Source organism: Heptranchias perlo, unplaced genomic scaffold (genome assembly GCF_035084215.1).
Source record: "Heptranchias perlo isolate sHepPer1 unplaced genomic scaffold, sHepPer1.hap1 HAP1_SCAFFOLD_913, whole genome shotgun sequence".
In the NCBI taxonomy this organism is placed as follows: domain Eukaryota; kingdom Metazoa; phylum Chordata; class Chondrichthyes; order Hexanchiformes; family Hexanchidae; genus Heptranchias; species Heptranchias perlo.
Window position 1 is genome coordinate 1 of NW_027139954.1, and position 67500 is coordinate 67500.

The 67500-nt window shown below is 55.0% G+C and overlaps 1 protein-coding gene and 1 pseudogene across 1 annotated transcript; one reads left to right on the forward strand and one right to left on the reverse strand.

The window, feature by feature from the left end:
• Positions 1-2656: 2656 nt before the first annotated feature.
• rpusd4 (RNA pseudouridine synthase D4) lies at positions 2657-35081 on the forward strand (the record flags this gene model as incomplete). Its single annotated transcript, XM_067981778.1, has 6 exons — positions 2657-2858; positions 4588-4789; positions 24913-25006; positions 27272-27422; positions 33400-33497; positions 34687-35081. Coding segments are annotated over 6 exons (945 nt in total), but the record flags the coding sequence as incomplete, so codon positions are not given.
• An 11708-nt stretch (positions 35082-46789) lies between these two features.
• LOC137319866 (serine/threonine-protein kinase 36-like) overlaps positions 46790-67500 on the reverse strand; it is a 27281-nt pseudogene continuing 6570 nt past the window's right edge.

The following is a 67500-nucleotide window of genomic DNA, read 5'->3' on the forward strand; positions in this document are numbered from 1 at the left end:
TGGGGGGGGTTCAGGCGGCTGCGTGACGTCAACGCGTCTGCGTGTCTTTCGGTTTGGGGGGTTGGTGGCGTGACGTCACAGGGGTTCGCCGTGACGTCACAGGGGCTCGCCGTGACGTCAGACGGCAGTTGGTGCTGACGTCAGATGAAGGAGGGAATCAAAATGGTGGCGGCTGCATTCCTCCCTCCCCCCCCCCCCCCCCATAGACAAAAATGGAGGGAGGGGAAGGGTCTGGAACGGGTCGGTCGGTGGTGAGGAGGAGGAGGATGGAGGGGAAGGTTCTGGAAAAGATCCGTCGATGAGGAGGGAGGGGGCAGGGGAAGGTTCTGGAAAGGGTCGGTGGTGGGGAGGGGAGGGGGCAGCCCGTTGGGTGAACCCTGTCGTTGCCTCCCCTCCCCCGTTGGTGGTGGTCGAGGGGGCAGGGCAATGGTCGGATGTCCCCCTCACCCTGTATCACCTCCATCACCAAAACCGTCTCCGCCCCCTGCCTCAGCTCATCTGCTGCTGAAACCCTCACCCCGTGCCCTTTGTGACCTCCAGACTCGGACTATTCCAACGCTCTCCTGGTCCGCCCTCCCACCTTCCACCCTCCGTAACCCTCAACTCATCTAAAACTCCCGCTGCCCCCCCCGTATCCTAACTCACACACCCAGTCCCGTTCACCCATCGCTCCGCTGTGCTCGCTGGACCGACATTGGCTCCCGGTCCGGGAACGCCTCGATTTTAAAATTCTCATCCTCGTGTTCAAATCCCTCCACGGCCCTTTCCCCCCTCCCTATCTCTGTAACCTCCTCCAGCCCCCGACAACCCTCCGAGATCTCTGCACCCCTACAATTCCGGCCTCTTGCACATCCCCGATTCCCATCGCTCCACCATTGGCGGCCGTGCCTTCAGCTGCCTTCAGTGAGGTTATTCACTCTGGTAGAAAAAAATAGAAAAGCAGAATATTTTTTAAAAGCTGAGAGGCTAAGAAATGTTGGTGTTCAGAGGGATTTGGGTGTCCTTGTACAAGAAACACAGAAAGTTAACATGCAGGTACAGCAGGCGATTAGGAAGGGAAATGGTATGTTGGCCTTTATTGCGAGGGGGTTGGAGTACAAGAGTAAGGAAGTCTTACTACAATTGTACTGGGTTTTGGTGAGACCTCACCTGGAGTACTGTGTACAGTTTTGGTCTCCTTATCTAAGGAAGGATATACTCGCCTTAGAGGCGGTGCAACGAAGGTTCACTGGATTAATTCCTGGGATGAGAGGGTTGTCCTATGAGGAGAGATGGAGTAGAATGGGCCGAGACTCTCTGGAGTTTAGAGGAATGAGAGGCGATCTCATTGAAACATTTAGATTCTGAGGGGGCTTCACAGGGTCGATGCTGAGAGATTGTTTCCCCTGACTGGAGAGTCTAGAACGAGGGGGCATAGTCTCAGGATAAGGGGTCGGCCATTCAGGACTGAGATGAGGATGAATTTCTTCACTCAGAGGGTGGTGAATCTTTGGAATTCTCTACCCCAGAGGGCTGTGGATTTTTTTTAATTATTCGTTCATGGCATGCGGGCGTCGCTGGTGAGGCCAGCATTTATTGCTCATCCCTAATTGCCCTTGAGAAGGTGGTGGTGAGCCGCCTTCTTGAACCGCTGCAGTCCATGTGGTGAAGGTTCTCCCACAGTGCTGTTAGGAAGGGAGTTCCAGGATTTGGACCCAGTGACGATGAAGGAACGGCCGATATATTTCCAAGTCGGGATGGTGTGTGACTCGGAGGGGAACGTGCAGGTGGTGTTGTTCCCATGTACCTGCTGCTCTTGTCCTTCTAGGTGGTAGAGGTCGCGGGTTTGGGAGGTGCTGTCGAAGAAGCCTTGGCGAGTTGCTGCAGTGCATCCTGTGGATGGTCCACACTGCAGCCACGGTGCGCCGGTGGTGAAGGGAGTGAATGTTTAGGGTGGTGGATGGGGTGCCAATCAAGCGGGCTGTTTGAGTGTTGTTGGAGCTGCACTCATCCAGGCAAGTGGAGAGTATTCCATCACACTCCTGACTTGTGCCTTGTCGATGGTGGAAAGGCTTTGGGGAGTCAGGAGGTGAGTCACTCGCCGCAGAATACCCAGCCTCTGACCTGCTCTTGTAGCCACAGTATTTATATGGCTGGTCCAGTTAAGTTTCTGGTCAATGGTGACCTCCAGGATGTTGATGGTGGGGGATTCGGCGATGGTAATGCCGTTGAATGTCAAGGGGAAGTGGTTCGACTCATTGAATATATTCAAGGCTGAGATTGATAGATTTTTGGACTCGAGGGGAATCAAGGGGAGGGGGGAAAGTGGAGTTGAGGTTGAAGATCGGCCATGATCTGATTGAATGGCGGAGCAGGCTCGAGGGGCCGAATGGCCTACTCCTGCTCCTATTTCTTCTGTTCTGATGCTGACTCGGCTCGAAGCTCTGGAATTCCCTCCCTAAACCTCTCCACTCTCTCTCCTCCTTTTAAGACGCTCCCTAAAACCACCCTCTGACCAAGCTTTTGGTCACCTGTCCTAAAATCTCCTCATAACTCGGCACAGGCCGGCGATGAACCTGATCCTTTCCTGCCGAGTACCTGAGCAGGCAGTGCCCCTCTCCCCTGCGCTCCTGCCCCTTTTGGGGGTTAAGACAGTGTGAGTGTTGGATGATTACAGATCTCACTCTTGTCTTCCCTTTGCCCGCAGCCCGAGGAGGCGGGGACGCCCTTGTCTGGCCGTGTCCGGGAGCTGAAACGCCTCACCCAGCCCCTGCAAAGAGTCCACCCAAACGTACTGGCAAAGGTCCTGAGGAACAGCCTCCTTCTGAACAACGAGGAACTGGTGGTGATCGACAAACCCTACGGGGTCCCGATGGAAGGTACAGCACCGGGTACTGGGGGTGGGGGCAACGGGGTCAGAGTCCAGACTGGCCCCCCACCCCTGGGAGTGTTTGATGGGACAGTGTAGAGGGAGCTTTACTCTGTATCTAACCCTGTACCTGCCCTGGGAGTGTTTGATGGGACAGTGTAGAGGGAGCTTTACTCTGTATCTAACCCTGTACCTGCCCTGGGAGTGTTTGATGGGACAGTGTCGAGGGAGCTTTACTCTGTATCTAACCCTGTACCTGCCCTGGGAGTGTTTGATGGGACAGTGTAGAGGGAGCTTTACTCTGTATCTAACCCTGTACCTGCCCTGGGAGTGTTTGATGGGACAGTGTAGAGGGAGCTTTACTCTGTATCTAACCCTGTACCTGCCCTGGGAGTGTTTGATGGGACAGTGTGGAGGGAGCTTTACTCTGTATCTAACCCTGTACCTGCCCTGGGAGTGTTTGACGGGACAGTGCAGAGGGAGCTTTACTCTGTATCTAACCCTGTACCTGCCCTGGGAGTGTTTGATGGGACAGTGTAGAGGGAGCTTTACTCTGTATCTAACCCTGTACCTGTCCTGGGAGTGTTTGATGGGACAGTGCAGAGGGAGCTTTACTCTGTATCTAACCCTGCACCTGCCCTGGGAGTGTTTGACGGGACAGTGTGGAGGGAGCTTTACTCTGTATCTAACCCTGTACCTGCCCTGGGAGTGTTTGATGGGACAGTGTAGAGGGAGCTTTACTCTGTATCTAACCCTGTTCCTGCCCTGGGAGTGTTTGACGGGACAGTGTAGAGGGAGCTTTACTCTGTATCTAACCCTGTACCTGCCCTGGGAGTGTTTGATGGGACAGTGTAGAGGGAGCTTTACTCTGTATCTAACCCTGTACCTGCCCTGGGAATGTTTGATGGGACAGTGCAGAGGGAGCTTTACTCTGTATCTGACCCTGTACCTGCCCTGGGAGTGTTTGACGGGACAGTGTAGAGGGAGCTTTACTCTGTATCTAACCCTGTACCTGCCCTGGGAGTGTTTGATGGGACAGTGTAGAGGGAGCTTTACTCTGTATCTAACCCTGTACCTGCCCTGGGAGTGTTTGATGGGACAGTGTAGAGGGAGCTTTACTCTGTATCTAACCCTGTACCTGCCCTGGGAGTGTTTGACGGGACAGTGTAGAGGGAGCTTTACTCTGTATCTAACCCTGTACCTGCCCTGGGAGTGTTTGATGGGACAGTGTGGAGGGAGCTTTACTCTGTATCTAACCCTGTACCTGCCCTGGGAGTGTTTGATGGGACAGTGTAGAGGGAGCTTTACTCTGTATCTAACCCTGTACCTGCCCTGGGAGTGTTTGATGGGACAGTGGAGAGGGAGCTTTACTCTGTATCTAACCCTGTACCTGCCCTGGGAGTGTTTGACGGGACAGTGTAGAGGGAGCTTTACTCTGTATCTAACCCTGTACCTGCCCTGGGAGTGTTTGATGGGACAGTGTAGAGGGAGCTTTACTCTGTATCTAACCCTGTACCTGCCCTGGGAGTGTTTGATGGGACAGTGCAGAGGGAGCTTTACTCTGTATCTAACATACGCTATCTGTGAGGGTGGGGTGGGGGGAGTGATTCAAACTCTCCCAGGGGACGGGGGCGGGTGATTCTAACTATCCCGGGGGGTATCAGGGTATCATCCAATCATTTTCCCTGCCGTTCTCTCTATCCCCTCTCTTCCCACACCCCCAACCCCTCTCTCCGTAGCCGGATCGGGGATGGGCACCAGCATCCGAGACGTCCTGCCCATCTTGGCCAAGATGCTGGACGGGATGAGGGCAGAGCCCCTGCACATCTGTCACCGCCTTGACAAGGACACCACGGGAACACTGATCCTGACCAGGGACCAGAAATCAGCACAGGCTCTACACCACCAGTTCAAGACACACCAGGTCACCAAGAAATACTGGTAGGAGGGGGATAACTGTAAATAACCCCCTGTCTCTCAGTCCCTGTGTGTGGGGTATAACTGTAAATAACCCCCTGTCTCTCAGTCCCTGTGTGTGTGGGGGATAACTGGAAATAACCCCCTGTCTCTCAGTCCCTGTGTGTGGGGTATAACTGTAAATAACCCCCTGTCTCTCAGTCCCTGTATGTGTGGGGTATAACTGTAAATAACCCCCTGTCTCTCAGTCCCTGTGTGTGTGGGGTATAACTGTAAATAACCCCCTGTCTCTCAGTCCCTGTGTGTGGGGTATAACTGTAAATAACCCCCTGTCTCTCAGTCCCTGTGTGAGTGGGGTATAACTGTAAATAACCCCCTGTCTCTCAGTCCCTGTGTGTGGGGTATAACTGGAAATAACCCCCTGTCTCTCAGTCCCTGTGTGTGGGGTATAACTGTAAATAACCCCCTGTCTCTCAGTCCCTGTGTGTGGTATAACTGTAAATAACCCCCTGTCTCTCAGTCCCTGTGTGTGGGGTATAACTGTAAATAACCCCCTGTCTCTCAGTCCCTGTGTGTGGGGTATAACTGTAAATAACCCCCTGTCTCTCAGTCCCTGTGTGTGGGGTATAACTGTAAATAACCCCCTGTCTCTCAGTCCCTGTGTGTGGGGTATAACTGTAAATAACCCCCTGTCTCTCAGTCCCTGTGTGTGGGGTATAACTGTAAATAACCCCCTGTCTCTCAGTCCCTGTGTGTGTGGGGTATAACTGTAAATAACCCCCTGTCTCTCAGTCCCTGTGTGTGGGGTATAACTGTAAATAACCCCCTGTCTCTCAGTCCCTGTGTGTGTGGCGTATAACTGGAAATAACCCCCTGTCTCTCCGTCCCTGTGTGTGTGGGGTATAACTGTAAATAACCCCCGGTCTCTCAGTCCCTGTGTGTGGGGTATAACTGTAAATAACCCCCTGTCTCTCAGTCCCTGTGTGTGTGGGGTATAACTGTAAATAACCCCCTGTCTCTCAGTCCCTGTGTGTGGGGTATAACTGTAAATAACCTCCTGTCTCTCAGTCCCTGTGTGTGTGGGGTATAACTGTAAATAACCCCCTGTCTCTCAGTCCCTGTGTGTGTGGGGTATAACTGTAAATAACCCCCTGTCTCTCAGTCCCTGTGTGTGGGGTATAACTGTAAATAACCCCCTGTCTCTCAGTCCCTGTGTGTGGGGTATAACTGTAAATAACACCCTGTCTCTCAGTCCCTGTGTGTGTGGGGTATAACTGTAAATAACCCCCTGTCTCTCAGTCCCTGTATGTGGGGTATAACTGTAAATAACCCCCTGTCTCTCAGTCCCTGTGTGTGTGGGGTATAACTGTAAATAACCCCCTGTCTCTCAGTCCCTGTGTGTGGGGTATAACTGTAAATAACCCCCTGTCTCTCAGTCCCTGTGTGTGTGGCGTATAACTGGAAATAACCCCCTGTCTCTCCGTCCCTGTGTGTGTGGGGTATAACTGTAAATAACCCCCTGTCTCTCAGTCCCTGTGTGTGTGGGGTATAACTGTAAATAACCCCCTGTCTCTCAGTCCCTGTGTGTGGGGTATAACTGTAAATAACCTCCTGTCTCTCAGTCCCTGTGTGTGTGGGGTATAACTGTAAATAACCCCCTGTCTCTCAGTCCCTGTGTGTGGGGTATAACTGTAAATAACCCCCTGTCTCTCAGTCCCTGTGTGTGTGGGGTATAACTGTAAATAACCCCCTGTCTCTCAGTCCCTGTGTGTGTGGGGTATAACTGTAAATAACCCCCTGTCTCTCAGTCCCTGTGTGTGGGGTATAACTGTAAATAACCCCCTGTCTCTCAGTCCCTGTGTGTGTGGGGTATAACTGTAAATAACCCCCTGTCTCTCAGTCCCTGTGTGTGGGGTATAACTGTAAATAACCCCCTGTCTCTCAGTCCCTGTGTGTGTGGCGTATAACTGGAAATAACCCCCTGTCTCTCCGTCCCTGTGTGTGTGGGGTATAACTGTAAATAACCCCCTGTCTCTCAGTCCCTGTGTGTGTGGGGTATAACTGTAAATAACCCCCTGTCTCTCAGTCCCTGTGTGTGGGGTATAACTGTAAATAACCTCCTGTCTCTCAGTCCCTGTGTGTGTGGGGTATAACTGTAAATAACCCCCTGTCTCTCAGTCCCTGTGTGTGGGGTATAACTGTAAATAACCCCCTGTCTCTCAGTCCCTGTGTGGGGTATAACTGTAAATAACCCCCTGTCTCTCAGTCCCTGTGTGTGGGGTATAACTGTAAATAACCCCCTGTCTCTCAGTCCCTGTGTGTGTGGGGTATAACTGTAAATAACCCCCTGTCTCTCAGTCCCTGTGTGTGTGGGGTATAACTGTAAATAACCCCCTGTCTCTCAGTCCCTGTGTGTGGGGTATAACTGTAAATAACCCCCTGTCTCTCAGTCCCTGTGTGTGGGGTATAACTGTAAATAACCTCCTGTCTCTCAGTCCCTGTGTGTGGGGTATAACTGTAAATAACCCCCTGTCTCTCAGTCCCTGTGTGTGTGGGGTATAACTGTAAATAACCCCCTGTCTCTCAGTCCCTGTGTGTGTGGGGTATAACTGTAAATAACCCCCTGTCTCTCAGTCCCTGTGTGTGTGGGGTATAACTGTAAATAACCCCCTGTCTCTCAGTCCCTGTGTGTGGGTTATAACTGTAAATAACCCCCTGTCTCTCCGTCCCTGTGTGTGTGGGGTATAACTGTAAATAACCCCCTGTCTCTCAGTCCCTGTGTGTGTGGGGTATAACTGTAAATAACCCCCTGTCTCTCAGTCCCTGTGTGTGTGGGGTATAACTGTAAATAACCCCCTGTCTCTCAGTCCCTGTGTGTGTGGGGTATAACTGTAAATAACCCCCTGTCTCTCAGTCCCTGTGTGTGTGGGGTATAACTGTAAATAACCCCCTGTCTCTCAGTCCCTGTGTGTGTGGGGTATAACTGTAAATAACCCCCTTTCTCTCAGTCCCTGTGTGTGTGGGGTATAACTGTAAATAAACCCTGTCTCTCAGTCCCTGTGTGTGGGGTATAACTGTAAATAACCCCTTTTCTCTCAGTCCCTGTGTGTGGGGTATAACTGTAAATAACCCCCTGTCTCTCAGTCCCTGTGTGTGGGGTATAACTGTAAATAACCCCCTGTCTCTCAGTCCCTGTGTGTGTGGGGTATAACTGTAAATAACCCCCTGTCTCTCAGTCCCTGTGTGTGTGGGGTATAACTGGAAATAACCCCCTGTCTCTCAGTCCCTGTGTGTGTGGGGTATAACTGTAAATAACCCCCTGTCTCTCAGTCCCTGTGTGTGGGGTATAACTGTAAATAACCCCCTGTCTCTCAGTCCCTGTGTGTGGGGTACAACTGTAAATAACCTCCTGTCTCTCAGTCCCTGTGTGTGTGGGGTATAACTGTAAATAACCCCCTGTCTCTCAGTCCCTGTGTGTGTGGGGTATAACTGTAAATAACCCCCTGTCTCTCAGTCCCTGTGTGTGTGGGGTATAACTGTAAATAACCCCCTGTCTCTCAGTCCCTGTGTGTGTGGGGTACAACTGTAAATAACCCCCTGTCTCTCAGTCCCTGTGTGTGGGGTATAACTGTAAATAACCCCCTGTCTCTCAGTCCCTGTGTGTGTGGGGTATAACTGTAAATAACCCCCTGTCTCTCAGTCCCTGTGTGTGGGGTATAACTGTAAATAACCCCCTGTCTCTCAGTCCCTGTGTGTGTGGGGTATAACTGTAAATAACCCCCTGTCTCTCAGTCCCTGTGTGTGGGTTATAACTGTAAATAACCCCCTGTCTCTCAGTCCCTGTGTGTGTGTGGTATAACTGTAAATAACCCCCTGTCTCTCAGTCCCTGTGTGTGGGGTATAACTGTAAATAACCCCCTGTCTCTCAGTCCCTGTGTGTGGGGTATAACTGTAAATAACCCCCTGTCTCTCAGTCCCTGTGTGTGGGGTATAACTGTAAATAACCCCCTGTCTCTCAGTCCCTGTGTGTGGGGTATAACTGTAAATAACTCCCTGTCTCTCAGTCCCTGTGTGTGGGGTATAACTGTAAATAACCCCCTGTCTCTCAGTCCCTGTGTGTGGGGTACAACTGTCAATAACCCCCTGTCTCTCAGTCCCTGTGTGTGTGGGGTATAACTGTAAATAACCCCCTGTCTCTCAGTCCCTGTGTGTGGGGTATAACTGTAAATAACCCCCTGTCTCTCAGTCCCTGTGTGTGTGGCGTATAACTGGAAATAACCCCCTGTCTCTCAGTCCCTGTGTGTGGGGTATAACTGGAAATAACCCCCTGTCTCTCAGTCCCTGTGTGTGTGGGGTATAACTGTAAATAACCCCCTGTCTCTCAGTCCCTGTGTGTGGGGTATAACTGTAAATAACCCCCTGTCTCTCAGTCCCTGTGTGTGTGGGGTATAACTGTAAATAACCCCCTGTCTCTCAGTCCCTGTGTGTGGGGTATAACTGTAAATAACCCCCTGTCTCTCAGTCCCTGTGTGTGTGTGGTATAACTGTAAATAACCCCCTGTCTCTCAGTCCCTGTGTGTGTGGGGTATAACTGTAAATAACCCCCTGTCTCTCAGTCCCTGTGTGTGGGGTATAACTGTAAATAACCCCCGGTCTCTCAGTCCCTGTGTGTGGGGTATAACTGTAAATAACCCCCCTGTCTCTCAGTCCCTGTGTGTGGGGTATAACTGTAAATAACCCCCTGTCTCTCAGTCCCTGTGTGTGTGGGGTATAACTGTAAATAACCCCCTGTCTCTCAGTCCCTGTGTGTGTGGGGTATAACTGTAAATAACCTCCTGTCTCTCAGTCCCTGTGTGTGTGGGGTATAACTGTAAATAACCCCCTGTCTCTCAGTCCCTGTGTGTGGGGTATAACTGTAAATAACCCCCTGTCTCTCAGTCCCTGTGTGTGGGGTATAACTGTAAATAACCCCCTGTCTCTCAGTCCCTGTGTGTGGGTTATAACTGTAAATAACCCCCTGTCTCTCAGTCCCTGTGTGTGTGGGGTATAACTGTAAATAACCTCCTGTCTCTCAGTCCCTGTGTGTGGGGTATAACTGTGAATAACCCCCTGTCTCTCAGTCCCTGTGTGTGGGGTATAACTGTAAATAACCCCCTGTCTCTCAGTCCCTGTGTGTGTGGGGTATAACTGTAAATAACCCCCTGTCTCTCAGTCCCTGTGTGTGTGGGGTATAACTGTAAATAACCCCCTGTCTCTCAGTCCCTGTGTGTGTGGGGTATAACTGTAAATAACCCCCTGTCTCTCAGTCCCTGTGTGTGTGGGGTATAACTGTAAATAACCCCCTGTCTCTCAGTCCCTGTGTGTGGGGTATAACTGTAAATAACCCCCTGTCTCTCAGTCCCTGTGTGTGGGGTATAACTGTAAATAACCCCCTGTCTCTCAGTCCCTGTGTGTGGGGTATAACTGTAAATAACCCCCTGTCTCTCAGTCCCTGTGTGTGTGGGGTATAACTGTAAATAACCCCCTGTCTCTCAGTCCCTGTGTGTGGGGTATAACTGTAAATAACCCCCTGTCTCTCAGTCCCTGTGTGTGTGGGGTATAACTGTAAATAAACCCTGTCTCTCAGTCACTGTGTGTGGGGTATAACTGTAAATAACCCCCTGTCTCTCAGTCCCTGTGTGTGGGGTATAACTGTAAATAACCCCCTGTCTCTCAGTCCCTGTGTGTGGGGTATAACTGTAAATAACCCCCTGTCTCTCAGTCCCTGTGTGTGTGGGGTATAACTGTAAATAACCCCCTGTCTCAGTCCCTGTGTGTGTGGGGTATAACTGTAAATAACCTCCTGTCTCTCAGTCCCTGTGTGTGTGGGGTATAACTGTAAATAACCCCCTGTCTCTCAGTCCCTGTGTGTGTGGGGTATAACTGTAAATAACCCCCAGTCTCTCAGTCCCTGTGTGTGGGGTATAACTGTAAATAACCCCCTGTCTCTCAGTCCCTGTGTGTGGGGTATAACTGTAAATAACTCCCTGTCTCTCAGTCCCTGTGTGTGTGGCGTATAACTTGAAATAACCCCCTGTCTCTCAGTCCCTGTGTGTGGGGTATAACTGTAAATAACCCCCTGTCTCTCAGTCCCTGTGTGTGTGGCGTATAACTGGAAATAACCCCCTGTCTCTCCGTCCCTGTGTGTGTGGGGTATAACTGTAAATAACCCCCTGTCTCTCAGTCCCTGTGTGTGGGGTATAACTGTAAATAACCCCCTGTCTCTCAGTCCCTGTGTGTGTGGGGTATAACTGTAAATAACCCCCTGTCTCTCAGTCCCTGTGTGTGTGGGGTATAACTGTAAATAACCCCCTGTCTCTCAGTCCCTGTGTGTGTGGGGTATAACTGTAAATAACCCCCTGTCTCTCAGTCCCTGTGTGGGGTATAACTGTAAATAACCCCCTGTCTCTCAGTCCCTGTGTGTGGGGTATAACTGTAAATAACCCCCTGTCTCTCAGTCCCTGTGTGTGGGGTATAATTGTAAATAACCCCCTGTCTCTCAGTCCCTGTGTGTGGGGTATAACTGGAAATAACCCCATGTCTCTCAGTCCTTGTGTGGGGTATAACTGTAAATAACCCCCTGTCTCTCAGTCCCTGTGTGTGGGGTATAACTGCAAATAACCCCCTGTCTCAGTCCCTGTGTGTGGGGTATAACTGTAAATAACCCCCTGTCTCTCAGTCCCTGTGTGTGTGGGGTATAACTGTAAATAACCCCCTGTCTCTCAGTCCCTGTGTGAGTGGGGTATAACTGTAAATAACCCCCTGTCTCTCAGTCCCTGTGTGTGGGGTATAACTGGAAATAACCCCCTGTCTCTCAGTCCCTGTGTGTGTGGGGTATAACTGTAAATAACCCCCTGTCTCTCAGTCCCTGTGTGTGGGGTATAACTGTAAATAACCCCCTGTCTCTCAGTCCCTGTGTGTGTGGGGTATAACTGTAAATAACCCCCTGTCTCTCAGTCCCTGTGTGTGTGGGGTATAACTGTAAATAACCCCCTGTCTCTCAGTCCCTGTGTGTGTGGGGTATAACTGTAAATAACGCCCTGTCTCTCAGTCCCTGTGTGTGTGGGGTATAACTGTAAATAACCTCCTGTCTCTCAGTCCCTGTGTGTGTGGGGTATAACTGTAAATAACCCCCTGTCTCTCAGTCCCTGTGTGTGGGGTATAACTGAAAATAACCCCCTGTCTCTCAGTCCCTGTGTGTGGGGTATAACTGTAAATAACCCCCTGTCTCTCAGTCCCTGTGTGTGGGGTATAACTGTAAATAACCCCCTGTCTCTCAGTCCCTGTGTGTGGGGTATAACTGTAAATAACCCCCTGTCTCTCAGTCCCTGTGTGTGGGGTATAACTGTAAATAACCCCCTGTCTCTCAGTCCCTGTGTGTGGGGTATAACTGTAAATAACCTCCTGTCTCTCAGTCCCTGTGTGTGGGGTATAACTGTAAATAACCCCCTGTCTCTCAGTCCCTGTGTGTGGGGTATAACTGTAAATAACCTCCTGTCTCTCAGTCCCTGTGTGTGTGGGGTATAACTGTAAATAACCCCCTGTCTCTCAGTCCCTGTGTGTGGGGTATAACTGTAAATAACCCCCTGTCTCTCAGTCCCTGTGTGTGTGGGGTATAACTGTAAATAACCCCCTGTCTCTCAGTCCTTGTGTGTGTGGGGTATAACTGTAAATAACCCCCTGTCTCTCAGTCCCTGTGTGTGTGGGGTATAACTGTAAATAACCCCCTGTCTCTCAGTCCCTGTGTGTGGGGTATAACTGTAAATAACCCCCTGTCTCTCAGTCCCTGTGTGTGTGGGGTATAACTGTAAATAACCCCCTGTCTCTCAGTCCCTGTGTGTGGGGTATAACTGTAAATAACCCCCTGTCTCTCAGTCCTTGTGTGTGTGGGGTATAACTGTAAATAACCCCCTGTCTCTCAGTCCCTGTGTGTGTGGGGTATAACTGTAAATAACCCCCTGTCTCTCAGTCCCTGTGTGTGGGGTATAACTGTAAATAACCCCCTGTCTCTCAGTCCCTGTGTGTGTGGGGTATAACTGTAAATAACCTCCTGTCTCTCAGTCCCTGTGTGTGTGGGGTATAACTGTAAATAAGCCCCTGTCTCTCAGTCCCTGTGTGTGGGGTATAACTGTAAATAACCCCCTGTCTCTCAGTCCCTGTGTGTGGGGTATAACTGTAAATAACCTCCTGTCTCTCAGTCCCTGTGTGTGTGGGGTATAACTGTAAATAACCCCCTGTCTCTCAGTCCCTGTGTGTGTGGGGTATAACTGTAAATAACCCCCTGTCTCTCAGTCCCTGTGTGTGTGGGGTACAACTGTAAATAACCCCCTGTCTCTCAGTCCCTGTGTGTGGGGTATAACTGTAAATAACCCCCTGTCTCTCAGTCCCTGTGTGTGTGGGGTATAACTGTAAATAACCCCCTGTCTCTCAGTCCCTGTGTGTGGGGTATAACTGTAAATAACCCCCTGTCTCTCAGTCCCTGTGTGTGTGGGGTATAACTGTAAATAACCCCCAGTCTCTCAGTCCCTGTGTGTGTGGGGTATAACTGTAAATAACCCCCTGTCTCTCAGTCCCTGTGTGTGGGGTATAACTGTAAATAACCCCCAGTCTCTCAGTCCCTGTGTGTGTGGGGTATAACTGTAAATAACCCCCTGTCTCTCAGTCCCTGTGTGTGTGGGGTATAACTGTAAATAACCCCCTGTCTCTCAGTCCCTGTGTGTGTGGGGTATAACTGTAAATAACCCCCAGTCTCTCAGTCCCTGTGTGTGTGGGGTATAACTGTAAATAACCCCCTGTCTCTCAGTCCCTGTGTGTGGGGTATAATTGTAAATAACCCCCTGTCTCTCAGTCCCTGTGTGTGGGGTATAACTGTAAATAACCTCCTGTCTCTCAGTCCCTGTGTGTGTGGGGTATAACTGTAAATAACCCCCTGTCTCTCAGTCCCTGTGTGTGGGGTATAACTGTAAATAACCCCCTGTCTCTCAGTCCCTGTGTGTGGGGTATAACTGTAAATAACCCCCTGTCTCTCAGTCCCTGTGTGTGGGGTATAACTGTAAATAACCCCCTGTCTCTCAGTCCCTGTGTGGGGTATAACTGTAAATAACCCCCTGTCTCTCAGTCCCTGTGTGTGGGGTATAACTGTAAATAACCCCCTGTCTCTCAGTCCCTGTGTGTGGGGTATAACTGGAAATAACCCCCTGTCTCTCAGTCCCTGTGTGAGTGGGGTAGAACTGTAAATAACCCCCTGTCTCTCAGTCCCTGTGTGTGGGGTATAACTGGAAATAACCCCCTGTCTCTCAGTCCCTGTGTGTGTGGGGTATAACTGTAAATAACCCCCTGTCTCTCAGTCCCTGTGTGTGGGGTATAACTGTAAATAACCCCCTGTCTCTCAGTCCATGTGTGTGTGGGGTATAACTGTAAATAACCCCCTGTCTCTCAGTCCCTGTGTGTGGGGTATAACTGTAAATAACCCCCTGTCTCTCAGTCCCTGTGTGTGGGGTATAACTGTAAATAACCCCCTGTCTCTCAGTCCCTGTGTGTGTGGGGTATAACTGTAAATAAACCCTGTCTCTCAGTCCCTGTGTGTGGGGTATAACTGTAAATAACCCCCTGTCTCTCAGTCCCTGTGTGTGGGGTATAACTGTAAATAACCCCCTGTCTCTCAGTCCCTTTGTGTGTGGCGTATAACTGTAAATAACCCCCTGTCTCTCAGTCCCTGTGTGTGGGGTATAACTGTAAATATCCCCCTGTCTCTCAGTCCCTGTGTGTGGGGTATAACTGTAAATATCCCCCTGTCTCTCCGTCCCTGTGTGTGTGGGGTATAACTGCAAATAACCCCCTGTCTCTCAGTCCCTGTGTGTGGGGTATAACTGTAAATAACCCCCTGTCTCTCAGTCCCTGTGTGTGGGGTATAACTGTAAATAACCCCCTGTCTCTCAGTCCCTGTGTGTGTGGTATAACTGTAAATAACCCCCTGTCTCTCAGTCCCTGTGTGTGGGGTATAACTGTAAATAACCCCCTGTCTCTCAGTCCCTGTGTGTGTGGGGTATAACTGGAAATAACCCCCTGTCTCTCAGTCCCTGTGTGTGTGGGGTATAACTGCAAATAACCCCCTGTCTCTCAGTCCCTGTGTGTGGGGTATAACTGTAAATAACCCCCTGTCTCTCAGTCCCTGTGTGTGGGGTATAACTGTAAATAACCCCCTGTCTCTCAGTCCCTGTGTGTGTGGGGTACAACTGTAAATAACCCCCTGTCTCTCAGTCCCTGTGTGTGTGGGGTATAACTGTAAATAACCCCCTGTCTCTCAGTCCCTGTGTGTGGGGTATAACTGTAAATAACCCCCTGTCTCTCAGTCCCTGTGTGTGTGGGGTATAACTGTAAATAACCCCCTGTCTCTCAGTCCCTGTGTGTGTGGGGTATAACTGTAAATAACCCCCTGTCTCTCAGTCCCTGTGTGTGTGTGGTATAACTGTAAATAACCCCCTGTCTCTCAGTCCCTGTGTGTGGGGTATAACTGTAAATAACCCCCTGTCTCTCAGTCCCTGTGTGTGGGGTATAACTGTAAATAACCCCCTGTCTCTCAGTCCCTGTGTGTGTGGGGTATAACTGTAAATAACCCCCTGTCTCTCAGTCCCTGTGTGTGGGGTATAACTGTAAATAACCCCCTGTCTCTCAGTCCCTGTGTGTGTGGCGTATAACTGGAAATAACCCCCTGTCTCTCAGTCCCTGTGTGTGTGGGGTATTACTGTAAATAACCCCCTGTCTCTCAGTCCCTGTGTGTGTGGGGTATTACTGTAAATAACCCCCTGTCTCTCAGTCCCTGTGTGTGGGGTATAACTGTAAATAACTCCCTGTCTCTCAGTCCCTGTGTGTGTGGGGTATAACTGTAAATAACCCCCTGTCTCTCACTCCCTGTGTGTGTGGGGTATAACTGTAAATAACCCCCTGTCTCTCAGTCCCTGTGTGTGTGGGGTATAACTGTAAATAACCCCCTGTCTCTCAGTCCCTGTGTGTGTGGGGTATAACTGTAAATAACCCCCAGTCTCTCAGTCCCTGTGTGTGTGGGGTATAACTGTAAATAACCCCCTGTCTCTCAGTCCCTGTGTGTGTGGGGTATAACTGTAAATAACCCCCTGTCTCTCAGTCCCTGTGTGTGTGGGGTATAACTGTAAATAACCCCCTGTCTCTCAGTCCCTGTGTGTGGGTTTTACTGTAAATAACCCCCTGTCTCTCAGTCCCTGTGTGTGTGTGGTATAACTGTAAATAACCCCCTGTCTCTCAGTCCCTGTGTGTGTGGGGTATAACTGCAAATAACCCCCTGTCTCTCAGTCCCTGTGTGTGTGGGGTATAACTGTAAATAACCCCCTGTCTCTCAGTCCCTGTGTGTGGGGTATAACTGTAAATAACCCCCTGTCTCTCAGTCCCTGTGTGTGTGGGGTATAACTGTAAATAACCCCCTGTCTCTCAGTCCCTGTGTGTGTGGGGTACAACTGTCAATAACCCCCTGTCTCTCAGTCCCTGTGTGTGTGGGGTATAACTGTAAATAACCCCCTGTCTCTCAGTCCCTGTGTGTGTGGGGTATAACTGTAAATAACCCCCTGTCTCTCAGTCCCTGTGTGTGGGGTATAACTGTAAATAACCCCCTGTCTCTCAGTCCCTGTGTGTGGGGTATAACTGTAAATAACCCCCTGTCTCTCAGTCCCTGTGTGTGTGGGGTACAACTGTAAATAACCCCCTGTCTCTCAGTCCCTGTGTGTGTGGGGTATAACTGTAAATAACCCCCTGTCTCTCAGTCCCTGTGTGTGGGGTATAACTGTAAATAACCCCCTGTCTCTCAGTCCCTGTGTGTGTGGGGTATAACTGTAAATAACCCCCTGTCTCTCAGTCCCTGTGTGTGTGGGGTATAACTGTAAATAACCCCCTGTCTCTCAGTCCCTGTGTGTGTGTGGTATAACTGTAAATAACCCCCTGTCTCTCAGTCCCTGTGTGTGGGGTATAACTGTAAATAACCCCCTGTCTCTCAGTCCCTGTGTGTGGGGTATAACTGTAAATAACCCCCTGTCTCTCAGTCCCTGTGTGTGTGGGGTATAACTGTAAATAACCCCCTGTCTCTCAGTCCCTGTGTGTGGGGTATAACTGTAAATAACCCCCTGTCTCTCAGTCCCTGTGTGTGTGGCGTATAACTGGAAATAACCCCCTGTCTCTCAGTCCCTGTGTGTGTGGGGTATTACTGTAAATAACCCCCTGTCTCTCAGTCCCTGTGTGTGTGGGGTATTACTGTAAATAACCCCCTGTCTCTCAGTCCCTGTGTGTGGGGTATAACTGTAAATAACCCCCTGTCTCTCAGTCCCTGTGTGTGTGGGGTATAACTGTAAATAACCCCCTGTCTCTCAGTCCCTGTGTGTGTGGGGTATAACTGTAAATAACCCCCTGTCTCTCAGTCCCTGTGTGTGTGGGGTATAACTGTAAATAACCCCCTGTCTCTCAGTCCCTGTGTGTGTGGGGTATAACTGTAAATAACCCCCAGTCTCTCAGTCCCTGTGTGTGTGGGGTATAACTGTAAATAACCCCCTGTCTCTCAGTCCCTGTGTGTGTGGGGTATAACTGTAAATAACCCCCTGTCTCTCAGTCCCTGTGTGTGTGGGGTATAACTGTAAATAACCCCCTGTCTCTCAGTCCCTGTGTGTGGGTTTTACTGTAAATAACCCCCTGTCTCTCAGTCCCTGTGTGTGTGTGGTATAACTGTAAATAACCCCCTGTCTCTCAGTCCCTGTGTGGGGTATAACTGTAAATAACCCCCTGTCTCTCAGTCCCTGTGTGTGGGGTATAACTGTAAATAACCCCCTGTCTCTCAGTCCCTGTGTGTGTGTGGTATAACTGTAAATAACCCCCTGTCTCTCAGTCCCTGTGTGTGGGGTATAACTGTAAATAACCCCCTGTCTCTCAGTCCCTGTGTGTGGGGTATAACTGTAAATAACCCCCTGTCTCTCAGTCCCTGTGTGTGGGGTATAACTGTAAATAACCCCCTGTCTCTCAGTCCCTGTGTGTGTGGGGTATAACTGTAAATAACCCCTTGTCTCTCAGTCCCTGTGTGTGGGGTATAACTGTAAATAACCCCCTGTCTCTCAGTCCCTGTGTGTGTGGCGTATAACTGGAAATAACCCCCTGTCTCTCAGTCCCTGTGTGTGTGGGGTATAACTGTAAATAACCCCCTGTCTCTCAGTCCCTGTGTGTGTGGGGTATAACTGTAAATAACCCCCTGTCTCTCAGTCCCTGTGTGTGTGGGGTATAACTGTAAATAACCCCCTGTCTCTCAGTCCCTGTGTGTGTGGGGTATAACTGTAAATAACCCCCTGTCTCTCAGTCCCTGTGTGTGGGGTATTACTGTAAATAACCCCCTGTCTCTCAGTCCCTGTGTGTGTGGGGTATAACTGTAAATAACCCCCTGTCTCTCAGTCCCTGTGTGTGGGGTATAACTGTAAATAACCTCCTGTCTCTCAGTCCCTGTGTGTGGGGTACAACTGTAAATAACCCCCTGTCTCTCAGTCCCTGTGTGTGTGGGGTATAACTGTAAATAACCCCCTGTCTCTCAGTCCCTGTGTGTGGGGTATAACTGTAAATAACCCCCTGTCTCTCAGTCCATGTGTGTGTGGGGTATAACTGTAAATAACCCCCTGTCTCTCAGTCCATGTGTGGGGTATAACTGTAAATAACCCCCTGTCTCTCAGTCCCTGTGTGTGTGGGGTATAACTGTAAATAACCTCCTGTCTCTCAGTCCCTGTGTGTGTGGGGTATAACTGTAAATAACCTCCTGTCTCTCAGTCCCTGTGTGTGGGGTATAACTGAAAATAACCCCCTGTCTCTCAGTCCCTGTGTGTGTGTGGTATAACTGTAAATAACCCCCTGTCTCTCAGTCCCTGTGTGTGGGGTATAACTGTAAATAACCCCCTGTCTCTCAGTCCCTGTGTGTGTGGGGTATAACTGTAAATAACCCCCTGTCTCTCAGTCCCTGTGTGTGTGGGGTATAACTGTAAATAACCCCCTGTCTCTCAGTCTCTGTGTGTGGGGTATAACTGTAAATAACCCCCTGTCTCTCAGTCCCTGTGTGTGTGGGGTATAACTGTAAATAACCCCCTGTCTCTCAGTCCCTGTGTGTGGGGTATAACTGTAAATAACCCCCTGTCTCTCAGTCCGTGTGTGTGGGGTATAACTGTAAATAACCCCCTGTCTCTCACTCCCTGTGTGTGGGGTATAACTGTAAATAACCCCCTGTCTCTCAGTCCCTGTGTGTGTGGGGTATAACTGTAAATAACCCCCTATCTCTCAGTCCCTATGTGTGTGGGGTATAACTGTAAATAACCCCCTGTCTCTCAGTCCCTGTGTGTGGGGTATAACTGTAAATAACCCCCTGTCTCTCAGTCCCTGTGTGTGGGGTATAACTGTAAATAACCCCCTGTCTCTCAGTCCCTGTGTGTGGGGTATAACTGTAAATAACCCCCTGTCTCTCAGTCCCTGTGTGTGGGGTATAACTGTAAATAACCCCCTGTCTCTCAGTCCCTGTGTGTGGGGTATAACTGTAAATAACCCCCTGTCTCTCAGTCCCTGTGTGTGTGGGGTATAACTGTAAATAACCCCCTGTCTCTCAGTCCCTGTGTGTGGAGTATAACTGTAAATAACCCCCTGTCTCTCAGTCCCTGTGTGTGTGGGGTATAACTGTAAATAACCCCTTGTCTCTCAGTCCCTGTGTGTGGGGTATAACTGTAAATAACCCCCTGTCTCTCAGTCCCTGTGTGTGGGGTATAACTGTAAATAACCCCCTGTCTCTCAGTCCCTGTGTGTGGGGTATAACTGTAAATAACCCCCTGTCTCTCAGTCCCTGTGTGTGTGGGGTATAACTGTAAATAACCCCCTGTCTCTCAGTCCCTGTGTGTGGGGTATAACTGTAAATAACCCCCTGTCTCTCCGTCCCTGTGTGTGTGGGGTATAACTGTAAATAAACCCTGTCTCTCAGTCCCTGTGTGTGGGGTATAACTGTAAATAACACCCTGTCTCTCAGTCCCTGTGTGTGTGGCGTATAACTGGAAATAAGCCCCTGTCTCTCAGTCCCTGTGTGTGGGGTATAACTGTAAATAACCCCCTGTCTCTCAGTCCCTGTGTGTGTGGGGTATAACTGTAAATAACCCCCTGTCTCTCAGTCCCTGTGTGTGTGGGGTATAACTGTAAATAACCCCCTGTCTCTCAGCCCCTGTGTGTGGGGTATAACTGTAAATAACCCCCTGTCTCTCAGTCCCTGTGTGTGTGGGGTATAACTGTAAATAACCCCCTGTCTCTCAGTCCCTGTGTGTGTGGGGTATAACTGGAAATAACCCCCTGTCTCTCAGTCCCTGTGTGTGTGGGGTATAACTGTAAATAACCCCCTGTCTCTCAGTCCCTGTGTGTGGCGTATAACTGTAAATAACCCCCTGTCTCTCAGTCCCTGTGTGTGGGGTATAACTGTAAATAACCTCCTGTCTCTCAGTCCCTGTGTGTGTGGGGTATAACTGGAAATAACCCCCTGTCTCTCAGTCCCTGTGTGTGTGGGGTATAACTGTAAATAACCCCCTGTCTCTCAGTCCCTGTGTGTGTGGGGTATAACTGTAAATAACCCCCTGTCTCTCAGTCCCTGTGTGTGGGGTATAACTGTAAATAACCCCCTGTCTCTCAGTCCCTGTGTGTGTGGCGTATAACTGGAAATAACCCCCTGTCTCTCAGTCCCTGTGTGTGTGGGGTATTACTGTAAATAACCCCCTGTCTCTCAGTCCCTGTGTGTGGGGTATAACTGTAAATAACCCCCTGTCTCTCAGTCCCTGTGTGTGTGGGGTATAACTGTAAATAACCCCCTGTCTCTCAGTCCCTGTGTGTGGGGTATAACTGTAAATAACCCCCTGTCTCTCAGTCCCTGTGTGTGTGGGGTATAACTGTAAATAACCCCCTGTCTCTCAGTCCCTGTGTGTGTGGGGTATAACTGTAAATAACCCCCAGTCTCTCAGTCCCTGTGTGTGTGGGGTATAACTGTAAATAACCCCCTGTCTCTCAGTCCCTGTGCGTGTGGGGTATAACTGTAAATAACCCCCTGTCTCTCAGTCCCTGTGTGTGGGGTATAACTGTAAATAACCCCCTGTCTCTCAGTCCCTGTGTGTGGGGTATAACTGTAAATAACCCCCTGTCTCTCAGTCCCTGTGTGTGTGGGGTATAACTGTAAATAACCCCCTGTCTCTCAGTCCCTGTGTGTGGGGTATAACTGTAAATAACCCCCTGTCTCTCAGTCCCTGTGTGTGTGGCGTATAACTGGAAATAACCCCCTGTCTCTCCGTCCCTGTGTGTGTGGGGTATTACTGTAAATAACCTCCTGTCTCTCAGTCCCTGTGTGTGGGGTATAACTGTAAATAACCCCCTGTCTCTCAGTCCATGTGTGGGGTATAACTGTAAATAACCCCCTGTCTCTCAGTCCCTGTGTGTGTGGGGTATAACTGTAAATAACCTCCTGTCTCTCAGTCCCTGTGTGTGTGGGGTATAACTGTAAATAACCCCCTGTCTCTCAGTCCCTGTGTGTGGGGTATAACTGTAAATAACCCCCTGTCTCTCAGTCCCTGTGTGTGTGGGGTATAACTGTAAATAACCCCCTGTCTCTCAGTCCCTGTGTGTGTGGGGTATAACTGTAAATAACCCCCTGTCTCTCAGTCCCTGTGTGTGTGGGGTATAACTGTAAATAACCCCCTGTCTCTCAGTCCCTGTGTGTGTGGGGTATAACTGTAAATAACCCCCTGTCTCTCAGTCCCTGTGTGTGTGGGGTATAACTGTAAATAACCCCCTGTCTCTCAGTCCCTGTGTGTGTGGGGTATAACTGTAAATAACCCCCTGTCTCTCAGTCCCTGTGTGTGTGGGGTATAACTGTAAATAACCCCCTGTCTCTCAGTCCCTGTGTGTGTGGGGTATAACTATAAATAACCCCCTGTCTCTCAGTCCCTGTGTGTGTGGGGTATAACTGTAAATAACCCCCTGTCTCTCAGTCCCTGTGTGTGTGGGGTATAACTGTAAATAACCCCCTGCCTCTCAGTCCCTGTGTGTGGGGTATAACTGTAAATAACCCCCTGTCTCTCAGTCCCTGTGTGTGGGGTATAACTGTAAATAACCCCCTGTCTCTCAGTCCCTGTGTGTGGGGTATAACTGTAAATAACCCCCTGTCTCTCAGTCCCTGTGTGTGTGGCGTATAACTGGAAATAACCCCCTGTCTCTCAGTCCCTGTGTGTGTGGGGTATTACTGTAAATAACCCCCTGTCTCTCAGTCCCTGTGTGTGGGGTATAACTGTAAATAACCCCCTGTCTCTCAGTCCCTGTGTGTGTGGGGTATAACTGTAAATAACCCCCTGTCTCTCAGTCCCTGTGTGTGGGGTATAACTGTAAATAACCCCCTGTCTCTCAGTCCCTGTGTGTGTGGGGTATAACTGTAAATAACCCCCTGTCTCTCAGTCCCTGTGTGTGTGGGGTATAACTGTCAATAACCCCCAGTCTCTCAGTCCCTGTGTGTGTGGGGTATAACTGTAAATAACCCCCTGTCTCTCAGTCCCTGTGCGTGTGGGGTATAACTGTAAATAACCCCCTGTCTCTCAGTCCCTGTGTGTGGGGTATAACTGTAAATAACCCCCTGTCTCTCAGTCCCTGTGTGTGGGGTATAACTGTGAATAACCCCCTGTCTCTCAGTCCCTGTGTGTGTGGGGTATAACTGTAAATAACCCCCTGTCTCTCAGTCCCTGTGTGTGGGGTATAACTGTAAATAACCCCCTGTCTCTCAGTCCCTGTGTGTGTGGCGTATAACTGGAAATAACCCCCTGTCTCTCCGTCCCTGTGTGTGTGGGGTATTACTGTAAATAACCTCCTGTCTCTCAGTCCCTGTGTGTGGGGTATAACTGTAAATAACCCCCTGTCTCTCAGTCCATGTGTGGGGTATAACTGTAAATAACCCCCTGTCTCTCAGTCCCTGTGTGTGTGGGGTATAACTGTAAATAACCTCCTGTCTCTCAGTCCCTGTGTGTGTGGGGTATAACTGTAAATAACCCCCTGTCTCTCAGTCCCTGTGTGTGGGGTATAACTGTAAATAACCCCCTGTCTCTCAGTCCCTGTGTGTGTGGGGTATAACTGTAAATAACCCCCTGTCTCTCAGTCCCTGTGTGTGTGGGGTATAACTGTAAATAACCCCCTGTCTCTCAGTCCCTGTGTGTGTGGGGTATAACTGTAAATAACCCCCTGTCTCTCAGTCCCTGTGTGTGTGGGGTATAACTGTAAATAACCCCCTGTCTCTCAGTCCCTGTGTGTGTGGGGTATAACTGTAAATAACCCCCTGTCTCTCAGTCCCTGTGTGTGTGGGGTATAACTGTAAATAACCCCCTGTCTCTCAGTCCCTGTGTGTGTGGGGTATAACTGTAAATAACCCCCTGTCTCTCAGTCCCTGTGTGTGTGGGGTATAACTGTAAATAACCCCCTGTCTCTCAGTCCCTGTGTGTGTGGGGTATAACTATAAATAACCCCCTGTCTCTCAGTCCCTGTGTGTGTGGGGTATAACTGTAAATAACCCCCTGTCTCTCAGTCCCTGTGTGTGTGGGGTATAACTGTAAATAACCCCCTGTCTCTCAGTCCCTGTGTGTGGGGTATAACTGTAAATAACCCCCTGTCTCTCAGTCCCTGTGTGTGGGGTATAACTGTAAATAACCCCCTGTCTCTCAGTCCCTGTGTGTGTGGGGTATAACTGTAAATAACCCCCTGTCTCTCAGTCCCTGTGTGTGGGGTATAACTGTGAATAACCCCCTGTCTCTCAGTCCCTGTGTGTGGGGTATAATTGCAAATAACCCCCTGTCTCTCAGTCCCTGTGTGTGTGGGGTATAACTGTAAATAACCCCCTGTCTCTCAGTCCCTGTGTGTGTGGGGTATAACTGTAAATAACCCCCTGTCTCTCAGTCCCTGTGTGTGTGGGGTATAACTGTAAATAACCCCCTGTCTCTCAGTCCCTGTGTGTGGGGTACAACTGTAAATAACCCCCTGTCTCAGTCCCTGTGTGTGGGGTATAACTGTAAATAACCCCCTGTCTCTCAGTCCCTGTGTGTGTGGGGTATAACTGTAAATAACCCCCTGTCTCTCAGTCCCTGTGTGAGTGGGGTATAACTGTAAATAACCCCCTGTCTCTCAGTCCCTGTGTGTGGGGTATAACTGGAAATAACCCCCTGTCTCTCAGTCCCTGTGTGTGTGGGGTATAACTGTAAATAACCCCCTGTCTCTCAGTCCCTGTGTGTGGGGTATAACTGTAAATAACCCCCTGTCTCTCAGTCCCTGTGTGTGGGGTATAACTGTAAATAACCCCCTGTCTCTCAGTCCCTGTGTGTGTGGGATATAACTGTAAATAACCCCCTGTCTCTCAGTCCCTGTGTGTGATGTATAACTGAAAATACCCCCCTGTCTCTCAGTCCCTGTGTGTGGGGTATAACTGTAAATAATCCCCTGTCTCTCAGTCCCTGTGTGTGTGGGGTATAACTGTAAATAACCCCCTGTCTCTCAGTCCCTGTGTGTGGGGTATAACTGTAAATAACCCCCTGTCTCTCAGTCCCTGTGTGTGTGGGGTATAACTGTAAATAACCCCCTGTCTCTCAGTCCCTGTGTGTGGGGTATAACTGTAAATAACCCCCTGTCTCTCAGTCCCTGTGTGTGTGGGGTATAACTGTAAATAACCCCCTGTCTCTCAGTCCCTGTGTGTGTGGGGTATAACTGTAAATAACCCCCTGTCTCTCAGTCCCTGTGTGTGTGGGGTATAACTGTAAATAACCCCCTGTCTCTCAGTCCCTGTGTGTGTGGGGTATAACTGTAAATAACCCCCTGTCTCTCAGTCCCTGTGTGTGTGGGGTATAACTGTAAATAATCCCCTGTCTCTCAGTCCCTGTGTGTGTGTGGTATAACTGTAAATAACCCCCTGTCTCTCAGTCCCTGTGTGTGTGGGGTATAACTGTAAATAACCCCCTGTCTCTCAGTCCCTGTGTGTGTGGGGTATAACTGTAAATAACCCCCTGTCTCTCATTCTCTCTCAGGGTTATTACCGTCGGTGTACCAGTGCCCTCTGAAGGTGTGATCGACATTCCCATGATCGAGAGGGAGGTTAGCAGCCCAAGGAAACATTTTAAGGTCAGTGATTTACTCATGTTCAGATCAGAGCAGAAAGACACTCTCCCATCAAACACTCCCAGGGCAGGTACAGGATTAGATACAGAGTAAAGCTCCCTCTACACTGTCCCATCAAACACTCCCAGGGCAGGTACAGGGTTAGATACAGAGTAAAGCTCCCTCCACACTGTCCCATCAAACACTCCCAGGGCAGGTACAGGGTTAGATACAGAGTAAAGCTCCCTCTACACTGTCCCATCAAACACTCCCAGGGCAGGTACAGGGTTAGATACAGAGTAAAGCTCCCTCTACACTGTCCCATCAAACACTCCCAGGGCAGGTACAGGGTTCGATACAGAGTAAAGCTCCCTCGACACTGTCCCATCAAACACTCCCAGGGCAGGTACAGGGTTCGATACAGAGTAAAGCTCCCTCTACACTGTCCCATCAAACACTCCCAGGGCAGGTACAGGGTTCGATACAGAGTAAAGCTCCCTCTACACTGTCCCATCAAACACTCCCAGGGCAGGTACAGGGTTAGATACAGAGTAAAGCTCCCTCTACACTGTCCCATCAAACACCCCCAGGGCAGGTACAGGGTCAGATACAGAGTAAAGCTCCCTCTACACTGTCCCGTCAAACACTCCCAGGGCAGGTACAGGGTTAGATACAGAGTAAAGTTCCCTCCACACTGTCCCATCAAACACTCCCAGGGCAGGTACAGGGTTGGATACAGAGGAAAGCTCCCTCTACACTGTCCCGTCAAACATTCCCCGGGCAGGTACAGGGTTCGATACAGAGTAAAGCTCCCTCCACACTGTCCCATCAAACACTCCCAGGGCAGGTACAGGGTTGGATACAGAGGAAAGCTCCCTCTGCACTGTCCCGTCAAACATTCCCCGGGCAGGTACAGGATTCGATACAGAGTAAAGCTCCCTCTACACTGTCCCATCAAACACCCCCAGGGCAGGTACAGGGTTAGATACAGAGTAAAGCTCCCTCTACACTGTCCCATCTAACACTCCCAGGGCAGGTACAGGGTCAGATACAGAGTAAAGCTCCCTCTGCACTGTCCCATCAAACACCCCCAGGGCAGGTACAGGGTTAGATACAGAGTAAAGCTCCCTCTACACTGTCCCGTCAAACACTCCCAGGGCAGGTACAGGGTTAGATACAGAGTAAAGCTCCCTCTACACTGTCCCATCAAACACTCCCAGGACAGGTACAGGGTGAGATACAGAGTAAAGCTCACTCTGCACTGTCCCATCAAACACTCCCAGGGCAGGTACAGGGTTCGATACAGAGTAAAGCTCCCTCTACACTGTCCCATCAAACACTCCCAGGGGCAGGTGCAGGGTTAGATACAGAGTAAAGCTCACTCTGCACTGTCCCATCAAACACTCCCAGGGGCAGGTACAGGGTTAGATACAGAGTAAAGCTCACTCTGCACTGTCCCATCAAACACTCCCAGGGGCAGGTACAGGGTTAGATACAGAGTAAAGCTCCCTCTACACTGTCCCATCAAACACTCCCAGGGCAGGTACAGGGTTGGATACAGAGTAAAGCTCCCTCTACACTGCCCCATCAAACACTCCCAGGGCAGGTACAGGGTTAGATACAGAGTAAAGCTCCCTCTACACTGTCCCATCAAACACTCCCAGGGCAGGTACAGGGTTCGATACAGAGTAAAGCTCCCTCTACACTGTCCCATCAAACACTCCCAGGGCAGGTACAGGGTTAGAGACAGAGTAAAGCTCCCTCTACACTGTCCCATCAAACACTCCCAGGGCAGGTACAGGGTCAGATACAGAGTAAAGCTCCCTCGACACTGTCCCATCAAACACTCCCAGGGCAGGTACAGGGTCAGATACAGAGTAAAGCTCCCTCTACACTGTCCCATCAAACACTCCCAGGGCAGGTACAGGGTTAGATACAGAGTAAAGCTCCCTCGACACTGTCCCATCAAACACTCCCAGGGCAGTTACAGGGTTAGATACAGAGTAAAGCTCCCTCTACACTGTCCCGTCAAACACTCCCAGGGCAGGTACAGGGTTAGATACAGAGTAAAGCTCCCTCTACACTGTCCCATCAAACACTCCCAGGGCAGGTACAGGGTTAGATACAGAGTAAAGCTCCCTCTACACTGTCCCATCAAACACTCCCAGGGCAGGTACAGGGTCAGATACAGAGTAAAGCTCCCTCTACACTGTCCCATCAAACACTCCCAGGGCAGGTACAGGGTCAGATACAGAGTAAAGCTCCTCTCTCTCTCTCCCTCTCTCACAGATGGCCTTATCTCCTCTGTTCCGTGTTGGAGATGTGGAGGGGACGATGGTGAAAGTCCGTCAGGACAGGGCTGCTCACAGTGCGGTGACACAGTACAGAGTTCTGGAAAGTTCCAGCTCCTCTGCTTTGGTGGAGCTTCAACCCATCACAGGTAGGAATGGGCCAGCTCTGGGAATCAGGTCCCAGGAGTCCATTCAGACTCCCACACACGCACAGTGATAGAATCATCGAAAGGTTACAGGTCAGGAAGAGGCCATTCGGCCCATCGAGTTCGCTCCAGCTTTATGCACAAGCAATCCAGCCAGTCCCACTCCCCCGGCCTATCCCTGTCGCCCTGTATGTTTTTTCCTTTCAAGTACTTATCCAGTTCCCTTTTGAAGGCCATGATTGAATCTGCCTCCACCACCCCCTCGGGCAGTGCATTCCAGATCCTCACCACTCGCTGGGGAAAAAAGTTTCTCCTCATCTCACCTTGGGTTCTTTTGCCAATCACCTTAAATCTATGTCATCGAAACATAGAAAATAGGAGCAAGAGTTGGCCATTAGGCCCTTCGGGTCTGCTCCGCCACTCAAAATGATCATGGCTGATCGTCTAACTCAGTGCCCTGTTCCCGCTTTTTCCCCACATCCCTTGATCCCTTTAGCATTTAGATATATATCTATCTCCTTCTTGAATACATCGAATGACTCGTCCTCCACTGCCTTCTGTGGTAGAGAATTCCCCAGGTTCACCACCCTCTGAGTGAAGAAATTTCTCCTCATCTCGGTTCTAAATGGCATACCCCGTATCCTGAGACTGTGACCCCTGGTTCTGGACTCCCCCAGCCATCAGGAACATCCTCCCTGCATCTCGTCTGTCTCGTCCTGTTAGAATTTTATATGTTTCGATGAGATCACCTCTCATTCTTCTAAACTCGAGTGAATTTTGGCCTAGTCGACCCAATCTCTCCTCACACACCAGTCCTGCCATCCCAGGAATCAGTCTGGTAAACTTTCATTGCATTCCCCCCATGGCAAGGACATCCTTCCTCAGATAAGGAGTCCAAAACTGCACACAATACTCCAGATGTGGTCTCACCAAGGCCCTGTATAACTGCAGTAAGACATCCCTGCTCCTGGACTCAAATCCTCTTGCAATGAAGGCCAATGTCCTCCAGTTCTTGACCCTTCCACCAATGGGAAGGGTGTCTTGATTATACATAATTTTGAACACCTCAATCAAATCTCCTCTCAACCTTCTCTGTTCCATGGAGAACAACCCCAGCTTCTCCAGTCTATCCACGTAACTAAAGTCCCTCATCCCTGGAATCAGTCTAGAAAATCTCTTCTGCACCCTCCCTAAAGTGCGGTGCCCAGAACTGGACACAATACTCCAGTTGTGGTCGAACCAGTGTTCTATAAAGGTTCATCATGACTTCCTTGCTTTTGTACTCTCTGCCTCTATTTATAAAGCCCAGGATCCCGTCTGCTTTTTTAACCGCTTTCTCAACCTGCCCTGCCATCTTTTAGATCTGGGATTCTGAAACCAGTCGCTCATTCAGACTCTCTCTCACACAACAACTCCTTGCATTTATATAGCGCCTTTAACTTAGTAAAACGTCCCCAAGACGCTTCACAGGAGCGTATTCAAACAGAATCTGACCCCGAGCCACATGAGGAGATATTCAGACAGGTGACCAAAAGCTCGGTCAAAGAGAGAGGTTTTCAGGAACGTCTTAAAGGAGGAGAGAGAGGCAGCTGCAGGCATGGCCGCCAATGATGGAGCGATGGGAATCGGGGATGCGCAAGAGGCCAGAATTTGACGAGCGCAGAGATACCGGGTACGGTAGCATAGTGGTTATGTTACTGGACTAGTAATCCAGTAGGCCTGGACTAATAATCCAGAGTCATGAGTTCAAATCCCGCCAAGGCAGGTGGGGAATTTAAATTCAATTAATTAAATTCAATTAATTAAATAAAATCTGGAATTAAAATACTAGTATCAGTAATGGAGGCCATGAAACTACCGGATTGTCGTAAAAACCCATCTGGTTCACTAATGTCCTTCAGGGAAGGAAACCTGCCGTCCTTACCCGGTCTGGCCTATATGTGACTCCAGACCCACAGCAATGTGGTTGATTCTTAATTGCCCTCTGAAATGGCCCAGCAAGCCACTCAGTTGTAAAATCTCGCTACGAAAAGTCACAATAGGAATAAAACCGGACGGACCACCCGGCATTGGACCACTAGGCACCGGACACGACAACGGCAAAACACCAAGCCCAGTCGACCCTGCAAGGTCCTCCTTACTAACATCTGGGGACTTGTGCCAAAATTGGGAGAGCTGTCCCACAGACTAGTCAAGCAACAGCCTGACACAGCCATACTCACAGAATCATACCTTTCAGCCAACGTCCCAGGCTCTTCCATCACCATCCCTGGGTATGTCCTGTCCCACCGGCAGGACAGACCCACCAGAGGTGGCGGTACAGTGATATACAGTCAGGAGGGAGTGGCCCTGGGAGTCCTCAACATTGACTCTGGACCCCATGAAATCTCATGGCATCAGGTCAAACATGGGCAAGGAAACCTCCTGCTGATTACCACCTACCGTCCTCCTTCAGCTGATGAATCAGTCCTCCTCCATGTTGAACACCACTTGGAGGAAGCACTGAGGGTAGCAAGGGCACAGAATGTACTCTGGGTGGGGGACTTCAATGTCCATCACCAAGAGTGGCTCGGTAGCACCACTACTGACCGAGCTGGCCGAGTCCTGAAGGACATAGCCGCTAGACTGGGCCTGCGGCAGGTGGTGAGCGAACCAACACGAGGGAAAAACTTACTTGACCTCGTCCTCACCAATCTCCCTGTCGCAAAATCATCTGTCCATGACAGTATTGGTAGGAGTGACCACCGCACAGTCCTCGTGGAGATGAAATCCCGTCTTCACACTGAGGACACCATCCAACGTGTTGTGTGGCACTACCACCGTGCTAAATGGGATAGATTCAGAACAGATCTAGCAGCTCAAAAGTGGGCATCCATGAGGCGCTGTGGGCCATCAGCAGCAGCAGAATTGTATTCCAGCACAATCTGTAACCTCATGGCCCGGCATATTCCTCACTCTACCATTACCAACAAGCCAGGGGATCAACCCTGGTTCAATGAGGAGTTTAGAAGAGCATGCCAGGAGCAGCACCAGGCGTACCTAAAAATGAGATGCCAACCTGGTGAAGCTACAACACAGGACTACATGCATGTTAAACAGCGGAAGCAACATGCTATAGACAGAGCTAAGCGATTCCACAACCAACGGATCAGATCAAAGCTCTGCAGTCCTGCCACATCCAGTCGTGAATGGTGGTGGACAATTAAACAACTAACTGGAGGAGGAGGCTCTGCAAACATCCCCATCCTCAATGATGGCGGAGTCCAGCACTTGAGTGCAAAAGACAAGGCTGAAGCGTTTGCAACCATCTTCAGCCAGAGGTGCCGAGTGGATAATCCATCTCAGCCTCCTCCCGATATCCCCACCATCACGGAAGCCAGTCTTCAGCCAATTCGATTCACTCCACGTGATATCAAGAAACGGCTGAGTGCACTGGATACAGCAAAGGCTATGGGCCCCGACAACATCCCAGCTGTAGTGCTGAAGACTTGTGCTCCAGAACTAGCTGCACCTCTAGCCAAGCTGTTCCAGTACAGCTACAACACTGGCATCTACCCGACAATGTGGAAAATTGCCCAGGTATGTCCTGTCCACAAAAAGCAGGACAAATCCAATCTGGCCCATTACCGCCCCATCAGTCTACTCTCAATCATCATCAAAGTGATGGAAGGTGTCGTCGACAGTGCTATCAAGCGGCACTTACTCACCAATAACCTGCTCACCGATGCTCAGTTTGGGTTCCGCCAGGACCACTCGGCTCCAGACCTCATTACAGCCTTGGTCCAAACATGGACAAAAGAGCTGAATTCCAGAGGTGAGGTGAGAGTGACTGCCCTTGACATCAAGGCAGCATTTGACCGAGTGTGGCACCAAGGAGCCCTAGTAAAATTGAAGACAATGGGAATCAGGGGAAAAACTCTCCAGTGGCTGGAGTCATACCAAGCACAAAGGAAGATTGTAGTGGTTGTTGGAGGCCAATCATCTCAGCCCCAGGGCATTGCTGCAGGAGTTCCTCAGGGCAGTGTCCTAGGCCCAACCATCTTCAGCTGCTTCATCAATGACCTTCCCTCCATCATAAGGTCAGAAATGGGGATGTTCGCTGATGACTGCACAGTGTTCAGTTCCATTCGCAACCCCTCAGATAATGAAGCAGTCCGAGCCCGCATGCAGCAAGACCTGGACAACATCCAGGCTTGGGCTCATAAGTGGCAAGTAACATTCGCGCCAGATAAGTGCCAGGCAATGACCATCTCCAACAAGAGAGAGTCTAACCACCTCCCCTTGACATTCAACGGCATTACCATCGCCGAATCCCCCACCGTCAACATCCTGGGGGTCACCATTGACCAGAAACTTAACTGGACCAGCCATATAAATACTGTGGCTACGAGAGCAGGTCAGAGGCTGGGTATTCTGCGGCGAGTGACTCACCTCCTGACTCCCCAAAGCCTTTCCACCATCTACAAGGCACAAGTCAGGAGTGTGATGGAATACTCTCCACTTGCCTGGATGAGTGCAGCTCCAACAACACTCAAGAAGCTCGACACCATCCAGGACAAAGCAGCCCGCTTGATTGGCACACCATCCACCACCCTAAACATTCACTCCCTTCACCACCGGCGCACTGTGGCTGCAGTGTGTACCATCCACAGGATGCACTGCAGCAACTCGCCAAGGCTTCTTCGACAGCACCTCCCAAACCCACGACCTCTACCAACTAGAAGGACAAGGGCAGCAGGCACATGGGAACAACACCACCTGCACGTTCCCCTCCGAGTCACACACCATCCCGACTTGGAAATATATCGGCCGTTCCTTCATCGTCACTGGGTCAAAATCCTGGAACTCCCTTCCTAACAGCACTGTGGGAGAACCGTCACCACACGGACTGCAGCGGTTCAAGAAGGCGGCTCACCACCACCTTCTCAAGGGGCAATTAGGGATGGGCAATAAATGCCGGCCTCGCCAGCGACGCCCACATCCCGTGAACGAATAAAAAAAAAACAGATAGGGAGGGGACGAGGGCCATGGAGAGATTTGAACACGAGGATGAGAATTTTAATATCGAGGCGTTCCCGGACCGGGAGCCAATGTCGGTCCAGCGAGCACAGCGGGGTGATGGGTGAACGGGACTGGGTGCGAGTTAGGATACGGGGGGCAGCGGGAGTTTTAGATGAGCTGATGGTGACGGAGGGTGGGAGGCCGGGCCAGGCGAACATTGGAATAGTCTCGGAGTCTGGAGGTAACAAAGGAATGGATGAGGGTTTCAGCAGCAGATGGGCTGAGGCGGGGGCGGAGATGTTCTGGAGGTGGAAGTCGGCTGACTTGGTGACGAATATGGGGCCGGGAGCTGATCGACCTTCTGTGCTTCGTCCAGTCCTGATCACTTGGGGGAGTCACTCCGGGATTGGGGGAGGGGGCAGGAGGAGAAGGGAGTCATCCTTCTCGACCTGTCTGTTTGATACGGTTGACCACACCATCCTCCTCCATCGCCTCTCCTCCATCGTCCAGCTGGGTGGGACTGCGTTCGCCTGGTCCCAACTATAACCTCTCCGGTCATAGCCAGAGAACCACCCGCACTGGCCTCTCGTCCCTCTCCCGCACCGTTACCTGTGGAGTACCCCGAGGATCTATCCTTGGCCCCCTCCCGTTTCTCATCGACCTGCCGCACCTCGGCAACATCGTCCGAAAACACGCCGTCAGATTCCACGTGTACGCTGACAACACCCGTCTCTACCTCACTGCCACCTCTCTCGACCCCCTCCACCGTCCCTCATTTGTCACACTGCTTGCCCGACAGTATTGGAGGAGCAGAAATTTCCTCCAGTGAGATATTGGGAAGACCGTTGTCTTCGGTCCCTGACACAAACTTGATTTGTAACGGAGAGGGTGACTCGTAATTTGAGGTTTAAGTGGGCCTTTCGTGCTGTGAGTGGCTGTGACCGTGTGATTTGTGACTCTCTCTCTCTCTCTCTCTCAGGGGTGAAGCACCAGGTGCGGGTGCACCTCGCGTTGGGACTTGGCTGCCCGATTCTCGGAGACCACAAGTACTCGAACTGGAGCAGCCTGCAGCCACAGGTAAGGCCGGGGGAGAGAGGGATGGATGGGGTGGGGAGGGTGTACAGGGGAACAGAGGGGAGGGAGGGAGGGAATGGGAGGGTGTATGGAGAGAGAGGGAAGGACGGGGGAACGGAGGGGAGGGAGGGAATGGGAGGGTGTATGGAGAGAGAGGGAAGGACGGGGGAACGGAGGGGAGGGATGGGAGGGCGTATGGGGGAACGTAGAGGGGAGGGAGGGAGGGAATGGGAGGGTGTATGGGGAGAGAGGGAAGGACGGGGGAACTGAGAGGAGAGGGATGGAGGGTGTATGGGGAGAGAGGGGGAAGGATGGGGGAATGGAGAGGGGAGGGAGGGGAGGGTGTATGGGGGGAGAGAGGGGGAAGGACGGGGGAATGGAGAGGGGAGGGAGGGGAGGGTGTATGGGGAGAGGGGGAAGGACGGGGGAACGGAGAGGGGAGGGAGGGGAGGGTGTATGGGGGGAGAGAGGGGGAAGGACGGAGGAATGGAGAGGGGAGGGAGGGGAGGGTGTATGGGGAGAGAGGGGGGAAGGACGGGGGAACGGAGAGGGGAGGGAGGGGAGGGTGTATGGGGAGAGAGGGGGAAGGACGGAGGAATGGAGAGGGGAGGGAGGGGAGGGTGTATGGGGAGAGAGGGGGAAGGACGGAGGAATGGAGAGGGGAGGGAGGGGAGGGTGTATGGGGAGAGAGGGGGAAGGACGGAGGAATGGAGAGGGGAGGGAGGGGAGGGTGTATGGGGAGAGAGGGGGAAGGACGGAGGAATGGAGAGGGGAGGGAGGGGAGGGTGTATGGGGAGAGAGGGGGAAGGACGGGGGAATGGAGAGGGGAGGGAGGGGAGGGTGTATGGGGGGAGAGAGGGGGAAGGACGGGGGAACGGAGAGGGGAGGGAGGGGAGGGTGTATGGGGAGAGAGGGGGAAGGACGGGGGAACGGAGAGGGGAGGGAGGGGAGGGTGTATGGGGGGAGAGGGGGAAGGACAGGGGAACGGAGAGGGGAGGGTGTATGGGGAGAGAGGGGGAAGGACGGGGGAACGGAGAGGGGAGGGAGGGGAGGGTGTATGGGGGGGAGAGGGGGAAGGACGGGGGAACGGAGAGGGGAGGGAGGGGAGGGTGTATGGGGAGGGAGGTAATGACGGGTTGTGTCGTTGTGTTCCTAATCTCTCTCTCTCTCTCTCTCTCTCCCTCTATTGAAGCGATTGCCAGAGGGGGTCCTCAGACGGCTGGGATTGACTCAGCCCAAATCCCGCCACCTCCCCCTTCACCTCCACGCCCGCCAGCTGACCCTCCCGGGGCCCGGGGAGGGGGCCGAGCTCCACCTGGTCTGCAGACCCCCCCGATTCTTCCTCCGTTCCCTCAAGAGCTTGAAGATCGAGGTACCGGAGGAGCCCTGACCCCCGGGGTGTGACAGGATGGGGACCGTTGTTTGTATTGAGTCTCTCCCGCCGGACGGGACGGGGGTGGGGAGTGATGGACGATGACCCTTCCCCCTCAGCCCCCGATTGATCACATCACCCTGCGAGCTCTCCTCTCTGCCCCTCCATCTTTTGTTGCGAGCGGCGGGGTAAATAAAGGAGTGAGAATGGCAGAAGTGGGGTTGTGTGGTTTTCAGGACCTGGAATCTCTTCGGGACGCGAGTGTGAAAGTTACCGGAAGACTCCCAGAGTCGATGGAGGCGAGATGATGATATCGGGGCACTCGACTGGAGTCCACAGTCGGTCTCACTCTCTCTTTCAGTCAGAAGGTCGTGGGTTCGAGCCCCACACACTCCCAGAGACTCGAGAACCATAATCCAGCCCGACTCTCCCAGTATCAGTGCTGAGGGAGCGCCGCACTGTCGGAGGGTCAGTACTGAGGGAGCGCCGCACTGTCGGAGGGTCAGTACTGAGGGAGCGCCGCACTGTCGGAGGGTCAGTACTGAGGGAGCGCCGCACTGTCGGAGGGTCAGTACTGAGGGAGCGCCGCACTGTCGGAGGGTCAGTGCTGAGGGAGCGCTGCACTGTCGGAGGGTCAGTGCTGAGGGAGCGCCGCACTGTCGGAGGGTCAGTGCTGAGGGAGCGCTGCACTGTCGGAGGGTCAGTACTGACGGAGCGCTGCACTGTCGGAGGGTCAGTGCCGAGGGAGCGCTGCACTGTCGGAGGGTCAGTACCGAGGGAACGCTGCACTGTCGGAGGGTCAGTACTGAGGGGGCGCTGCACTGTCGGAGGTTCAGTGCCGAGGGAGCCCTGCACTGTCGGAGGGTCAGTACTGAGGGAGCGCCGCACTGTCGGAGGGTCGGTACTGAGGGAGCGCCGCACTGTCGGAGGGTCAGTACTGAGGGAGCGCCGCACTGTCGGAGGGTCAGTGCTGAGGGAGCGCTGCACTGTCGGAGGGTCAGTGCTGAGGGAGCGCCGCACTGTCGGAGGGTCAGTGCTGAGGGAGCGCTGCACTGTCGGAGGGTCAGTACTGACGGAGCGCTGCACTGTCGGAGGGTCAGTGCCGAGGGAGCGCTGCACTGTCGGAGGGTCAGTACCGAGGGAACGCTGCACTGTCGGAGGGTCAGTACTGAGGGAGCGCCGCACTGTCGGAGGTTCAGTGCCGAGGGAGCCCTGCACTGTCGGAGGGTCAGTACTGAGGGAGCGCCGCACTGTCGGAGGGTCGGTACTGAGGGAGCGCCGCACTGTCGGAGGGTCAGTCCTTGAGGGAGCGCCGCACTGTCGGAGGGTCGGTACTGAGGGAGCGCCGCACTGTCGGAGGGTCGGTACTGAGGGGGCGCTGCACTGTCGGAGGTTCAGTGCTGAGGGAGCCCTGCACTGTCGGAGGGTCAGTACCGAGGGAGCGCCGCACTGTCGGAGGGTCAGTGCCGAGGGAGCCCTGCACTGTCGGAGGGTCAGTGCCGAGGGAGCGCCGCACTGTCGGAGGGTCAGTCCTTGAGGGAGCGCCGCACTGTCGGAGGGTCGGTACTGAGGGAGCGCCGCACTGTCGGAGGGTCAGTACTGAGGGAGCACCGCACTGTCGGAGGGTCGGTACTGAGGGAGCGCCGCACTGTCAGAGGGTCGGTACTGAGGGAGCGCCGCACTGTCGGAGGGTCGGTACTGAGGGAGCGCCGCACTGTCGGAGGGTCGGTACTGAGGGAGCGCCGCACTGTCGGAGGGTCGGTACTGAGGGAGCGCCGCACTGTCGGAGGGTCAGTACTGAGGGAGCACCGCACTGTCGGAGGGTCGGTACTGAGGGAGCGCCGCACTGTCGGAGGGTCGGTACTGAGGGAGCGCCGCACTGTCGGAGGGTCGGTACTGAGGGAGCGCCGCACTGTCGGAGGGTCGGTACTGAGGGAGCGCGCGCACTGTCGGAGGGTCGGTACTGAGGGAGCGCCGCACTGTCGGAGGGTCGGTACTGAGGGAGCGCCGCACTGTCGGAGGGTCGGTACTGAGGGAGCGCCGCACTGTCGGAGGGTCGGTGCTGAGGGAGCGCCGCACTGTCGGAGGGTCGGTACTGAGGGAGCGCCGCACTGTCGGAGGGTCAGTGCGGAGGGAGCGCCGCACTGTCGGAGGGTCAGTGCCGAGGGAGCGCCGCACTGTCGGAGGGTCAGTGCCGAGGGAGCGCCGCACTGTCGGAGGGTCAGTGCCGAGGGAGCGCCGCACTGTCGGAGGGTCAGTACCGAGGGAACGCTGCACTGTCGGAGGGTCAGTACTGAGGGGGCGCTGCACTGTCGGAGGTTCAGTGCCGAGGGAGCCCTGCACTGTCGGAGGGTCAGTACTGAGGAGCGCCGCACTGTCGGATGGTCAGTGCCGAGGGAGCCCTGCACTGTCGGAGGGTCAGTGCCGAGGGAGCGCCGCACTGTCGGAGGGTCAGTCCTTGAGGGAGCGCCGCACTGTCGGAGGGTCGGTACTGAGGGGCCGCTGCACTGTCGGAGGGTCAGTACCGAGGGAGCGCTGCACTGTCGGAGGGTCAGTACTGAGGGAGCCCTGCACTGTCGGAGGGTCAGTACCGAGGGAGCGCCGCACTGTCGGAGGGTCAGTACCGAGGGAGCGCTGCACTGTCGCAGGGTCAGTACCGAGGGAGCGCCGCACTGTCGGAGGGTCAGTACCGAGGGAGCGCTGCACTGTCGGAGGCTCAGTACTGAGGGAGCCCTGCACTGTCGGAGGGTCAGTACCGAGGGAGCCCTGCACTGTCGGAGGGTCAGTGCCGAGGGAGCGCCACACTGTCGGAGGGTCAGTCCTTGAGGGAGCGCCGCACTGTCGGAGGGTCGGTACTGAGGGAGCGCCGCACTGTCGGAGGGTCAGTACTGAGAGAGCGCCGCACTGTCGGAGGGTCAGTACTGAGGGAGCGCCGCACTGTCGGAGGGTCGGTACTGAGGGAGCGCCGCACTGTCGGAGGGTCGGTACTGAGGGAGCGCCGCACTGTCGGAGGGTCGGTACTGAGGGAGCGCCGCACTGTCGGAGGGTCAGTCCTTGAGGGAGCGCCGCACTGTCGGAGGGTCGGTACTGAGGGGGCGCTGCACTGTCGGAGGTTCAGTGCTGAGGGAGCCCTGCACTGTCGGAGGGTCAGTACCGAGGGAGCGCCGCACTGTCGGAGGGTCAGTGCCGAGGGAGCCCTGCACTGTCGGAGGGTCAGTGCCGAGGGAGCGCCGCACTGTCGGAGGGTCAGTCCTTGAGGGAGCGCCGCACTGTCGGAGGGTCGGTACTGAGGGAGCGCCGCACTGTCGGAGGGTCAGTACTGAGAGAGCGCCGCACTGTCGGAGGGTCGGTACTGAGGGAGCGCCGCACTGTCGGAGGGTCGGTACTGAGGGAGCGCCGCACTGTCGGAGGGTCGGTACTGAGGGAGCGCCGCACTGTCGGAGGGTCGGTACTGAGGGAGCGCCGCACTGTCGGAGGGTCGGTACTGAGGGAGCGCCGCACTGTCGGAGGGTCGGTACTGAGGGAGCGCCGCACTGTCGGAGGGTCGGTACTGAGGGAGCGCCGCACTGTCGGAGGGTCAGTGCTGAGGGAGCGCCGCACTGTCGGAGGGTCGGTACTGAGGGAGCGCCGCACTGTCGGAGGGTCAGTACCGAGGGAGCGCCGCACTGTGGGAGGGTCAGTACCGAGGGAGCGCCGCACTGTCGGAGGGTCAGTGCCGAGGGAGCGCCGCACTGTCGGAGGGTCAGTGCCGAGGGAGCGCCGCACTGTCGGAGGGTCAGTGCCGAGGGAGCGCCGCACTGTCGGAGGGTCAGTGCCGAGGGAGCGCCGCACTGTCGGAGGGTCAGTGCCGAGGGAGCGCCGCACTGTCGGAGGGTCAGTGCCGAGGGAGCGCCGCACTGTCGGAGGGTCAGTGCCGAGGGAGCGCCGCACTGTCGGAGGGTCAGTACCGAGGGAACGCCGCACTGTCGGAGGGTCAGTACCGAGGGGGCGCTGCACTGTCGGAGGTTCAGTGCCGAGGGAGCCCTGCACTGTCGGAGGGTCAGTGCCGAGGGAGCCCTGCACTGTCGGATGGTCAGTGCCGAGGGAGCCCTGCACTGTCGGAGGGTCAGTGCCGAGGGAGCGCCGCACTGTCGGAGGGTCAGTCCTTGAGAGAGCGCCGCACTGTCGGAGGGTCGGTACTGAGGGGGGGCGCTGCACTGTCGGAGGGTCGGTACCGAGGGAGCGCTGCACTGTCGGAGGGTCAGTCCTGAGGGAGCCCTGCACTGTCGGAGGGTCAGTACCGAGGGAGCGCCGCACTGTCGGAGGGTCAGTACCGAGGGAGCCCTGCACTGTCGGAGGGTCAGTGCCGAGGGAGCGCCGAGGGAGCCCTGCACTGTCGGAGGGTCAGCACTGAGGGAGCGCCGCACTGTCGGAGGGTCAGTACCGAGGGAGCCCTGCACTGTCGGAGGGTCAGTGCCGAGGGAGCGCCGCACTGTCGGAGGGTCAGTCCTTGAGGGAGCGCCGCACTGTCGGAGGGTCGGTACTGAGGGGGCGCTGCACTGTCGGAGGGTCAGTACCGAGGGAGCGCTGCACTGTCGGAGGGTCAGTACCGAGGGAGCCCTGCACTGTCGGAGGGTCAGTACCGAGGGAGCGCCGCACTGTCGGAGGGTCAGTACCGAGGGAGCCCTGCACTGTCGGAGGGTCAGTGCCGAGGGAGCGCCACACTGTCGGAGGGTCAGTCCTTGAGGGAGCGCCGCACTGTCGGAGGGTCGGTACTGAGGGAGCGCCGCACTGTCGGAGGGTCGGTACTGAGGGAGCGCCGCACTGTCGGAGGGTCGGTCCTGAGGGAGCGCCGCACTGTCGGAGGGTCGGTACTGAGGGAGCGCCGCACTGTCGGAGGGTCGGTACTGAGGGAGCGCCGCACTGTCGGAGGGTCGGTACTGAGGGAGCGCCGCACTGTCGGAGGGTCGGTACTGCGGGGAGCGCCGCACTGTCGGATGGTCGGTACTGAGGGGAGCGCCGCACTGTCGGAGGGTCGGTGCTGAGGGAGCGCCGCACTGTCGGAGGGTCGGTGCTGAGGGAGCGCCGCACTGTCGGAGGGTCGGTACTGAGGGAGCGCCGCACTGTCGGAGGGTCGGTACTGAGGGAGCGCCGCACTGTCGGAGGGTCGGTACTGAGGGAGCGCCGCACTGTCGGAGGGTCAGTGCTGAGGGAGCGCCGCACTGTCGGAGGGTCGGTACTGAGGGAGCGCCGCACTGTCGGAGGGTCAGTACCGAGGGAGCGCCGCACTGTGGGAGGGTCAGTACCGAGGGAGCGCCGCACTGTCGGAGGGTCAGTGCCGAGGGAGCGCCGCACTGTCGGAGGGTCAGTGCCGAGGGAGCGCCGCACTGTCGGAGGGTCAGTGCCGAGGGAGCGCCGCACTGTCGGAGGGTCAGTGCCGAGGGAGCGCCGCACTGTCGGAGGGTCAGTGCCGAGGGAGCGCCGCACTGTCGGAGGGTCAGTGCCGAGGGAGCGCCGCACTGTCGGAGGGTCAGTACCGAGGGAGCGCCGCACTGTCGGAGGGTCAGTACCGAGGGAGCCCTGCACTGTCGGAGGGTCAGTGCCGAGGGAGCGCCACACTGTCGGAGGGTCAGTCCTTGAGGGAGCGCCGCACTGTCGGAGGGTCGGTACTGAGGGAGCGCCGCACTGTCGGAGGGTCGGTACTGAGGGAGCGCCGCACTGTCGGAGGGTCGGTCCTGAGGGAGCGCCGCACTGTCGGAGGGTCGGTACTGAGGGAGCGCCGCACTGTCGGAGGGTCGGTACTGAGGGAGCGCCGCACTGTCGGAGGGTCGGTACTGAGGGAGCGCCGCACTGTCGGAGGGTCGGTACTGCGGGAGCGCCGCACTGTCGGATGGTCGGTACTGAGGGAGCGCCGCACTGTCGGAGGGTCGGTGCTGAGGGAGCGCCGCACTGTCGGAGGGTCGGTGCTGAGGGAGCGCCGCACTGTCGGAGGGTCGGTACTGAGGGAGCGCCGCACTGTCGGAGGGTCGGTACTGAGGGAGCGCCGCACTGTCGGAGGGTCGGTACTGAGGGAGCGCCGCACTGTCGGAGGGTCAGTGCTGAGGGAGCGCCGCACTGTCGGAGGGTCGGTACTGAGGGAGCGCCGCACTGTCGGAGGGTCAGTACCGAGGGAGCGCCGCACTGTGGGAGGGTCAGTACCGAGGGAGCGCCGCACTGTCGGAGGGTCAGTGCCGAGGGAGCGCCGCACTGTCGGAGGGTCAGTGCCGAGGGAGCGCCGCACTGTCGGAGGGTCAGTGCCGAGGGAGCGCCGCACTGTCGGAGGGTCAGTGCCGAGGGAGCGCCGCACTGTCGGAGGGTCAGTGCCGAGGGAGCGCCGCACTGTCGGAGGGTCAGTGCCGAGGGAGCGCCGCACTGTCGGAGGGTCAGTACCGAGGGAACGCCGCACTGTCGGAGGGTCAGTACCGAGGGGGCGCTGCACTGTCGGAGGTTCAGTGCCGAGGGAGCCCTGCACTGTCGGAGGGTCAGTGCCGAGGGAGCCCTGCACTGTCGGATGGTCAGTGCCGAGGGAGCCCTGCACTGTCGGAGGGTCAGTGCCGAGGGGAGCGCCGCACTGTCGGAGGGTCAGTCCTTGAGAGAGCGCCGCACTGTCGGAGGGTCGGTACTGAGGGGGCGCTGCACTGTCGGAGGTCAGTACCGAGGGAGCGCTGCACTGTCGGAGGGTCAGTCCTGAGGGAGCCCTGCACTGTCGGAGGGTCAGTACCGAGGGAGCGCCGCACTGTCGGAGGGTCAGTACCGAGGGAGCCCTGCACTGTCGGAGGGTCAGTGCCGAGGGAGCGCCGAGGGAGCCCTGCACTGTCGGAGGGTCAGCACTGAGGGAGCGCCGCACTGTCGGAGGGTCAGTACCGAGGGAGCCCTGCACTGTCGGAGGGTCAGTGCCGAGGGAGCGCCGCACTGTCGGAGGGTCAGTCCTTGAGGGAGCGCCGCACTGTCGGAGGGTCGGTACTGAGGGAGCGCTGCACTGTCGGAGGGTCAGTACCGAGGAGCGCTGCACTGTCGGAGGGTCAGTACGAGGGAACGCCGCACTGTCGGAGGGTCAGTACCGAGGGGGCGCTGCACTGTCGGAGGTTCAGTGCCGAGGGAGCCCTGCACTGTCGGAGGGTCAGTGCCGAGGGAGCCCTGCACTGTCGGATGGTCAGTGCCGAGGGAGCCCTGCACTGTCGGAGGGTCAGTGCCGAGGGAGCGCCGCACTGTCGGAGGGTCAGTCCTTGAGAGAGCGCCGCACTGTCGGAGGGTCGGTACTGAGGGGGCGCTGCACTGTCGGAGGGTCAGTACCGAGGGAGCGCTGCACTGGTCGGAGGGTCAGTCCTGAGGGAGCCCTGCACTGTCGGAGGGTCAGTACCGAGGGAGCGCCGCACTGTCGGAGGGTCAGTACCGAGGGAGCCCTGCACTGTCGGAGGGTCAGTGCCGAGGGAGCGCCGAGGGAGCCCTGCACTGTCGAGGGTCAGCACTGAGGGAGCGCCGCACTGTCGGAGGGTCAGTACCGAGGGAGCCCTGCACTGTCGGAGGGTCAGTGCCGAGGGAGCGCCGCACTGTCGGAGGGTCAGTCCTTGAGGGAGCGCCGCACTGTCGGAGGGTCGGTACTGAGGGGGCGCTGCACTGTCGGAGGGTCAGTACCGAGGGAGCGCTGCACTGTCGGAGGGTCAGTACCGAGGGAGCCCTGCACTGTCGGAGGGTCAGTACCGAGGGAGCGCCGCACTGTCGGAGGGTCAGTACCGAGGGAGCCCTGCACTGTCGGAGGGTCAGTGCCGAGGGAGCGCCACACTGTCGGAGGGTCAGTCCTTGAGGGAGCGCCGCACTGTCGGAGGGTCGGTACTGAGGGAGCGCCGCACTGTCGGAGGGTCGGTACTGAGGGAGCGCCGCACTGTCGGAGGGTCGGTCCTGAGGGAGCGCCGCACTGTCGGAGGGTCGGTACTGAGGGAGCGCCGCACTGTCGGAGGGTCGGTACTGAGGGAGCGCCGCACTGTCGGAGGGTCGGTACTGAGGGAGCGCCGCACTGTCGGAGGGTCGGTACTGAGGGAGCGCCGCACTGTCGGAGGGTCGGTACTGCGGGAGCGCCGCACTGTCGGATGGTCGGTACTGAGGGAGCGCCGCACTGTCGGAGGGTCGGTGCTGAGGGAGCGCCGCACTGTCGGAGGGTCGGTGCTGAGGGAGCGCCGCACTGTCGGAGGGTCGGTACTGAGGGAGCGCCGCACTGTCGGAGGGTCGGTACTGAGGGAGCGCCGCACTGTCGGAGGGTCGGTGCTGAGGGAGCGCCGCACTGTCGGAGGGTCGGTGCTGAGGGAGCGCCGCACTGTCGGAGGGTCGGTACTGAGGGAGCGCCGCACTGTCGGAGGGTCGGTACTGAGGGAGCGCCGCACTGTCGGAGGGTCGGTACTGAGGGAGCGCCGCACTGTCGGAGGGTCGGTACTGAGGGAGCGCCGCACTGTCGGAGGGTCGGTACTGAGGGAGCGCCGCACTGTCGGAGGGTCGGTACTGAGGGAGCGCCGCACTGTCGGAGGGTCGGTACTGAGGGAGCGCCGCACTGTCGGAGGGTCGGTACTGAGGGAGCGCCGCACTGTCGGAGGGTCGGTACTGAGGGAGCGCCGCACTGTCGGAGGGTCCGTACTGAGGGAGCGCCGCACTGTCGGAGGGTCAGTGCCGAGGGAGCGCCGCACTGTCGGAGGGTCAGTACTGAGGGAGCGCCGCACTGTCGGAGGGTCAGTGCCGAGGGAGCGCCGCACTGTCGGAAAGAACGTCTTTCGGATGAGACATTAAACTGAGAGCCCCGTCTGCCCCCTCACGTAGACGTAAAAGATCCCACGGCCACTATTGGAAGAAGAGCAGGGGAATTCTCCTGGGGCCAATATTTATTCCTCAACCAACATCACTGAAAACAGATTGTCCAGTCATTTCTGTTTGTGGGATCTTGCTGTGTGCAAATTGGCTGCCGCGTTCTCGATATTTACAACAGTGACGACACTTCAATAGTACTTCACTGGCTGTGAAGAGATTTGGGACGTCCTGAGGTCGTGAAGGCACTGTATAAATTCAGTCTGTGAGTTTCTCCAGCTCACGCTCCCTCCCTGTTTCTCTCTCTCCCTCTCCCCCAGCCCCCGCTAATCCCGAGCCCCGACCTGTTCCTGGGGGAACCGGTGACCCCCGGCTGATATTTAAACTGCCCGCCCGCCCTGTGGTGGTCCCTTTAAGAGTGCGACACTGCCGTCCTCTGGTGGAAGGCAGCGCTGCGGTTGAGCGGCGCAGTTTCCCCATCTCTGTCACCAGAGGGCGGTGTCGAACCCCGGGTCAGACCCTGTCTTAAAGGGGCCGTGCCCACGGAGGGGTCTCAGCTCCCTGGAACACCGGGGCCCGTCACTCGTGGGGAGGGGGAGGGCTCTTAGGCACCAGGTTTGGGGGCTGAGAGTTACTGGGAGACAGGACGGACACAGCGAAGGATGTTGAGAAAAGCTTTTTAATTTGTGAGCACCGATAAAAGCAGCGAACAAAAATAAAACAAAAATAGCAACAGATATGTACACACAGACCCTGCTGTACAATGTAAACATACAAATCATCGGGGGATGGGGGGGGGGGCAATATTGAGGCATGTACATAAGTCGGGGGGATGCTGAGGCATGTACATGGTGGGGGGTGGGGAGACACAGGCATGTACACGGGGTGAGGAGGAGACACTGAGGCGTGTACACGGGGGGGGAGACACTGAGGCGTGTACACGGGGGGGGAGACACTGAGGCGTGTACACGGGGGGGGGGGAGACACTGAGGCGTGTACACGGGGGGGGAGACACTGAGGCGTGTACATGGGGGGGGAGGAGACACTGAGGCGTGTACACGGGGGGGGAGACACTGAGGCGTGTACACGGGGGGGGAGACACTGAGGCGTGTACACGGGGGGGGGGGAGACACTGAGGCGTGTACATGGGGGGGGAGACGCTGAGGCATGTACACGGGGTGAGGGGGGGAGACACTGAGGCGTGTACACGGGGGGGGGAGACACTGAGGCGTGTACACGGGGGGGGGGGAGACACTGAGGCGTGTACACGGGGGGGGGGGGAGACACTGAGGCGTGTACACGGGGGGGGGGGGGAAGACACTGAGGCGTGTACACGGGGGGGAGAGACACTGAGGCGTGTACACGGGGGGGGAGAGACACTGAGGCGTGTACACGGGGGGGGGGGGAGACACTGAGGCGTGTACACGGGGCGGGGGAGACACTGAGGCGTGTACACGGGGGGGAGACGCTGAGGCATGTACACGGGGTGAGGGGGAGACACAGGCGTGTACACGGTTTGTGGGGGGGGATGCTGAGGCATGTACACGGGGGGGGAGACACTGAGGCGTGTACACGGGGTGGGGAGACACTGAGGCGTGTACACGGGGGGGGGAGACACTGAGGCGTGTACACGGGGGGGAGACGCTGAGGCATGTACACGGGGTGAGGGGGAGACACAGGCGTGTAGATGGTTTGTGGGGGGGGATGCTGAGGCGTGTACACGGGCGGGGGGGGAGACAGGTATGTACACGGGGTGGGGGAGACACTGAGGCGTGTACACGCGGAGGGAGACACGGGGTGAGGGGGAGACACAGGCGTGTACACGGGGGGGGGGGGAGACACTGAGGCGTGTACACAGGGTGGGGGAGACACTGAGGCATGTACACGGGGTGAGGGGGAGACACAGGCGTGTACACGGTTTGGGGGGGGGAACGCTGAAGCATGTACACTGGGGGATGGGGGAATGTGGCCTGCTGTGTACATGGAGACCAACAAGTGTGCACACTCCTGCAGATACACGAGTGTACAGACAGATCCACATCGGTGAGGGCAGTTCCAGTCCGTGTATGTTGAAAGGGACATCAGATCACGGGAGAATTTGCAACACAACCAGGACCCAGGAGAAGTGAAAGTCCTTCCCTGGGGAGAGAGTCTCAGTGTGTAAAATACAAAATTTGTCCAGATCAGGAGCCAGCGGCTGATCAGAGGTGAAATCGGAGCAACCAACCCCGAAACCAGTGAACACTGGAAATTCAAACATCTCTTCAATCGAAGGAGGAAAATGGTCTCCCTCTGTACTGGGGTCCGGGGTCCCCTCTCCCCCTACCCCTGTCTGTTCCCTATCGCCTCTTGATCCCTTGTCCTGCATCCCTCTCTCTCCTCTCCGTTTCTCTCTGACCCCTCCGTTTCCACTCTGTTTTTCTCTCCCCTCTGTTTCCCCTTCTCTCTGTCCCCTGTTTCCCCCTTCTCTCTCTGTCCCCTCTGTTTTTCTCTCCCCTCTGTTTCCCCCTTCTCTCTCTGTCCCCTCTGTTTCCCCTTCTCTCTCTGTCCCCTCTGTTTCCCCCTTCTCTCTCTCTCCCCTGTTTCCCCTTCTCTGTCCCCTCTGTTTCCCCCTTCTCTCTCTGTCCCTTCTATTTCCCCCTTCTCTCTCTGTCCCGTTTCCCCCTTCTCTCTCTGTACCCTCTGTTTCCCCCTTCTCTCTCTGTCCCCTCTGATTCCCCCTTCTCTCTGTCCCCCGTTTCCCCTTCTCTCTCTCGTCCCTCCGTTTCCCCTCCTCTCTCTCGCCCCTCCGTTTCCTCTCTCTCGCCCCTCCGTTTCCTCTCTCTCGCCCCTCCGTTTCCTCTCTCTCGCCCCTCCGTTTCCTCTCTCTCTTCCCCCCTCCGTTTCCCCTCTCTCCCCCTGCCTTTTCCCCTCTCTGTCCCCTCCGTTTCCCCCTCTCTCTCCCCCCTCCGTTTCCCCTCTCTGTCCCCGCCTTTTCCCCTCTCTCTGTCTCCTCCGTTTCCCCCTCTCTCTCCCTCTCTGCCACCTCCGTTTCCCCTCTCCCTCTCTGTCTCCCCACATTTCCCCTCTCTGTCCCCTCCTTTTCCCCTCTCTCTGTCCCCTCCGTTTCCCCCTTTCTCTCCCTCTCTGCTCCCTCTGTTTCCCCACTCCACCGGTCCCCGATAAACCCTTTGGGCTGGTGCGTTGATCGTTCCCTGGCCCCACAGCTCCTGTTCCTGTTATTCACTCGCTGTTTGCGGGTCTCAGGATGTCCATCAGCCTGTTGCAGTGACGGAGGAGGGAGTGGGCTGAGGTCCTGGGGCTCATCGCATGGCCCGGTCCAGAGAGGGCAGCTTTCTGTTCTGTCCTCTGACACACGACCGAGAGCCTCTCGCAGGACTTCAGGGAGATCAGCACCTGGGGGGAAATATTCACACAGTGCACAGTCAGTCAAGGCGGAGGGGTACACATTCGACAGTGCACAAGGCACCAGTCAATGACCTTTTCCCCATTCACCACATTCAACTCCCGAGAACCCCTTCCTGTATCTGGGGAGGTCCTTCTAACCCCCTCTCTCACACTCCAGTATCTTGGGTGGTCCCTCGAGCCCCCTCTCTCACACTCCTGCATCTGGGGAGGTCCCTCTAACCCCCTCTCTCACACTCCTGCATCTGGGGAGGTCCCTCTAACCCCCTCTTTCACACTCCTGTATCAGGGGAGGTCCCTCGAACCCCCTCTCTCACTCTCCTGTATCTGGGGAGGTCCCTCTAACCCCCTCTCTCACACTCCTGTATCTGGGGAGGTCCCTCGAACCGCCTCTCTCACACTCCTGTATCTGGGGAGGTCTCTCTAACCCCCTCTCTCACACTCCTGTATCTGGGGAGGTCCCTCTAACCCCCTCTCTCACAATCCTGCATCTGGGGAGTTCCCTCTATCCCCTCTCTCACACTCCTGTATCTGGGGAGGTCTCTCTAACCCCCTCTCTCACACTCCTGTATCTGGGGAGGTCCCTCTAACCCCCTCTCTCACACTCCTGTATCTGGGGAGGTCCCTCTAACCCTCTCTCTCACACACTCCTGTATCTGGAGAGGTCCCTCTAACCCCCTCTCTCACACTCCTGTATCTGGGGAGGTCCCTCTAACCCCTCTCTCACAATCCTGTATCTGGGGAGGTCCCTCTAACCCCTCTCTCACAATCCTGTATCTGGGGAGGTCCCTCTAACCCCTCTCTCACACTCCTGTATCTGGGGAGGTCCCTCTAACCCCCTCTCTCACACTCCTGTATCTGGGGAGGTCGCTCTAACCCCTCTCTCACACTCCTGTATCTGGGGACGTCCCTCTAACCCCTCTCTCACACTCCTGTATCTGGGGAGGTCCCTCTAACCCCCTCTCTCACACTCCTGTATCTGGGGAGGTCCCTCTAACCCCTCTCTCACACTCCTGTATCTGGGGACGTCCCTCTAACCCCTCTCTCACACTCCTGTATCTGGGGAGGTCCCTCTAACCCCCTCTCTCACACTCCTGTATCTGGGGAGGTCCCTCTAACCCCTCTCTCACTCTCCTGTATCTGGGGAGGTCCCTCTAACCCCCTCTCTCACACTCCTGTATCTGGGGAGGTCCCTCTAACCCTCTCTCTCACACTCCTGTATCTGGGGAGGTCCCTCTAACCCTCTCTCACACTCCTGTATCTGGGGAGGTCTCTCTAACCCTCTCTCACACTCCTGTATCTGGGGAGGTCTCTCTAACCCTCTCTCACACACTCCTGTATCTGGGGAGGTCCCTCTAACCCCCTCTCTCACACTCCTGTATCTGGGGAGGTCCCTCTAACCCCCTCTCTCACTCTCCTATATCTGGGGAGGTCCCTCTAACCCCCTCTCTCACACTCCTGTACCTGGGGAGGTCCCTCAAACCCCCTCTCTCACACTCCTGTATCTGGGGAGGTCCCTCTAACCCCCTCTCTCACACTCCTGTATCTGGGGAGGTCCCTCGAACCGCCTCTCTCACACTCCTGTATCTGGGGAGGTCCCTCTAACCCTCTCTCACACTCCTGTATCTGGGGAGGTCCCTCTAACCCTCTCTCACACTCCTGTATCTGGGGAGGTCCCTCTAACCCCCTCTCTCACACTCCTGTATCTGGGGAGGTCCCTCTAACCCCCTCTCACACTCCTGTATCTGGGGAGGTCCCTCTAACCCCTCTCTCACACTCCTGTATCTGGGGAGGTCCCTCTAACCCTCTCTCTCACACTCCTGTATCTGGGGAGGTCCCACTAACCCCCTCTCTCACACTCCTGTATCTGGGGAGGTCTCGCTAACCCCTCTCTCACACTCCTGTATCTGGGGAGGTCCCTCGAACCCCCTCTCTCACACTCCTGTATCTGGGGAGGTCCCTCTAACCCCTCTCTCACACTCCTGTATCTGGGGAGGTCCCTCTCACCCCTCTCTCACACTCCTGTATCTCGGGAGGTCCCTCTAACCCCGTCTCAGACACTCCTGTATCTGGGGAGGTCGCTCTAACCCCTCTCTCACACTCCTGTATCTGGGGAGGTCCCTCTAACCCCTCTCTAACACACTCCTGTATCTTGGGAGGTCCCTCTAACCCTCTCTAACACACTCCTGTATCTGGGGAGGTCCCTCTAACCCCTCTCTCACACTCCTGTATCTGAGGAGGTCCCTCTAACCCCCTCTCTCACACACTCCTGTATCTGGGGAGGTCCCTCTAACCCCTCTCTCACACTCCTGTATCTGAGGAGGTCCCTCTAACCCCCTCTCTCACACACTCCTGTATCTGGGGAGGTCCCTCTAACCCCCTCTCTCACACTCCTGTATCTGGGGAGGTCCCTCTAACCCCCTCTCACACTCCTGTATCTGGGGAGGTCCCTCTAACCCCCTCTCACACTCCTGTATCTGGGATGGTCCCTCTAACCCCTCTCTCACACTCCTGTATCTGGAGAGGTCCCTCTAACCCCCTCTCTCACACTCCTGTATCTGGGATGGTCCCTCTAACCCCTCTCTCACACTCCTGTATCTGGGGAGGTCCCTCTAACCCCTCTCTCACACTCCTGTATCTGGGGAGGTCCCTCTAACCCCCTCTCTCACACTCCTGTATCTGGGGAGGTCCCTCTAACCCCCTCTCACACTCCTGTATCTGGGGAGGTCCCTCTAACCCCCTCTCACACTCCTGTATCTGGGATGGTCCCTCTAACCCCTCTCTCACACTCCTGTATCTGGAGAGGTCCCTCTAACCCCCTCTCTCACACTCCTGTATCTGGGATGGTCCCTCTAACCCCTCTCTCACACTCCTGTATCTGGGGAGGTCCCTCTAACCCCTCTCTCACACTCCTGTATCTGGGGAGGTCCCTCTAACCCCTCTCTCACACTCCTGTATCTGGGGAGGTCCCTCTAACCCCCCCTCTCTCACACTCCTGTATCTGGGGAGGTCTCTCTAACCCCTCTCTCACACTCCTGTATCTGGAGAGGTCTCTCTAACCCCTCTCTCACACTCCTGTATCTGGGGAGGTCCCTCTAACCCCTCTCTCACACTCCTGTATCTGGGGAGGTCCCTCTAACCCCTCTCTCACACTCCTGTATCTGGAGAGGTCTCTCTAACCCCTCTCTCACACTCCTGTATCTGGGGAGGTCCCTCTAACCCCCTCTCTCACACTCCTGTATCTGGGGAGGTCCCTCTAACCCCTCTCTCACACTCCTGTATCTGGGGAGGTCGCTCTAACCCCTTGTAAGATTCTCAAAATTCACAGATCCCCCAAAACTCGGAGAAAAACCCTAAAATGCCCTGAGTAAGGGAAAACTTTGGCCATTGACTATAATCCTAAATGTGGAGATGCCGTGATGGACTGGGGTGGACAAATGTGAGGAATCTTACAACACCAGGTTATAGTCCAACAGTTTTATTTGAAAATCACAAGCTTTCGGAGGCTTTCTCCTTCGTCAGGTGAAGGAGAAAGCCTCCGAAAGCTTGTGATTTTCAAATAAAACTGTTGGACTATAACCTGGTGTTGTAAGATTCCTTACATTTATAATCCTAAAATGGAAGGATAGGTATGAGGTCACCAGACGAAATCAACACACACACACCGTGGAACTTCGGAGAATTACTGCTTCAGACATGTCTCTGTTTTAATGCAAAACCGACAGCAGGTGGTCGACACTCAGCACTAATTCGAAAGGCAGTCGGCCATTGAAAGAGGCAACTGCTCCAGACTGGTGGGGCCATGTTTTTGTTTTAATGCAAAAACCATCAACACCTCGGACGTTGGATACAAAAGGAAGCCTGTATCCCAGGTGATCAGCAAATTGGAATTAACAATGACCCATCGGGAGAAGCAATGGCAACATGATTGTTTACAATTGTCAACCCCAGTCCATCACCGGCATCTCCACATCATAACATGATGAGGGACAGTCAAAAATCCATCAAAGATTCTTAAGTACTTTGTAAGAACTGTTTAAACAGACATGAAGTGTTTTTTTTTAAAGTGACAAAGACCAGTTGTAAGAGAGGGATACACAAGTGGAAACTCGAAACCTCTCTCTCTCTCTGCCTTGCTGGCTCTGGGGGGCTGCTTGTCTTGGTTCTGCCTGTCTTGGGAAGGAAGAGCAGTTTCCAGCAAACAACAAGGCGAGGGAGAAGGCAGTTTGACAGGGAAGGTCAGCAGCTCGAGAAGCAGGCCGACACACAAGAAGAAACCAGAGCAACGGCCCCAGTGACCATCAGACACCTCGCGGCAACAAGGGCCTTACGAAACAACCAACCGAATATTACCACCAACCAACCGGGTAATATTGAGCCACCGCGACCAAAGAGAACCAACTCGGGAGAAAACCGAAGATCCGCAAAGTTTCCACTCTACGATCTATTTCTGACTTACCTCTGGGTGAATTACTGTCAAGGGTTCGTTTGGTGAGCATTATCTCTGGTCCTTTAGAATCCAACCTAGCTAGTACAGTGCGATTTGGAGGGGTGGGGTATCTTTCTACTGTAATTTCCCTCGTGTGTACTGCAGTGTTCCCCATTTTATTAGAGTGTGAAGATTGTTGTGTTGTATTTTCTCTCTTGAATAAAGGTCAAAGTTTCTTGCACCAAAACCAGTTGTCTGCTGCACTTTGTCACAACCCCCTAAAAAGTCCAAGGTCCAGAACCCAGGGAGTGGGAGCGATTCAAACCGCTCAGAAGTCAGAGGTGAAGCTGACACACACCACCACCCCCAACACCTTCTCTTACACTCCTGTATCTGGGGAGGTCCCTCTAACCCCTCTCTCACTCTCCTGTATCTGGGGAGGTCCCTCTAACCCCTCTCTCACACTCCTGTATCTGGGGAGGTCCCTCTAACCCCTCTCTCACTCTCCTGTATCTTGGGAGGTCCCTCTAACCCCTCTCTTACACTCCTGTATCTTGGGAGGTCCCTCTAACCCCTCTCTCACTCTCCTGTATCTTGGGAGGTCCCTCTAACCCCTCTCTCACTCTCCTGTATCTTGGGAGGTCCCTCTAACCCCTCTCTTACACTCCTGTATCTTGGGAGGTCCCTCTAACCCCTCTCTCACTCTCCTGTATCTGGGGAGGTCCCTCTAACCCCCTCTCTCACACTCCTGTATCTGGGGAGGTCCCTCTAATCCCCCCTCACACTCCTGTATCTGGGGAGATCCCTCTAACCCCTCTCTCACACTCCTGTATCTGGGGAGGTCCCTCTAACCCCCTCTCTCACACTCCTGTATCTTGGGAGGTCCCTCTAACCCCTCTCTCACTCTCCTGTATCTGGGGAGATCCCTCTAACCCCTCTCTCACACTCCTGTATCTGGGGAGGTCCCTCGAACCCCTCTCTCTCACACTCCTGTATCTGGGGAGGTCCCTCTAATCCCCCCTCACACTCCTGTATCTGGGGAGGTCCCTCTAACCCCTCTCTCACACTCCTGTATCTGGGGTGGTCCCTCTAACTCCCTCTCTCACACTCCTGTATCTGCGGAGGTCCCTCTAACCCCTCTCTCACTCTCCTGTATCTGGGGAGGTCCCTCTAACCCCTCTCTCACACTCCTGTATCTGGGAGGTCTCTCTAACCCCTCTCTCACACTCCTGTTTCTGGGGAGGTCCCTCTAACCCCTCTCTCACACTCCTGTATCTGGGGAGGTCTCTCTAACCCCTCTCTCACACTCCTGTATCTTGGGAGGTCCCTCTAACCCCTCTCTCACTCTCCTGTATCTGGGGAGGTCCCTCTAACCCCTCTCTCTCACACTCCTGTATCTGGGGAGGTCCCTCTAATCCCTCATCACACTCCTGTATCTGGGGAGGTCCCTCTAACCCCTCTCTCACACTCCTGTATCTGGGGAGGTCCCTCTAACCCCCTCTCTCACACTCCTGTATCTGGGGAGGTCCCTCTAATCCCTCTTTCACACTCCTGTATCTGGGGAGGTCCCTCTAACCCCCCTCTCTCTCACACTCCTGTATCTGGGGAGGTCCCTCTAATCCCTCTTTCACACTCCTGTATCTGGGGAGGTCCCTCTAACCCCCCTCTCTCTCACACTCCTGTATCTGGGGAGGTCCCTCTAACCCCTCTCTCTCACACTCCTGTATCTGGGGAGGTCCCTCTAATCCCTCTTTCACACTCCTGTATCTGGGGAGGTCCCTCTAACCCCCCTCTCTCTCACACTCCTGTATCTGGGGAGGTCCCTCTAATCCCTCTTTCACACTCCTGTATCTGGGGAGGTCCCTCTAACCCCCTCTCTCACACTCCTGTATCTGGGGTGGTCCCTCTAACTCCCTCTCTCTCACACTCCTGTATCTGGGGAGGTCCCTCTAATCCCTCTTTCACACTCCTGTATCTGGGGAAGTCCCTCTAACTCCCTCTCTCACACTCCTGTATCTGGGGAGGTCCCTCTAACCCCTCTCTCTCACACTCCTGTATCTGGGGAGGTCCCTCTAATCCCTCTTTCACACTCCTGTATCTGGGGAGGTCCCTCTAACTCCCTCTCTCACACTCCTGTATCTGGGGAGGTCCCTCTAACCCCCTCTCTCACACACTCCTGTATCTGGGGAGGTCCCTCTAATCCCTCTCTCACACTCCTGTATCTGGGGAGGTCCCTCTAACCCCCTCTCTCTCACACTCCTGTATCTGGGGAGGTCCCTCTAATCCCTCTCTCACACTCCTGTATCTGGGGAGGTCCCTCTAAACCCTCTCTCACACTCCTGTATCTGGGGAGGTCCCTCTAACCTCCTCTCTCACACTCCTGTATCTGGGGAGGTCCCTCTAACCCCCTCTCACACTCCTGTATCTGGGGAGGTCCCTCTAACCTCCTCTCTCACACTCCTGTATCTGGGGAGGTCCCTCTAACCCCTCTCTCACACTCCTGTATCTGGAGAGGTCCCTCTAACCCCCCTCTCTCTCACACTCCTGTATCTGGGGAGGTGCCTCTAACTCCCTCTCTCACACTCCTGTATCTGGGGAGGTCCCTCTAACCCCTCTCTCACACACTCCTGTATCTGGGGAGATCCCTCTAATCCCTCTTTCACACTCCTGTATCTGGGGAGGTCCCTCTAACCCCTCTCTCTCACACTCCTGTATCTGGGGAGGTCCCTCTAATCCCTCATCACACTCCTGTATCTGGGGAGGTCCCTCTAACCCCTCTCTCACACTCCTGTATCTGGGGAGGTCCCTCTAACCCCCTCTCTCACACTCCTGTATCTGGGGAGGTCCCTCTAATCCCTCTTTCACACTCCTGTATCTGGGGAGGTCCCTCTAACCCCCCTCTCTCTCACACTCCTGTATCTGGGGAGGTCCCTCTAATCCCTCTTTCACACTCCTGTATCTGGGGAGGTCCCTCTAACCCCCTCTCTCTCACACTCCTGTATCTGGGGAGGTCCCTCTAACCCCTCTCTCTCACACTCCTGTATCTGGGGAGGTCCCTCTAATCCCTCTTTCACACTCCTGTATCTGGGGAGGTCCCTCTAACCCCCCTCTCTCTCACACTCCTGTATCTGGGGAGGTCCCTCTAATCCCTCTTTCACACTCCTGTATCTGGGGAGGTCCCTCTAACCCCCTCTCTCACACTCCTGTATCTGGGGTGGTCCCTCTAACTCCCTCTCTCTCACACTCCTGTATCTGGGGAGGTCCCTCTAATCCCTCTTTCACACTCCTGTATCTGGGGAAGTCCCTCTAACTCCCTCTCTCACACTCCTGTATCTGGGGAGGTCCCTCTAACCCCTCTCTCTCACACTCCTGTATCTGGGGAGGTCCCTCTAATCCCTCTTTCACACTCCTGTATCTGGGGAGGTCCCTCTAACTCCCTCTCTCACACTCCTGTATCTGGGGAGGTCCCTCTAACCCCCTCTCTCACACACTCCTGTATCTGGGGAGGTCCCTCTAATCCCTCTCTCACACTCCTGTATCTGGGGAGGTCCCTCTAACCCCCTCTCTCTCACACTCCTGTATCTGGGGAGGTCCCTCTAATCCCTCTCTCACACTCCTGTATCTGGGGAGGTCCCTCTAACCCCTCTCTCACACTCCTGTATCTGGGGAGGTCCCTCTAACCTCCTCTCTCACACTCCTGTATCTGGGGAGGTCCCTCTAACCCCCTCTCACACTCCTGTATCTGGGGAGGTCCCTCTAACCTCCTCTCTCACACTCCTGTATCTGGGGAGGTCCCTCTAACCCCTCTCTCACACTCCTGTATCTGGAGAGGTCCCTCTAACCCCCCTCTCTCTCACACTCCTGTATCTGGGGAGGTGCCTCTAACTCCCTCTCTCACACTCCTGTATCTGGGGAGGTCCCTCTAACCCCTCTCTCACACACTCCTGTATCTGGGGAGATCCCTCTAATCCCTCTTTCACACTCCTGTATCTGGGGAGGTCCCTCTAACCCCCTCTCTCACACTCCTGTATCTGGGGAGGTCCCTCTAACCCCCTCTCTCACACTCCTGTATCTGGGGTGGTCCCTCTAACTCCCTCTCTCACACTCCTGTATCTGCGGAGGTCCCTCTAACCCCCTCTCTCACACTCCTGTATCTGGGGAGGTCTCTCTAACCCCCTCTCTCACACTCCTGTATCTGGGGAGGTCCCTCTAACCCCTCTCTCACACTCCTGTATCTGGAGAGGTCCCTCTAACTCCCTCTCTCACACTCCTGTATCTGGGGAGGTCTCTCTAACCCCTCTCTCACACTCCTGTATCTGGGGAGGTCCCTCTAACCCCTCTCTCACACTCCTGTATCTGGGGAGGTCCCTCTAACCCCTCTCTCACACTCCTGTATCTGGGGAGGTCCCTCTAATCCCTCTCTCACACACTCCTGTATCTGGGGAGGTCCCTCTAATCCCTCATCACACTCCTGTATCTGGGGAGGTCCCTCTAATCCCTCTCTCTCATACTCCTGTATCTGGGGAGGTCCCTCTAACTCCCTCTCTCACACTCCTCTATCTGGGGAGGTCTCTCTAACCCCTCTCTCACACTCCTGTATCTGGGGTCGTCCCTCTAACTCCCTCTCTCACACTCCTGTATCTGGGGAGGTCTCTCTAACCCCTCTCTCACACTCCTGTATCTGGGGAGGTCCCTCTAACCCCTCTCTCACACTCCTGTATCTGGGGAGGTCCCTCTAACCCCTCTCTCACACTCCTGTATCTGGGGAGGTCCCTCTAATCCCTCTCTCACACACTCCTGTATCTGGGGAGGTCCCTCTAATCCCTCGTCACACTCCTGTATCTGGGGAGGTCCCTCTAATCCCTCTCTCTCATACTCCTGTATCTGGGGAGGTCCCTCTAATTCCTCTCTCACACTCCTCTATCTGGGGAGGTCTCTCTAACCCCTCTCTCACACTCCTGTATCTGGGGAGGTCTCTCTAACCCCTCTCTCACACTCCTGTATCTGGAGAGATCCCTCTAACCCCTCTCTCACACTCCTGTATCTGGGGAGGTCCCTCTAACCCCCTCTCTCACACTCCTGTATCTGGGGAGGTCCCTCTAATCCCCCCTCACACTCCTGTATCTGGGGAGGTCCCTCTAACCCCCTCTCTCCACTCTTGTATCTGGGGAGGTCCCTCTAACCCCTCTCTCACTCTCCTGTATCTGGGGAGGTCCCTCTAACCCCCTCGCTCCACTCTTGTATCTGGGGAGGTCCCTCCAATCCCCTCTCTCACACTCCTGTATCTGGGGAGGTCCCTCTAACCCCCTCTCTCCACTCTTGTATCTGGGGAGGTCCCTCTAACCCCCTCTCTCCACTCCTGTATCTGGGGAGGTCCCTCTAACTCCCTCGCTCCACTCTTGTATCTGGGGAGGTCCCTCTAACCCCCTCTCTCCACTCTTGTATCTGGGGAGGTCCCTCTAACCCCCTCTCTCACACTCCTGTATCCAGGGAGGTCCCTCTAAACCCCCTCTCTCCACTCATGTATCTGGGGAGGTCCCTCTAACCCCCTCTCTCACACTCCTGTATCCAGGGAGGTCCCTCTAAACCCCTCTCTCACACTCCTGTATCCAGGGAGGTCCCTCTAACCCCCTCTCTCACACTCCTGTATCCAGGGAGGTCCCTCTAAACCCCTCTCTCACACTCCTGTATCCAGGGAGGTCCCTCTAACCCCCTCTCTCACACTCCTGTATCTGGGGAGGTCCCTCTAACTCCCTCGCTCCACTCTTGTATCTGGGGAGATCCCTCTAACCCCCTCTCTCCACTCTTGTATCTGGGGAGGTCCCTCTAACCCCTCTCTCACACACTCCTGTATCTGGGGAGGTCCCTCTAACCCCTCTCTCACACTCCTGTATCTGGGGAGGTCCCTCTAACCCCCTCTCTCACACTCCTGTATCTGGGGAGGTCCCTCTAACCCCTCTCTCACACACTCCTGTATCTGGGGAGGTCTCTCTAACCCTCTCTCTCTCACACTCCTGTATCTGGGGAGGTCCCTCTAACCCCCTCTCTCACACTCCTGTATCCAGGGAGGTCCCTCTAAACCCCCTCTCACACTCCTGTATCCAGGGAGTTCCCTCTAAACCCCCTCTCTCCACTCTTGTATCTGGGGAGGTCCCTCTAACCCCCTCTCTCACACTCCTGTATCCAGGGAGGTCCCTCTAAACCCCTCTCTCACACTCCTGTATCTGGGGAGGTCCCTCTAACCCCCTCTCTCACACTCCTGTATCCAGGGAGGTCCCTCTAAACCCCTCTCTCACACTCCTGTATCCAGGGAGGTCCCTCTAAACCCCTCTCTCACACTCCTGTATCCAGGGAGGTCCCTCTAAACCCCCACCCCTCCCCCTGTCCGCTACCCACAGGCCCCTCCACTGCCCACAGGCCCGTCCCCCTGTCCGCTCCCCATAGGCCCCTCCCCCTGCCCACCGGCCCCTCCCTCTGCCCACAGGCCCCTCCCTCTCCCCACAAGCCCCTCCCCCTGTCCTCTCCCCACAGGCCCCTCCCCGTCCGCTCCCCACAGGCCCCTCCCTCTCTCCACAGGCCCCTCCCCCAGACTCACCTCCCGTATCGGTGCCCACTGACTCAGGGCCCGCAGTGCCGCCAGCGCTGCCTCCCTCACGCACGGCTGCCCGTCCCGGCAGGCCAGCTCCAGTAGACGTTGGGGAGCCGCGGCTCGGAGCAGCCCCCGGCCCAGCTCAGCCCGGACCCTGGCCCCCTCCTCTCCCCGGAGCCCGGTCGCCAGGTTGCCCAGGGCCGAGGCAGCGTGTCGCCGGGTGCGGGGCTGGGGGTCGGCCAGCAGCCCGACCACCCTGGGCAGGGCAGGGAGCAGGGAGGCCGCGTTGCCGGGCCGGTAGGCTGCGTTGCCGGCGGCGAAGCTGGCCGAGCGGCGGACCCCGGGGTCGGCGTCCCACAGCCGCTCCACGACCTTGGCCAGCAGCCGGGCCGGGCTCCAGCCCTGATCCCCGGCCGGGCGGAGCAGCAGGTGGCCCACCAGACCACAGGCCTTGGCCCGCACCCCGCTGTCCTGGTGATCGAGGGCCAGCTCCAGGGGCTGGCTGGCGGCGGCGGCGGCCAGGAAGGGCAGGGGTCCGGGTGCGGCCGAGGCCCGGGCCGCCTGGCCCAGGAGGGAGAGCAGCTGGCGGATGGCCGGGGTCTGGGCCGACCGCAGCAGGGCGGCAAAGTAGGCGGAGGCCTGGGCTGGGGGCGAACAGGACACGAACTGGGAGACGAAGGGCCGGCCGCTGATCGACAGGCGGCAGAGGAGGCTCAGCGGGGGCTCGGTCAGAGGCAGCGGGAGACGGAGTAGAGTCACCTGGTGGAGGGGGACGGGGGGAGGGGGCAAGAGGGAGGGGGGGAGGGGGAGGGAGAGAGAAAGGAAGGGAGGGGGGGAGGGAGAGAGAAAGGAAGGGAGGGAGGGAGAGAGGGAGGGAGAGGGAGCAAGTGAGGGAGAGGGAGAAGGAGGGGGAGAGTGAGAGAGGGAGGGGGAGAGAGGGAGGGAGGGGGAGAGAGAGGGAGGGAGGGAGAGGGAGAGAGAGGGAGGGAGAGAGGGAGGGAGAGGGAGAAGGAGGGGGAGAGTGAGAGAGGGAGGGGGAGAGAGAGGGAGGGAGGGAGGGAGAGGAAGAGAGAAAGGAAGGGAGGGGGGGAGGGAGAGAGAAAGGAAGGGAGGGAGGGAGAGGGAGCAAGTGAGGGAGAGGGAGAAGGAGGGGGAGAGTGAGAGAGGGAGGGGGAGAGAGGGGGAGAGAGAGGGAGGGAGGGAGGGAGAGGGAGAGAGAGGGAGGGAGAGAGGGAGGGAGAGGGAGCAAGTGAGGGAGAGGGAGAAGGAGGGGGGAGAGTGAGAGAGGGAGGGGAGAGAGGGAGGGGGAGAAAGGGAGATAGAGAGGAGGCGGGAGAGATGGAGGGGTGGAGAGAGAGGGAAGGGGAGACAGGGAGATGGAGGAGGAGGGGGAGGGAGATCGAAGAAGGGGAGAAGGAGGTGAAAGAGGGAGGGGGAGACGGAGACGGAGGGGGCAAGTGAGGGAGAAGGAGAGGGAGAGAGAGGGAGGGGGAGAGAGAGAGGGAGGGGAGAGACAAAAACATCGAATTAAAACATTATAAAAATCGATCTTATCATTCCACCCTTAATGGCTGGAATCCCCCCACTGAGAAAGCGACATTCATCAGGGATAGTCGATGCACTGACTGTGTGTCTCTCTCAGAGTGTGAGTGTCTCAGAGAGTGTGTGTGTCTCAGAGAGAGAGAGTGAGTGTGTGTCTCAGAGAGTGTGTGTGTCTCAGAGAGAGAGAGTGAGTGTGTGTCTCAGAGAGTGTGTGTGTCTCAGAGAGTGTGTGTGTCTCAGAGAGTGAGTGTCTCAGAGAGTGTGTGTCTCAGAGAGAGAGAGTGAGTGTGTGTCTCAGAGAGTGTGTGTCTCAGAGAGAGAGAGTGAGTGTGTGTCTCAGAGAGTGTGCGTCTCAGAGAGTGAGCGTCTCAGAGAGTGAGCGTCTCAGAGAGTGAGTGTCTCAGAGAGTGTGTGTCTCAGAGAGTGTGTGTCTCAGAGAGTGTGTGTCTCAGAGAGTGAGTGTCTCAGAGAGTGAGTGTCTCAGAGAGTGTGTGTCTCAGAGAGTGAGTGTCTCAGAGAGTGAGTGTCTCAGAGAGTGTGTGTCTCAGAGAGTGTGTGTCTCAGAGAGTGTGTGTCTCAGAGAGTGAGTGTCTCAGAGAGTGTGTGTCTCAGAGAGTGTGTGTCTCAGAGAGTGTGTGTCTCAGAGAGTGAGTGTCTCAGAGAGTGAGTGTCTCAGAGAGTGAGTGTCTCAGAGAGTGAGTGTCTCAGAGAGTGAGTGTCTCAGAGAGTGAGTGTCTCAGAGAGTGAGTGTCTCAGAGAGTGTGTGTCTCAGAGAGTGAGTGTCTCAGAGAGTGAGTGTCTCAGTGAGTGTGTGTCTCAGAGAGTGTGTGTCTCAGAGAGTGAGTGTCTCAGAGAGTGTGTGTCTCAGAGAGTGAGTGTCTCAGAGAGTGTGTGTCTCAGAGAGTGTGTGTCTCAGAGAGTGTGTGTCTCAGAGAGTGAGTGTCTCAGAGAGTGTGTGTCTCAGAGAGTGAGTGTCTCAGAGAGTGAGTGTCTCAGAGAGTGTGTGTCTCAGAGAGTGAGTGTCTCAGAGGGTGTGTGTCTCAGAGAGTGAGTCTCAGAGAGTGTGTGTCTCAGAGAGTGTGTGTCTCAGAGAGTGAGTGTCTCAGAGAGTGTGTGTCTCAGAGAGTGTGTGTCTCAGAGAGTGTGTGTCTCAGAGAGTGTGTGTCTCAGAGAGTGTGTGTCTCAGAGAGTGAGTGTCTCAGAGAGTGAGTGTCTCAGAGAGTGAGTGTCTCAGAGAGTGAGTGTCTCAGAGAGTGAGTGTCTCAGAGAGTGAGTCTCAGAGAGTGTGTGTCTCAGAGAGTGAGTGTCTCAGAGAGTGAGTGTCTCAGAGAGTGTGTGTCTCAGAGAGTGAGTGTCTCAGAGAGTGTGCGTCTCAGAGAGTGTGCGTCTCAGAGAGTGAGTGTCTCAGAGAGTGAGTGTCTCAGAGAGTGTGTGTCTCAGAGAGTGTGTGTCTCAGAGACTGTGTATCTCAGAGAGTGTGTGTCTCAGAGAGTGAGTGTCTCAGAGAGTGTGTGTCTCAGAGAGTGAGTGTCTCAGAGAGTGAGTGTCTCAGAGAGTGAGTGTCTCAGAGAGTGAGTGTCTCAGAGAGTGAGTGTCTCAGAGAGTGTGTGTCTCAGAGAGTGAGTGTCTCAGAGTGTGTGTGTCTCAGAGAGTGAGTGTCTCAGAGAGTGAGTGTCTCAGAGAGTGAGTGTCTCAGAGAGTGAGTGTCTCAGAGAGTGAGTGTCTCAGAGAGTGAGTGTCTCAGAGAGTGAGCGTCTCAGAGAGTGAGCGTCTGAGAGTGAGCGTCTCAGAGAGTGTGTGTCTCAGAGAGTGTGTGTCTCAGAGAGTGTGTGTCTCAGAGAGTGAGCGTCTGAGAGTGTGTGTCTCAGAGAGTGAGTGTCTCAGAGAGTGTGTCTCAGAGAGTGAGTGTCGCAGAGAGTGTGTGTCTCAGAGAATGTGTGTCTCAGAGAGTGAGTGTCTCAGAGAGTGAGTGTCTCAGAGAGTGAGTGTCTCAGAGAGTGAGTGTCTCAGAGAGTGTGTGTCTCAGAGAGTGAGTGTCTCAGAGAGTGAGTGTCTCAGAGAGTGAGTGTCTCAGAGAGTGAGTGTCTCAGAGAGTGAGTGTCTCAGAGAGTGTGTCTCAGAGAGTGAGTGTCTCAGAGAGTGAGTGTCTCAGAGAGTGTGTGTCACAGAGAGTGAGTGTCTCAGAGAGTGTGTGTGTCAGAGAGTGAGTGTCTCAGAAAGTGTTTGTCTTAGAGAGTGAGTGTCTCAGAGAGTGAGCGTCTCAGAAAGTGTTTGTCTCAGAAAGTGTGTGTCTCAGAGAGTGAGTGTCTCAGAGAGTGAGTGTCTCAGAGAGTGAGTGTCTCAGAGAGTGTGTGTCTCAGAGAGTGAGCGTCTGAGAGAGAGCGTCTCAGAGAGTGCGTGTCTCAGAGAGTGAGTGTCTCAGAGAGTGTGTGTCTCAGAGAGTGAGCGTCTGAGAGTGAGTGTCGCAGAGAGTGAGTGTCGCAGAGAGTGAGTGTCGCAGAGAGTGAGTGTCGCAGAGAGTGTGTGTCTCAGAGAGTGAGTGTCTCAGAGAGTGTGTGTCTCAGAGAGTGTGTGTCTCAGAGAGTGTGTGTCTCAGAGAGTGTGTCTCAGAGAGTGAGTGTCTCAGAGAGTGTGTGTCTCAGAGAGTGAGTGTCTCAGAGAGTGTGTGTCTCAGAGAGTGTGTGTCTCAGAGAGTGAGTGTCTCAGAGAGTGTGTGTCTCAGAGAGTGAGTGTCTCAGAGAGTGAGTGTCTCAGAGAGTGAGCGTCTCAGAGAGTGAGCGTCTCAGAGAGTGAGCGTCTCAGAGAGTGAGTGTCTCAGAGAGTGTGTGTCTCAGACAGTGAGTGTCTCAGACAGTGAGTGTCGCAGAGAGTGTGTGTCTCAGAGAGTGTGTGTCTCAGAGAGTGAGCGTCTCAGAGAGTGTGTGTCTCAGAGAGTGTGTGTCTCAGAGAGTGAGTGTCTCAGAGAGTGAGTGTCTCAGAGAGTGAGTGTCTCAGAGAGTGAGTGTCTCAGAGAGTGAGTGTCTCAGAGAGTGAGTGTCTCAGAGAGTGAGTGTCTCAGAGAGTGAGTGTCTCAGAGAGTGAGTGTCTCAGAGAGTGAGTGTCTCAGACAGTGAGTGTCGCAGAGAGTGTGTGTCTCAGAGAGTGTGTGTCTCAGAGAGTGAGCGTCTCAGAGAGTGAGCGTCTCAGAGAGTGTGCGTCGCAGAGAGTGAGTGTCTCAGAGAGTGTGTGTCTCAGAGAGTGAGTGTCTCAGAGAGTGAGTGTCTCAGAGAGTGAGTGTCTCAGAGAGTGAGTGTCTCAGAGAGTGTGTGTCTCAGAGAGTGTGTGTCTCAGAGAGTGTGTGTCTCAGAGAGTGTGTGTCTCAGAGAGTGAGTGTCTCAGAGAGTGTGTGTCTCAGAGAGTGAGTATCTCAGAGAGTGAGTGTCTCAGAGAGTGTGTGTCGCAGAGAGTGTGTGTCGCAGAGAGTGAGTGTCTCAGAGAGTGAGTGTCTCAGAGAGTGAGTGTCTCAGAGAGTGAGTGTCTCAGAGAGTGAGTGTCTCAGAGAGTGTGTGTCTCAGAGAGTGAGTATCTCAGAGAGTGAGTGTCTCAGAGAGTGAGTGTCTCAGAGAGTGTGTGTCTCAGAGAGTGAGTGTCTCAGAGAGTGTGTGTCTCAGAGAGTGTGTGTCTCAGAGAGTGTGTGTCTCAGAGAGTGTGTGTCGCAGAGAGTGAGTGTCTCAGAGAGTGAGTGTCTCAGAGAGTGTGTGTCTCAGAGAGTGTGTGTCTCAGAGAGTGAGTGTCTCAGAGAGTGAGTGTCTCAGAGAGTGAGTGTCTCAGAGAGTGTGTGTCTCAGAGAGTGAGTGTCGCAGAGAGAGAGTGTCTCAGAGAGTGTGTGTCTCAGAGAGTGTGTGTCTCAGAGAGTGAGTGTCTCAGAGAGTGTGTGTCTCAGAGAGTGAGTGTCTCAGAGAGTGAATGTCTCAGAGAGTGAGTGTCTCAGAGAGTGAATGTCTCAGAGAGTGAGTGTCTCAGAGAGTGTGTGTCTCAGAGAGTGTGTGTCGCAGAGAGTGAGTGTCTCAGAGAGTGTGTGTCTCAGAGAGTGTGTGTCTCAGAGAGTGTGTGTCTCAGAGAGTGTGTGTCTCAGAGAGTGAGTGTCTCAGAGAGTGAGTGTCTCAGAGAGTGTGTGTCTCAGAGAGTGTGTGTCTCAGAGAGTGTGTGTCTCAGAGAGTGAGTGTCTCAGAGAGTGAGTGTCTCAGAGAGTGTGTGTCTCAGAGAGTGTGTGTCTCAGAGAGTGAGTGTCTCAGAGAGTGTGTGTCTCAGAGAGTGTGTGTCTCAGAGAGTGTGTGTCTCATGGAGTGAGTGTCTCAGAGAGTGAATGTCTCAGAGAGTGTGTGTCTCAGAGAGTGAGTGTCTCAGAGAGTGAGTGTCTCAGAGAGTGTGTGTCTCAGAGAGTGAGTGTCTCAGAGAGTGTGTGTCTCAGAGAGTGAGTGTCTCAGAGAGTGTGTGTCTCAGAGAGAGAGAGAGAGAGAGTGTGTGTCTCGGAGAGGGAGAGCGAGTGTGTGTCTCAGAGAGTGAGTGTCTCAGAGAGTGTGTGTCTCAGAGAGAGAGAGAGAGAGAGTGTGTGTCTCGGAGAGGGAGAGCGAGTGTGTGTCTCAGAGAGAGAGAGAGAATGTGTGTCTCGGAGAGGGAGAGAGAATGTGTGTCTCGGAGAGGGAGAGAGAGTGAGAGTGTGTGTGTCTCTGAGAGAGTGAGAGTGTGTGTCTCGGAGAGAGAGAGAGAGTGTGTGTCTCGGAGAGAGAGAGAGAGCGAGAGTGTGTGTGTCTCTGAGAGAGTGAGAGTGTGTGTCTCGGAGAGAGAGAGAGAGTGTGTGTCTCGGAGAGAGAGAGAGAGAGTGTGTCTCGGAGAGGGAGAGAGAGAGTGTGTGTCTCAGAGAGAGAGAGAGAGTGTGTGTCTCGGAGAGAGAGAGAGAGCGAGAGTGTGTGTCTCAGAGAGAGAGAGCGAGAGTGTGTGTCTCGGAGAGAGAGTGAGAGCGAGAGTGTGTGTCTCAGAGAGAGAGCGAGAGTGTGTGTCTCGGAGAGAGAGAGTGAGAGAGAGAGTGTGTGCCTCGGAGAGAGAGAGAGTGAGAGAGAGTGTGTGTGTCTCGGAGAGAGAGAGAGAGAGCGAGAGTGTGTGTCTCGGAGAGAGAGCGAGACTGTGTCTGTCTCGGAGTGAGAGTGTGTGTCTCGGAGTGGGAGAGAGAGCGAGACTGTGTCTGTCTCGGAGTGAGAGTGTGTGTCTCGGAGAGAGAGAGAGAGCGAGACTGTGTCTGTCTCGGAGTGAGAGTGTGTGTCTCGGAGAGAGAGAGAGAGCGAGACTGTGTCTGTCTCGGAGTGAGAGTGTGTGTCTCGGAGAGAGAGAGAGAGCGAGACTGTGTCTGTCTCGGAGTGAGAGTGTGTGTCTCGGAGAGAGTGAGAGAGAGAGTGTGTGCCTCGGAGAGAGAGAGTGAGAGAGAGTGTGTGTGTCTCGGAGAGAGAGAGAGTGAGAGAGAGTGTGTGTGTCTTGGAGAGAGAGAGACTGTGTGTCTCGGAGAGAGAGGAGAGAGAGTGAGAGAGAGTGTGTGTGTCTCGGAGAGAGAGAGACTGTGTGTCTCGGAGAGAGAGGGAGAGAGAGTGAGAGTGTGTGTGTCTCGGAGAGAGAGAGAGTGAGAGAGAGTGTGTGTGTCTCGGAGAGAGAGAGAGGGAGAGAGAGTGAGAGTGTGTGTGTCTCGGAGAGAGAGAGACTGTGTGTCTCGGAGAGAGAGGGAGAGAGAGTGAGAGAGAGTGTGTGTGTCTCGGAGAGAGAGAGACTGTGTGTCTCGGAGAGAGAGGGAGAGAGAGTGAGAGAGAGTGTGTCTCGGAGAGAGAGAGAGTGAGAGAGAGTGTGTGTGTCTCGGAGAGAGAGAGACTGTGTGTCTCGGAGAGAGAGGGAGAGAGAGTGAGAGAGAGTGTGTGTGTCTCGGAGAGAGAGAGACTGTGTGTCTCGGAGAGAGAGGGAGAGAGAGTGAGAGAGAGTGTGTGTGTCTCGGAGAGAGAGAGAGTGAGAGAGAGTGTGTGTGTCTCGGAGAGAGAGAGAGTGAGAGTGAGAGAGAGTGTGTGTGTCTCGGAGGGAGAGAGAGAGAGAGTGAGAGAGAGACTGTGTGTCTCGGAGAGAGAGGGAGAGAGAGTGAGAGAGAGTGTGTGTGTCTCGGAGAGAGAGGGAGAGAGAGAGAGAGTGTGTGTGTCTCGGAAAGAGAGAGACTGTGTGTCTCGGAGAGAGAGGGAGAGAGAGGGAGAGAGAGTGTGTGTGTCTCGGAGAGAGAGAGACTGTGTGTCTCGGAGAGAGAGGGAGAGAGAGTGAGAGAGAGTGTGTGTGTCTCGGAGAGAGAGAGACTGTGTGTCTCGGAGAGAGAGTGTGTGTGTCTCGGAGAGAGAGAGAGTGAGAGTGTGTGTGTCTCGGAGAGAGAGAGAGTGAGAGTGTGTGTGTCTCGGAGAGAGAGAGACTGTGTGTCTCGGAGAGAGAGGGAGAGAGAGGGAGAGAGAGTGAGAGTGTGTGTGTCTCGGAGAGAGAGAGAGTGAGAGAGAGTGTGTGTGTCTCGGAGAGAGAGAGACTGTGTGTCTCGGAGAGAGAGGGAGAGAGAGGGAGAGAGAGTGAGAGTGTGTGTGCCTCGGAGAGAGAGAGTGAGAGAGAGAGTGTGTGCCTCGGAGAGAGAGAGTGAGAGAGTGTGTGTGTGTCTCGGAGAGAGAGAGTGAGAGAGTGTGTGTGCGTCTCGGAGAGAGAGAGAGTGAGAGAGAGTGAGAGAGAGTGTGTGTGTCTCGGAGAGAGAGTGAGAGAGAGTGTGTGTGTCTCGGAGAGAGAGAGACTGTGTGTCTCGGAGAGAGAGGGAGAGAGAGGGAGAGAGAGTGAGAGTGTGTGTGTCTCGGAGAGAGAGAGACTGTGTGTCTCGGAGAGAGAGGGAGAGAGAGTGAGAGTGTGTGTGTCTCGAGAGAGAGAGAGTGAGAGAGAGTGTGTGTGTCTCGGAGAGAGAGAGAGAGTGTGTCTCGGAGAGAGAGGGAGAGAGAGGGAGAGAGAGTGAGAGTGTGTGTGTCTCGGAGAGAGAGAGAGTGAGAGAGAGTGTGTGTGTCTCGGAGAGTGAGAGTGAGAGAGAGTGTGTGTGTCTCGGAGAGAGAGAGACTGTGTGTCTCGGAGAGAGAGGGAGAGAGAGTGAGAGTGTGTGTGTCTCGGAGAGAGAGAGAGAGAGAGGGAGAGAGAGTGAGAGTGTGTGTGTCTCGGAGAGAGAGAGAGTGAGAGAGAGTGTGTGTGCCTCGGAGAGAGAGAGTGAGAGAGTGTGTGTGTGTCTCGGAGAGAGAGAGTGAGAGAGTGTGTGTGTGTCTCGGAGAGAGAGAGTGAGAGAGTGTGTGTGTGTCTCGGAGAGAGAGAGTGAGAGTGAGAGAGAGTGTGTGTGTCTCGGAGAGAGAGAGACTGTGTGTCTCGGAGAGAGAGGGAGAGAGAGTGAGAGTGTGTGTGTCTCGGAGAGAGAGAGAGTGAGAGAGAGTGTGTGTGTCTCGGAGAGAGAGAGAGAGTGTGTCTCGGAGAGAGAGGGAGAGAGAGGGAGAGAGAGTGAGAGTGTGTGTGTCTCGGAGAGAGAGAGAGTGAGAGAGAGTGTGTGTGTCTCGGAGAGAGAGAGTGAGAGAGTGTGTGTGTGTCTCGGAGAGAGAGAGACTGTGTGTCTCGGAGAGAGAGGGAGAGAGAGTGAGAGTGTGTGTGTCTCGAGAGAGAGAGAGAGAGAGGGAGAGAGAGTGAGAGTGTGTGTGTCTCGGAGAGAGAGAGAGTGAGAGAGAGTGTGTGTGCCTCGGAGAGAGAGAGTGAGAGAGTGTGTGTGTGTCTCGGAGAGAGAGAGTGAGAGAGTGTGTGTGTG